The sequence below is a fragment of the Zootoca vivipara genome, chromosome 5 (genome assembly GCF_965207765.1).
Source record: "Zootoca vivipara chromosome 5, rZooViv2.hap1.1, whole genome shotgun sequence".
Taxonomy (NCBI): Eukaryota; Metazoa; Chordata; class Lepidosauria; order Squamata; family Lacertidae; genus Zootoca; species Zootoca vivipara.
In genome coordinates this window covers 21920853-21992941 of record NC_142588.1, presented here as the reverse complement: position 1 = coordinate 21992941, position 72089 = coordinate 21920853, and positions in this window count along the sequence as shown.

The following is a 72089-nucleotide window of genomic DNA, read 5'->3' as shown; positions in this document are numbered from 1 at the left end:
AGAGAAGAGTCTGAAGGACTTTTAAAAGACAGGTTGCTCACAGAGAAGGGGACGGAGGCTAGGCGGCCTAATCATGATTTACTGTTGGATCTGTTTCACATAGTTTGATCATAAAATTCTGACAAGGTCGATGTCTTTACAGTCCATGTAAAAGTGCCCATGGGTTACGGCAGGGCTGTCAAAATCAAATGAGCTGGAGGAGAAACTCTCCACCTAGTAGATGGCATAGGATCACAACTGTAGCTTATTGTGCAAAGATTTCTAGGATTAGTGGCTGGGGGAGTCAGTGGAAGACCCAGCTGCTAACTTCTAAAAATACTTATTACCATTCTGTACCAATATCCAGATCTTGCCTGCCAAAAATCCCTTTGCTAGGCCACCGCTGTTGTCAATCGTCCCCTTGTGCACTAGCGATGTGCCAATATCTTCAACCAGGTGTTTGGACCATTTGTATGAAGGATGGGCAAAAAGAAACTGCCTGCAAAGAGAGAGAGAGATTGATGCAATAACTTCAAAGAATTTTTGAGCAAGGGGAGGAAGGGTTTGCCTACTGTGTTTTCTTATTTCAAAGTGATTAAGAGGTAGCAGAGTGGTGGGTGTCCTTTCTTGTACATTATTTTAACACAGCAGTTTCTCACAAGCTGACTTCTTAGCTTACCAGTACTTGTCTGTGTATAGAAGGAAGATGAATCAAAACATTATGCTATATGCATCAAAAAATGAGGTTGCCTAAGGAGTGAAGGGGAGCTCTGTAGACACACACACACACACACACACACACACACACACACACTAAAGAACATAGGATTTGGTTTTTTGCTTTTTGTTTTAAAAAAGAAGTTAAATTGATAGCTTAACTTTAAAACAAACAAACTTATATTCTGTTGATCTGGTGGTGGTTGTTCTTCGGCACTCTGCAAGTAGCTTCCCAGGCCATCTGACTTATTGTGAAGCTCACAGACTTAGAGAAACATGGAGACATAGAAACTCTCTATGTTTCTGTACTGACTTTTTCTGTGTGTTTCTCTGAGTCTGTGGGCAGGAAGTAATGCTCTCCAGGATGCTGCTTACAGAGTGCTGAAGAACTCCGGAATACACACACACACACACACACACACACACACACAGAGAGAGAGAGAGAGAAACAGTTTTTTATTTTTTATTTTAAAAAAAGAGTTTGAAGTTTCCTTTAAATGGTTTTTTTATTCAATGTTGCTCTGCTTTTTTCTTTTTCTTGTTAAATAATCTTACAGACTTCTTTAGTGTGCCACTGGCAGCATTCTGGAAAGCACCACTTTGTGATGACTTTTTGAGGACCATCATCTTCCGCCAAAAACGAAATGATTCATCTTGCTGTCCACTGTAGCAATATTACATAAATTAAATATGCTAGGTATCAAATTACATAAATTGCACCCCATTTATTTTAATGCAAAAGAAATGTCATGCAGTTGGGCTGAAAACAACAACAACAGCAATGGATACCAATCATATTTGCTAGATTGATTTCTGTTCCAGGCGCAGGACAGATAAGTGAACATCGCCAATTTTTGCTCTGCTTTCCACATCCCTAATTAACAGGCAAGTGCTGGTATTCAGTGATTCTGCAGCTGTCAGGAGATACGTGAAGAAGAAATGAGACCTACTTCTAAATCTTTAGATAAGTTGCATGCTGGTAGCCAAAGCCCTCCTTTGTCCTCCTTTTAGTGACGAGTGTCCAAAAACTCTAATTTTGTGTGCCTACCCTGCACCGATTTTATCCCTCAGCAAGAAGCTGACATATAGCTGTGTGTCATGCTTATGAAATCTGACATGATATCAGCACTCTCAGCATGAATGTGCAGACAGTTCATTCCCCCTCCTCCTTAATTATGGCAAGTTGCAGGTTAGCTATCTAGCCCCCAATCCCATTCATTAGAAGACTCTGGCTGAGGCTGAAAATGATTTTTTTAAAAAATGTTTTCGGTACAGTTTGCCCAACTTTCCCAGCATCCCTTGTAGAGATAGATGCTAGCCTTCTTTAGGCGTTACCTTTAAGCAAAGAGAAAACACATGTTTGGAGTAGCAGGGATGAGCATGCTAGCTTCACCTCTTGTGGTCGTTCCCCTCACTCTCCAGTTCATGTGTGAAGCACGGAGCTTCCTAAATGCAGACGTGGCTGGCAGAACGGTGGGGCGGGATAGAGTTGCTTACACTCAGTCGCTGGAAAGGAGAGGAATGAGGTGGCAAAGAGGTTGGCATAGTGTGGGTTCAGCAGCAGAGCCAATAAAGGCTGCCAGGTGTAGATTTCTGCTTTTGCAAGGTGAGCAGTCAAAGATTGCAGGTTTCTACGGAAACGCCGTTTACCTTCCCGCCGGAGCGGTCCCTATTTATCTACTTGCACTTTGATGTGCTTTTGAACTGCTAGGTGGGCAGGAGCTGGGACCGAGCAACAGGAGCTCACCCCATTGCAGGGATTCAAACCGCCGACCTTCTGATCAGCAAGCCCTAGACTCTGTGGTTTAACCCACAGCGCCACCTGGGTCCCTTATTATTCTTATACTCTGATACTTATTCTGTATCAGAGGGCAATTGTATCAGTGAGAAAATATATCTTGGAAATTCACAAACAGGAAGGCTTGGTAAACAAACACACCATTTTTCCAGGAAGCTATTTATGTGGGTGCCCCACACTTGACAAAACAAGCCCTAGACAGAGCTTCCTGCAATCTCTGAGCATAAAAAGATGAAATAATGTTCTAAGTCCTGAGGATGGTCAGAGGGACATATGGACAGGTTTTTTTTGTACTATTGGCCAAATTGGAAACGGTTAGAAAGCAATCGCAGATATGAGGCAGCATTATTCTTTTGATGCTCTAATGCCCTGCTGAGTAAGCCTTGTAATGTTACAAGGAAAGACAAAAGGTCAGAAGAGCCATCCCTACAGCTGGCCAAGAAAATCCAAAGCTGTTGCCTGTGGAGAGGTGTTCATTAACTGAGGCTGTTAAGTACCATATGCAGTAAAATGCTCTTGATGACCATTTGCTCTTTCTTGTAATTTCTGTAATTCTGATGCAAGATCTGCACACTGGCCTGGAGAGTGGAAAGGGTGTGTGTGTGTGTGTGTGTGTGTGTGTAATAGCCACACTCAGTATGGTCTTTTTAGCCAAATGGCCTGTGGGATGCATGAAACATTTGGATAGGAGAAAGTTGTGATCAACAGCAGAGTGCTGAGAAAACCACAGAGGGCATATTGAGAAAACGAGGGGTATGTAATACTTGGATATTAGAGCCAGCATTTTGAAATAAGGGATTTGAGGCAACATCTGCCACTGCTAAAATAGGTGGCCTTCTTGTGTCATCATCTTATTAACAAATTGCTAATTCCGCAGCAGCAATATAAAGTTTACCGAGCCATTCAAATATTCACCCACAGAGAAGTAAATCCATAATTCACACTGTTGCATGTCAGTCAGTCAAACCAAGAAGTGGCTCAATGCCACCACCTTCTCCACCACCAAGGCAAGGGCTTTTGCTCCCTTACAGGAATGATAAACCTGTGTCTGGTCTGTACCACTTCAGACCGTAGGTGAAGACCCATATACCTGAATGCTCCTGCAAAATCCCTTCCCCCTAATGTCCAGTTCTTTTCCTACGGTGAGGGGATGTTTTGTATGAAGGAGCAATCAAATCAAATGAAAGCCTCCCTCTGCAATCTCAGGTGGTATAGTCCTGACATAGTTAACTACTTCAGCGAGTGGTTAGATCAAGACAGGACACTGAATGGAGCTTAAGCAGGCATGGTTCTTAAAACAGTTATTTTTTTTATACCTACGGAATAATTGTAATGGTTTGGAAACATATGGAGAGTTGCTATCCTGGCCCAGTGTGCTAGTGGGTGACAGACAGAATTTTTTCTCCGTCACAACCTTGCAGCTTCTTGTACCAATGTAAAGCTTCTGTAGAAGCTTCAGACCCTGAGTTACACCACTTTCTTTAGTCTTCCCCTTGATTATTCTCTCTTTTCCTCTGAGACTGCTCTGCTTGAAGCCCTTCCTTGGTACTGATTATATGGGCGAGGAAGAGGAAAAAATGCATAGGCTTGATGCTCATTCCAGCTCCTCCTTCCACACAGATTTGTTGAAAGTAATGATGAACTAATGCAGTGGAGGTTGCTTGTCTCCAGAGTGTGGGGTAAGTCTGAAAATATCAGTTTCAGGGTACATTGTAACTCAATTTTGCAAAGGCTTGCTTTAAATGTAATTCTGATGAATCATGTAGATAGATTCCTTGCAGTGGTTTAATGTAATTTTCAAACATCAGAATGGTCTTCAACTAGAGCTCGAAAGTATCAGGGTTTTCTAGCTCATAAATAATATTTGCATTTTGGAAATGCTTAGAGAGAGAGCGCAAAATACACTTCTGCTCAACAAACAAACATACAAAACCTCCACAGTATTTTTATGCATTCTTGGGCTTCTCCAAGGTGCTGTGAAACTGGACTCTCGGCCTTTTGAGACTTTCACACTAAAGCTGTTGGGATGTAGAAGCTAACAGTGTGAAATCTCCAGTTCAAATATAATCTTAGCTACCGCCTCACAAGGAGAGATTAGGAAAACAACAGCCTCTCGGCCACAGCTTTCCATTTGCAGTATGGGGACCACAGTATTTTACAGGCCTACAGTAAAGATTATTGTTTCAAAGTATGTGAAGCTTTTTGAACCAAAATATGCCTTATGGATGCTTGACAAACATTATGATTTGGCAAGACAGTCAAATGCCACATCACAGGGCATTCTCCAGCAAATTGGCTATGCAGCCAGCCTAGTCATGCAGGACATGAGTCACCATTACTAAGGCTGGTGTGCAAATGCAGACCCTCCAAATGTCCCTATTTTCCAGGGGTGTCCCTAATTTAGAAGAAGAAGAAGAAGAAGAAGAAGAAGAAGAAGAAGAAGAAGAAGAAGAAGAAGAAGAAGAGGAGGAGGAGTTTGGATTTTGATATCCCACTTTATCACTACCCAAAGGCGTCTCAAAGCGGCTAACATTCTCCTTTCCCTTCCTTCCCCACAACAAACACCCTGTGAGGTGGGTGGGGCTGAGAGACTTCAAGGAAGTGTGACTAGCCCAAGGTCACCCAGCAGGTGCATGTGGAGGAGCAGAGACGTGAACCCGGTTCCCCAGATTACGAGTCTACCGCTCTTAACCACTACACCACACTGGCTTAGAGAAGCCATCCCAGTTTCTGATTTGATCCTGGAGTGTCCCACTTTTCCTAAAGATGTTTCTATTTTCAATGGAGAAATGTTGGAGGGTATGGAGTCATCCGACCCCCCAAGCCGTCTGAAGGCAATCCTGTATAGGGAAGTTTTTAAAATGTTTAATGTTTTATTATGCTTCTATATATATTGGAGGCTGCCCAGAGTGGCTGGGGCAACCCAGTAAGATGTGTGGGGTATACATAGTAAAATTATTGCTATGGAATGGGAAATCCCTATTTTTATTACCCTCCTGCTCTGCATCCTTGGAGTTCAGACTGGTTGGACTCTTTGAATTCCTTTCCCTGGACAGGAACAGAAGCCCATTGTGCTCTTCCCCAAGAAGAACCAAGAAGGACCTGTGTGAGGCAGGTACCTACAGAAGCTCCCAAGATCTGGGGTCTCCTCAGAAATGATGGGGGCTGGGGTCCCTTCCTTGAAGCTACAAATTACATTTTTCTTTAATCTCATCCCAGACTGCTGTCACTCACTTTAATTAGGCATGTGTTGTGCTGGGAGATGTTGATTTTCCACATGCTCAATTTGAAATTTGGATGTCAGCGGAATCCTTTTTTCAAAACAGAAACAACACAAACCCATTTGGCTTAATTTCCTAGGAAATAACAATATATAATAATCACATAATATCATCCAATTCTAGTTTTCGTCACAAAGTTGTTCAAACAATTCCGCCCCCATTGATTGAACAAATAGCAAAATTCCATGTGATTAAAAGAATAATAGTTTCCAGCTATCCATATTTGTGTCTGCTGAAGAGCAGTTTTACTGTTATATCAGTAGACTTCTTGCTTTAGAGCACATGCATTTTAATATGTGCATATTTTTATGCAGACTGCAGGGGTGTTCACTTGTAGTATTCTGGAATTTTAAACTCTTATACAGAAAGGATGTCCTATAAAACTAAAATGTTCTCTTTGAAGTAATATCTGTTGTATCCAATAAAGTCATACTAAGAGGAGAACCATTAAAATCAATGGACTTTAGTAAGTAAGGGTACAATCCTAACCTTGACCGCTGCCAAAAATGCTAAATTGAACTGTGGGGTCACTGCTGCCCGGCTGTGCAAACTGCCTGGGGCAGAGGTGGGGGTAGGCAGATCGCTGCAGCAGCCTGAAGCAGGTGCAATGAGTGGGCTCAATGCCATCACACACAGCATTGGGGCTGACTTGGAATCCAATGGCTCTGGGGCTGGCTCACACCATCTCCCTCCTGATTCCCAGAATGCACCATTTTAGGCATTCAGTGGAGGGAAGGGGGAGTGCCACACCAGCTGAGTGACACTGGCGTCATTCTACAAGCAGAAGCCGGCAAGGCTGGGTGGAGGGACACCTCCGCCAAATCATAACACACACACCTCACAGGCCAGCACAAAGAAGGTTTGGATTGCACACTAAATTGGATACAACCCAAGGCATTTTGAAGAAGTCAGATGAGTGGGTTCAAAGACCTGCCTGCCAAATGTAACATAACCATAACAAAATAAGTTAAACTTCATCCAATGGGATGGTGGGGTGGAGGGAGGAATTGCACATTTCATGCTAATATTCTGGTGGGCAAACTGTACTATTTTAAATGCCTTCCTTGAATAGAATATCCGTGCATGTGAAATGCTAAATATAACTGTGGAAGCTCTATTCATTCATCAAAGCCATGGTGAGTCTCAAAAATAATGACTAGAGTCAGAAGCTGTTTTATAAGGCACCCAACCTAATCCGAACATCAGCAGCACAATCCACCTCATGCATGCAAGGAGAGAGGATCTTCTTAGGCAGACTGTGGAGTCCAACACACTCCCCAAAACTGGATGGGTTGCTTGTACACTAGGGGCCTGGAGGGTAGTGAACCACTGCAAAGGTCTAGGTGATGTGAAATATTTGATTAGTAATGTCTGATCAGTGAGCATTGCTGAGCACCTAGACAGTGACAGTACCGGTGGCTGAGGGCAGGTTGGGGGGAGAGGAAGGTGGCCCTGCCTCTAATATCAGACGGAATCCCCACCCAGTTTTTATTTGACTTTAGCCCTAACGTTTGTACCTGAAGAATTTTGTCTCTTCTTTAATGGGCCAAACATAGAACACCGTGAGAACCAACTTGATCCCCCCCCCCTTGATGCATAGGATGAACCCTCCAAGTTGCAATGAGTAAACATTTTCAGAAATCCATCAAATCTGCCCTGAATCTAATGGCAACATTTCCAGAGGACTTCCTGCTTGCTTTTAAGTCCAATTGACACAGACATTCCCTAGGTTACTGAAAATTGCTATTATATACTGCCTATTACAATGCCTTTCAAGGTACTGTACCTCAACGAAAAACATTCAATCAGTGAAGTGATCAGAACAAGAACATCACAATGCAATGTATAGGCGCACCATTCATGTCAGAACATGGCAAATATCCGAGCAAACATGTTTTTAGCAAGTGTCACAATATCATCAGTGCGGGTGTTTGTCAGAGCCCAGAAGAGAGCTGGTTCCATAAAAACTGAACTGTGATGCAGAATGCTCCCCCACAAAAAAATTAATTAAAAAACCCTTAACTGAGATTGCAGCACAACCTGGAAGGTCCTATCAACCAAGTGCAATGCTTTGACAGGGCAAATCTTCACAGTATGGATAATCATTCATAATACTGAAGGTTAAATTATGTGTTCTGCCTCGAAATGAGGCTGTAGTGCTTCTGTGGTCATTTTCTCACATACATTCCTTTCAAAAATATCCCATTATATACATATGCATTAAATGGGGAACTATTCTGAAGTCTGATTTCACTCTGAAGACCCCAGAGCAGTGCTTCTGCCACAAAGTAGATATTTCTAATGCTCCAAGGAAATCAAAAGGATTCTCTCATACAATCTTCTCCACAGCCTCTCGCCTCACTCTTGCAGGAAAGGGGTGAGCCACTTACAGCCACCACCATGTTTCGAGGCAGCCACTTAGCTGTCCTAGGCTAGATCTAGACTTGACAGCGCCATCTGTGTTATAGCAGTGTTATAACGCAAAGAAAGCGCTTTTCTTTAAAGCTGTAGCTCAGTGGTTCCCAACAGGTGGTCCGGGGACCCCCAGGGGTCCGCGAGCTATGCCATAGGGGTCCGCAAGATGCTATTAGAATAAAAAATATATTAAATATATTTCGTATGATAACAGATTTTTTGTTTTGGCCGCTTCCTGCATGAGCAGAGTGTAGCGCAAAACTAGAATTAGATAGAGGCAGTAGTTCTGCTGTATGCCGTTAGGTGGCTCTTTACAAACACTACTGTTTTGCAAAGAGGCAGCGCGCGCATTCTACTAACGCTCACCTCCCCAAGATGCTTTGCGCATGTTGGCTTCATTTGTGCGCTACTGCGCAGGTACCCTGTCTTCTCCATTCCCCTCCCTCCTCCCTGGCGCGCGCTGCCTCTTTGCAAAACAGTCGTGTTTGTAAACAAAGTGTTGTTTTTCGCGGAAGCTACAGTTCATGTAGTTAAAAATGGACCGTTGGTTAAAAAGTGGTTCATCTCATTAAGAACTGAAAATTAAAACTTAATGTATACTGATGGAGTACTCTGTTGTAACTGTAAAAAACGTATAAATATAAAATATAAAAAGACTCTTAATTTGGCTCTCACTTTTTAATTTTAGGATTAGAAATTAATGGGGGTCCTTGTCACAATAGCGGCTCGATGAGGGGTCCTCGAGAAAATTTTGTTGGGAACCCCTGCTGTAGCTGAATCCCTAGAACAGTGATGGGCAACCTTTTGAGCTTGGTGTGTCAAAATTCACCAAAAAATCGAGCATAACTCGGGTGGTGTGTCACTTCGAGAAAAAACCCATAATTTCACGATATTTATAGTTTAAATAACAAAAATGTATAATTGTAATATATTACTGTATTTAATAAACCAAAAACTAATTATTTAACCAAACCAAACCAAAAACCCCTTATTTATCACAAAGTGCTGTTGTTGAGCTTTTTTGGGGGAGCTTCTGACCAATGTTTTGGAGGTTTTTTTGGGGGGTGCAAAAGTTGCTTTGCTTTTTTGGGAGGGATGCCCCAAAGCTGCTGCACTTTTTTTGGGGGGGGGGGGGAAGAGAACAGAAATAAATGACGAATAATACCTTCGCTGGAACTAACACGCAGCACCGACATAGTCTGCCAAAGCGCCAAAAAACCCAGCACAGAACGGGTTAAAAATGAATGCTGTTACACCCAATTATCGTCTGCCAAAGCGCCAGAAAAACATCACAGGAAAACATCACAGAAAAACACAGCAGGAAGAGCCCAGGACTCTTCCTGCTGTGAGTGCCCACAGGCCCTGTCCCTGCCTCCTTCCACCTGGTCTAGGGCGGGGCCTGGAAGGCCTCATAAAGGACTGCTGCCGCTGCTCTGCTGCTGGTGCTGCCCAGGACTCTTCCTGCTGTGAGTGCCCACAGGCCCTGTCCCTGCCTCCTTCCACCTGGTCTAGGGCGGGGCCTGGAAGGCCTCATAAAGGACTGCTGCCGCCGCTCTGCTGCTGATGCTGCCCAGGGGAACTTGAAACAGCACAGAGTTCTTTTTAAAATGCTTTTAAAAGAATTTTTTATGTTTTTATCTTCTTTGGGGTGGTAGGTGGGAGGGATTTTTAGTTGGGGGTGGGAATCTGTTAAATTTTAGTGTATTTGTAATTTTTATTGTTTTTGGTTTTATTGCTTTATTGTGTTTGGGGTGGTAGGTGGGAGGGATTTTTAGTTGGGTGTGGGAATCTGTTAAATTTTAGTGTATTTGTAATTTTTATTGTTTTTGGTTTTATTGTTTTATTGTCTTTTTTGTGTTCTTCTTTTGTTGAGTTCTTTGCTGTTTTTTACAGAGGTTTTATTTTGTTTTTAAGGGGAGGGGTCAGGGCTGCCCGGGAGGGGGTCCCAGCAAGCAAAATGGCTGGGGCAGATTCCACAGGGGGGTGTGCACTGGAACAACCGATCTCAGTGGTCACGGGTAGGAGGAGGAGTTACGCTAAGACCAGACCATGTCATTACCGAGGAGGCAGACTTAGTCGTTGTCTGAGGACTATCCCTGCCTCCAGGTCTGGTCCTGACCGGACGGATATTGGAATAGGCAAGGGATACCCACATGACCTGAAGGTGCTGCTGTGCAATGCCAGGTCGATGATGAATAAGACCACCGCCATTCACGACCTGATTGTGGATGGAGGATTTGACCTGGCATGTGTGACAGAGACCTGGTTGGAGGAAGCCGATGGGCCCGTTCTTGGCGCTGCTTGCCCACCAGGTTTCTCTTATGCACAGCAACCCAGGCCATCTGGGCGGGGAGGGGGGGTTGCAGTGATTTTTAGGAAGTCATTAGTTTGCACCAGGCGTCCTATTGGGAAGACCCAGTTCTCTGAGTGCATGTTCTGGAAGTTGGGCAATAGAGGCAGTACAGGATTCCTTTTGGTGTACCGACCTCCCCGCTGCACCAAGGATTCCCTGCCCGAGCTGCTTCAGGTCGTGTCGGATGTGCTCCTGGAGACACCTAGCTTGGTTGTCTTAGGGGATTTTAACATCCATGCCGACACGACCTTACAAGGAGCCGCTCGGGACTTCGTGGAAAGCATGGCCACCATGGGGCTGTCCCTGAATAAGTCTGGCCCAACTCATAGCCGCGGACATGCCTTGGACTTGGTGTTTACCTCTATGGATGTTGGTGATCTGACATTAAGTAAAAGCGAAACAAAAGAAGTGCCATGGTCAGATCACTTTCTGGTGCAACTGGACTTCTCCGCAACCCTTCCCCTCTGCAGGGAGGTGGGACCGATTCGGATGGTCCGCCCCCGCTACTTAATGGATCCAATTGGCTTCCAAAGAGTGGTAGGGGATGTTTTATCCCATGTCGATGGCCTTTCAGCTGATTCCCTGGTGGCCCGCTGGAATGCGGAGTTAACCAGCGCTATTGACTGTCTGGCTCCGAAGCGCCCTCTCAGATTGCATGGAGCCCGGACAGCCCCGTGGTTTTCCCCGGCGCTGAGGGCAATGAAACAGTCGTTGAGACGGCTAGAGCGCCGGTGGCAGAAAACTCATTTTGAATCAGACCGGACACGGGCTAGAGCTCAACTTCGAGCCTACCAAGTGGCAATGGCGACGGCGAAGAGGACCTTCTTCACCGTCTCCATCGCATCTGCAGAAAACAGCAGCAGGAGACTCTTCCAGGTGGTTCGCAATTTAGCGGAACCACCTGCTCCATCCGGGCCCAGTACGGGCCACATGATCTCCTGCAATGATTTTGCAAAGTTTTTTGCAGATAAAGTCGCTCAGATTCGGGAAGAGGTAGACTCCACCGTGGGAGCAGGGCCGGGGCGGGGGAGTGCTAGAGTCCTGTCTAGTCAAGTTTTGTGGGATCAGTTTCAATCTGTTACCTCCGAGGATGTGGACAGGCTGCTTAGACGAATGAAACCAACCACCTGTCTCCTTGATCCTTGCCCATCCTGGCTTATAAAAGCTAGCCAGGAAGGGCTGGGCGATGGGCTTTGCGGGTTGGTAAATGCTTCTCTCCATGAGGGAGCCTTCCCAGACCCGCTGAAAGAGGCGGTTATTAAACCGCTTCTTAAAAAACCATCTTTAGATCCGGCCAATATGGCCAACTATCGCCCAGTCTCAAATCTTCCATTCTTGGGCAAGGTGATTGAGCGAGTGGTTGCGGAACAACTCCAGGCACGCCTGGAAGAAGCGGACCATTTGGATCCCTTCCAGTCAGGATTCAGGCCTCATCATGGGACTGAAACTGCCTTGGTCGCACTGGTCGATGATCTCCGGCGGGCTAGGGACAAAGGTAAGAGCTGTTTCCTTGTTCTGCTGGATCTCTCAGCGGCTTTTGACACCATCGACCATAACATCCTTCTGGACCGTCTAGAGGGCTTGGGAGCTGGGGGCACTGTCATGCAGTGGTTCCGCTCCTTCCTCCTGGGCCGTGTTCAGAAAGTGGTGGTGGGGGATGAGTGTTCAGACCCCTGGGCGCTCACTTGTGGGGTGCCTCAGGGTTCTGTCCTCTCCCCCATGCTTTTTAACATCTATATGCAGCCGCTGGGAGAGATCATCAGGGGGTTTGGGCTGGGTGTCCATCAGTATGCTGATGATACCCAGCTCTACCTCTCTTTTAAATCAGAACCAGTGAAGGCGGTGAAGGTCCTGTGTGAGTGCTTGGAGGCGGTTGGAGGATGGATGGCGGCTAACAGATTGAGATTGAATCCTGACAAGACAGAAGTACTGTTTGTGGGGGACAGGAGGCGGGCGGGTGTGGAGGACTCCCTGGTCCTGAATGGGGTAACTGTGCCCCTGAAAGACCAGGTGCGCAGCCTGGGAGTCATTTTAGACTCACAGCTGTCCATGGAGGCACAGGTCAACTCCGTGTCCAGGGCAGCTGTTTATCAGCTCCATCTGGTACGCAGGCTGAGTCCCTACCTGCCCAGTGACTGTCTCTCCAGAGTGGTGCATGCTCTAGTTATCTCTCGCTTGGACTACTGCAATGCGCTCTACGTGGGGCTACCTTTGAAGGTGACCCGGAAACTACAACTAATCCAGAATGCGGCAGCTAGACTGGTGACTGGGAGCGGCCGCCGAGATCACATAACACCGGTCCTAAAAGACCTACATTGGCTCCCAGTACGTTTCCGAGCACAATTCAAAGTGTTGGTGTTGACCTTTAAAGCCCTAAACGGCCTCGGTCCGGTATACCTGAAGGAGCGTCTCCACCCCCATCGTTCTGCCCGGACACTGAGGTCCAGCTCCGAGGGCCTTCTGGCGGTTCCCTCATTACGAGAAGCCAAGTTACAGGGAACCAGGCAGAGGGCCTTCTCGGTAGTGGCACCCACCCTGTGGAATGCCCTCCCACTAGAGGTCAAAGAGAACAACAATTACCAGACCTTTAGAAGGCATCTCAAGGCAGCCCTGTTTAGGGAAGCTTTTAATGTTTGATGGATTTCTGTATTTTAGAATTTCTGTTTTTTTGGAAGCCGCCCAGAGTGGCTGGGGGAACCCGGCCAGATGGGCGGGGTATAAATAATAAATTATTATTATTATTATTATTATTATTATCACAAAGGGTTAAAAAACTAATCTCTGGCTACCGGCAACAACAACCCAAAAAAGGATCCTGGTTTTAACAGCTTGTAGCTTGAGGAGGAGCAGGAGAACAATTGTGGGGGAAAACAACAACAACAGCGCGAATAGGCCGATAGGGCGCGTGCCAGCAGTGAGGGCTCTGCGTGTCACGTCTGACACGCGTGTCATAGGTTTGCCATCACTGCTCTAGAATGTCCTGGGGTATAGCTGAGGGGACAGAAAATGTCAGCTGGTTGTGCAGCCGCTGAACAGAGCTCCAGTAATGCTACAACACTTGGCAGTGATAACCCCCCACCCCTGAAACTTTTAAAGAAAATTTGCTCCCACACACTTACCCCAAATCATCTCCTAGTTTAACTCCCCTGAATGCCCCCCTTTAATTCCTTCTCTTCTTTTTGTCTGATTTCTAGAGATAGTAACAGCAGCTGTGTGCTTCCCCCCCCCCAAGCTGTGTTGTTCAAAGCCCACATTTTCATCTTCCTGGAACTGAGGCCACTATAAGCAGCTGCTGTCTGGGTGCAACCTACGTGCTGTCTCCCAGAATACCCTTGATTGCCATGTCTCTGCTTGTGTCTTAGCAGTGCAGGTAGCCATTTAAGTCTGACATTTCTTCACCCCATTTGGAGCGCCTGCCACGCTGAACGTCTCCCTGGGTTTTAATTGCATTGTCAGAAAAAAAGAGAATCAAATAACATTAATTAAATCAGGCGCTTTCTCTCTCTGCGCTCCTTTAGGTTGGAGAGAGCAGGCTCCACAGGAACAGATACCTGCAGCACCAGAGAGATTGATTTGTCAGGATGTCAATTTAGCAAAACAAACAGAGCAGACTTTTTCAGGCGGGAGGGAGGAATCACGGGGAGTTGGAAAAGGGGGAGGACTCCATGAAATATTCAGGGATGAATCGCAAACTGATGTCATTATTTATGAAAGGGTTCAGTCAAAAAGCAAAAGGCAAAAACCACCCTAGTTCAAACAAGATTTTCTTTGAACCAGTTCATCACATAGAATGTACAAGAGGATCCAAAGAAAGATTGGCTTCGTTAACCGACATCAAATTGGCAAAGGGAAGGGTTAAGATCTTCATTCAAATATACATTCTAATAAGGAGGATATATCATGTCATTGTGGGGCTTGGAAGTTTTAACACAAACAGACAGTCTAGGTTCCAAATATCAGGTTTCATTTTTTCTGGGTTTTTGTTACTGTAAAGGAGCTGAGCCATATAATTTTGTTGTTGTTGTTGTTGTTGTTGTTGTTGTTGTTGTTGTTGTTGTTGTTGTTGTTGTATTCAGTGGATTCCAGTGATACAGTATGACTGCTGCATCAGGTGTAGGCTAATGCATTTGATGTCATAAATATCAGCATGGCTACTAAGCCCAGCCAAATTGTGGGTAAGTCACCTTTCCCCTGTGCATTAGCTGGAGTTAGCTTAATAAAAAAACCACATATTAGAAACCTCCTTGCAAAGGGTTTATTAGGGGCCACTGTTGTGGACGGACCCGAAAGATGAAGTACCTCCTCGAATCAAGATGCAAGTTTTTAAATAAAAAACACACACAAATGTCAACCAAATTTTCTTGGGGAAAGTTAGAAGGAAGTGTTCCAGTGAGAAGAGTTCTTCCTGCTAAGTTCTCCTCTACTTCTGCTTCCTTCATCAGTGTCTGAATGTCCGCAAAAAGGCATACAACTAATTTAGTTTAATCATCTTCAGAAAAAAATAAAATCAATTCAAGATGGCAAGTGTAGGGAGAGCAGGCTTGGAGGCTCCTTGGGGTAAGAAATTTGATATTTTGGGACTGGGCTAATGTCTCTGCCCCACGGCAGCAGTGGCCACCAGTTGACTTTCCCATCAATATCAAATGCTTTGGGAAAGGTCTTCCCTCAGCTTAGGTGTCAATTAGCATAATGAAGCCCATTTGGAGCAGAGGCTGTGTCCTACTTATCCCCTTTGTACTGCTGACAAGGAGGAATGTGCTTAGGTGATCCACATCATTCATCTTCCGTTTCCCCGACAGAAATTGCATTAAAAAATAATGGAAGAGATAGTAGCAAAAAAACAGGGTAATGTATGGAAGCTTTTGTCGGCCTCAAGATTTACTGCCCAGTTACAAACTTATAAAAAGTTTATGATAGGGGAATATTTAGCACATCGCCAATCCAAAGTCCTGATAAGAGCCTCACCTTTAGACACAAGACAGTTACCTGTCATGGGGAAACAGCTGTAAATTACCTTGGATAAAAAGCCACTGTGAAGCGTGAAATCAATTGAGTACTGCAGCATTCTGGGCATTTCTTACTTAATGGCCAATGCCTTGCAGAGGACATTCTGTACATAAATGGACAAAGAGGCAAATGTATTTTTTCTTCCCCAGGAAATGACAAGGAGGAGATTGCTTTATTTAAGGAGGAAGATGGTTTTGTGCTGGAGCACATTGCTGCCTCTCGCCACTGGGCAACTGTTAACAGGGTGTCTGAAATAATAATAATAATAATAATAATAATAATAATAATAATAATAATAATAATATATTTAGCCCTTCAATGTGACATGTCTCTTTTGAATTTTCTGTATAAAATGCCTGAAATATTGCGCATCAATTTACTCACATTTCAATCATACATTTACTTAGTAATTCTACAGCTATTTGTAATGGTTCATGCTAGGTTTTTAAATATTTACTGCTGCTTGTTTGATATATTGCGTACTGCTTTGACAAAGTGCCATACAAATGAATGAATGAGATAGAAATGTGCGTATTTGTATGTAACATTATATCTGACTGCACGAGTGAGATCAGAGGTAATGGAGAAGTAATTGCAGCTAGATGACATTGGTGTTATTATGGTACTCAACCATTCACAAGGGAGGGGGGGTGGTTTGTGCAGCCAAATGCAAATTTGACCCATAAACTGCTTTCTGAGAAACAGCCTGTTCTGTAGTTGGTCATCTCTGCTGTAAATAAATAATTTTAAAAACCCACTTTCTTCACGTATCTTGGTAATGAACAACAGAATCATTTGCTTAAGGAAGAAACAGGTGTGTGGAAATAAAACCACTTGCCTTTAAAGCAGAGGTGGGGAATGGCAAGCCTCTCCAATGGGCTCTCAGGACTCTACCTAGACCACACCCCTCCCTCAGCCACACCCTCTCTCAGCCGCCAAAATGAAATACAGTGCTTGGGACAAACAATCATATAGCATGGAACAAAGCCATTCCCAGAGAGGGTAAATGTCATTGGAGAGCTAAAACACCATCTGAGATGCTTTCTGGGGCAGGTTGAACTATCTGAATCAATATTTGCAAGACATCTCAATGGAAGCAGAGCCAGTAAATCTATTCTTGCAAATCTTCACAGTCTTGGAATCCTGACCAGGAGGATACCTCTATGAAGATAAAGGATATGCTGTGGGTCAACACCGTTTTGACAACTTTTGGCTCTAGCCCAGGAAAATTACAAATGACAGAAGAAACCCAGACCTAGAGGAGAATTTTCATCCCCAAGTGGCTGAACCTGAAGAAACTTAGTGATCAGATTACCAAACTAAGAAAGGATTCTGAACATTTATAACTGGCACTGTTCCTGGTAAGAATTACCTCAATTCGAGGCAGGAGAGATATTTTATATCAAACTTGTTGGAGAAAATGCAGCACAAACTCCAGCCACTGCACAAGTTAAAATGAAACACCCAGATCATATTCTGTTGAGACTGAAGGTGGAATACTTAGCAAAAACTGGCAATATCTTCTTCGTATCTCTCAAAAGGTATAATCACAAAATCTAGAAGTAGTGTCTAAAAACCCAGCTTCATCTTCTGAGCCTGCTCAAGCTATCATGTAAATTGGATTGTCTTGCTCACTCTGGTTGAGTAATTTGAAATCCTTCAAGATTTAGAGATGAGAGACTCAATACTCGAACTGCCATTTTTTTCAACAGTACCAATTTATTTAATTATTGTTTCTTTAAATCAAAGGGGGAAAGATACTGTCACCATAAAGTTTAGAAACTAGATGGTGCTGAACTTAATTGTATCTGGGTGGAGTCAGGAATGTCATGTTACCACCCTGTTTTTCTTCAGGCGAGATAATGAAGTCCTTGTCTGCTTCTTTGACTGGTGTGTCCTCTAAGCCTTCTATGACAATATGTAAATGAATCCTTCACTTGTCCACTTGTCTCCGTGGTGACTAAACTGCATTTATTACAGGCAGAAAAAGTATGGAAGAGATCCAGCTCTGTTCTGATTTTTTCTTAATGCACCAATTTATTTGTTGACCAGACAGCAGACAAAAATATGATCTTCACCCTGCTTTGCTTCAGTCCTGCTTTGCTACAAACAACAAGGAGGATTGACTCTCTCTCTCTCTCTCTCTCTCTCTCTCTCTCTCTCTCTCTCTCTCTCTCTCTCTCTCTCTCTCTGCCCTAAAAGGTCTCATCAGCCTACTGCAAGGCAGCTCGCATGTTTATAAATTTCTATTTGAAAGAGTCATAGGCAGACAGTCAGGGAATCAAGACAGACAAGAGCATAGACAACTTAATTCCCCCAGGATATTCAGAGTGCAAGATGAATTCAGAAAGGGCTTTATTTAGCTATGGTGTGTGTTCTCCTCCCCGCTTTCCCAGTGCTGAAAGGCTGTTGTGTTCCTTGTCTCTTTAGAAGCCTTCAGGTATTCATATAGATTCAAAGGCATTTACTGAATATGATATCGTAGCAAAAAGCCCAATCTCTGTTATGGACAAGCAGATGTTTATGCCATGAAAACATTTGCCCTGGAGACCTGAACTTTCAACCACCTTCCTCCTCCTTCCATTTTTCTTAACAATGTAGTAGATCAATGAAATGAAGACATTCTTTCAGGGATTCCGAGATTGAAACGGAAATATTGTCTAAAGGATATTGCAAGAGTTCAGGCGGTACAATTCCTGGCATTGTTTACCAGAAATGGTTTGCTCATGCCAGGGCCAAACTGTCTTTGAACAGAAATGGGAGTCAGTTACCACATGTGAAGTCCTGTAGGGAGGAAGGCTGTGGGATAGCTAGACAGAGCAGTCAAGTCCAACATCTCTTGTTTGCTAGAACGCGCAAACAGAGGAATGGGGCTCCAAACAGGGAGGACTTCCTGTCAAACCTTTGGGAGCCACCTCCCTCTCCGTGTGACCAGGTAGATGGGTGTGACCCACATAAAAGGGCTGGTCACCTAGCTATCTCTCTCTTGATCTCTTTGCACTTTGATCCTCTCGTCTCCTGCCTGCTCATTCATAACAATGGATGTTGGCCCATGTTGTCAGTCTGAGACTTAGGACTCAGGTACATTATTAAAGAAACAGCATTTTGAGTGTGTTATAAACATGCAACACCAGATGGCACCAGAGAGCAAGAGATTTAAAAACATGATTTCCATAGAGATTTTTTCTTTTGTTAAAATGATCCAACTTCTGACTTATTTATATCGTTTTCCCCCTGTGTTTAGATCCACCCTGTGTTCAGACTTCTCTTCACTTTAATCTACAAATGTACCTGTAACTTCGGCCTGTCTTCAGCTTGCTACTGAATGTGAACTATGCTTCAAGAAGCACCTTGCATACAACTTTTTTGTATATTCAAAGGGAAGGGGAAGTGGGAATGGTGTTTAAATAATCAGAGTTTCTCAGAGAATTTCCACAGACCCTCATCGCTAGGGCCATGGATCTCAAAATTGAGCAATTATGTTCTTGTACAGAGAGATCCCTGTGGGTGTTGCTGTTGTTGCTTAAACTCAATTGCCTTTCTGAGGTCTCCCTTCACCTTTGCATTTTGAACTGGGATTGGATCAATATCCTTTGCTGCAATAATTGAGGGAATTGACGAAACAGGAGGCATTACTTAACTGTTCTAATCCTAATGGCTTCTAACTTCATTAGGCACTGCCAGTACAGGTCATAAAATCTCTGACACAGAGAGCCAATCCAAAGTGCTAAAGTAAGTTGGAAGAGGGGGGAAATGTCGCACAATGAAAGAGGCTCAACATGAAATCAATCTGGTTTTGGTTTTCTCCAAACGATTTAATAGCCTTTGGCGTCAGCCAATTTCCCAGGAGGCAGAAGAGTATGCAAGGTTTTCAACCTGCATCATATTTCAATGCACTTTATAGTTTTACTTCTGAATCCACCATATCTTACCAAGTACAGAAAGACAAAGGTCCTGGTGGAAACATTATATAAGCAGTTGAGCTTGGACTAGACAGTGGGAGACACGTTTTAGGAATTTAGGAAACTGATTTAAACTGAGTCAGACCATTGGTCCGTCTAGATCAGGCATCCCCAAACTGCAGCCCTCCAGATGTTTTGGCCTACAACTCCCATGAACCCTAGCTAACAGAACCAGTGGTCAGGGATGATGGGAATTGTAGTCCAAAACATCTGGAGGGCCGAAGTTTGGGGATGCCTGGTCTAGATCACTTTCTGTCTACACGAGGGATGAGGAACCTGTGGATCTCCTGTGCTCTTCAACGGCAACTCCCATCATCCATGACCACTGGTCTTTCTGGCTGATGCAGATGGGAGCTGGAGTCCAACAACAGGTCCCATACCTGGTCCACACTGAATGGGGTGCCTCTCCAGCATTATAAAGTCGGGTTTCTCATAGCCCTAGCTAAAGATAACAGGGACTCAGTCTGAGACCTTATCCATGAAAAGTCAATGCTCTACCACTGAGCTACAGCTCTTCACAACTGAAGAACAAGATGGCAAGTTTCTTTCTTGCTTTCTTTTTAAAAAGCAAAACAAAACCTGAAATTATTCCAGGAATTGGTACAGCAAGAGAGGTGCATATGCATAAGTAGGCTTCTGTGAGTGTTGCTAAATACCCACATAAAGATTGTGATGTTCAACCAAGCCCTACTGAACTATCTGGATGTGTCTTTTGATAAATAATAGGGATAATTATGCACTTCTTGAGTCACCAGTTATTATTTGTGATCAGTTGTCTATGCCTATCTCTGGCTCAGGGCCACTATTTATAAGATAACCAGAAGACATTTTCATTCTGTTTTGCGGGGATGGGTTATATTGATTCAGGACCCTTGATTTTTCTCTTGAACCTTTTCTGAAGATGGTGTGCTGTGCAGTGTACACATTTTTGAATATGGAATGAGATGGCAGAGCTTTAACGTGATAGGTCCCCTTTGAAGCATACAGCAGGGTCTTTTGTGTAGGAAAAAAGGACAGCATCATATAAACACACCATTGCACTAAAATAGCTTTGCTTCTAGTAGTCGGAAGGGACCACAAGGGTCATCTATTCCAACCCCCTGTAATGCAGGAATCTTTTGCCCAATGTGGGGCTCAAACCCACAGTCCTGACATCAAGAGTCTCATGCTCTACCAACTGAGCTATCTAGCACGTTAATTATCTGGATTATGTACCCTACAATTAGTACCTAGCTGTGGGCAGTTTATGTGATGGAATTTTGAATCAGAAGTTATAGTTTTGGCCACACAGCTGAAAAAACAAACAAACAGATGACTGAGTGATCTTCTGATACAGCAAAATTTTCCATTGTTGTTGTGTACTTCATTACAATTCAAAAAGGTTTCTTCCACAGAAACATCTGCAGTAAAGGGATTGATGTGTCCCACCCCCCTTTGGGGAGATATGCTGGTTGATTTCTGAATGGAAATGTATGAAAAGGGTTTTGTGCGATTTATGCCTCTGCTAGAATCTTGGCTTGCTGCTCCTTTTTAATAGAGCTTTGGTTTTATAGGGCAGGGATGAAGAGAGAAGGTAGATTAGCATCTACTTGTAAACCTCTGGGTGATTTGCTGAAGAATGGCAAGGATTTCTGACTCCTGATTGTTGCAGAAGAACAACAATAAAGTGATGCTCCCTCTGAAACTAGTCTGCTGAAATGAAGAAAGCTTGTGGTAATAAGTAGGTATAGATTTATATATGGAAAGACAGTGAATTCAGCTCAGTTCTGCTCGGAACAGAAAGAGCCTAGCTAGATCATTGGCAGACCTGAGGGGCTCAAATTGCAGCGTCTTAAAAACTAATGAAGCCAGGCTAAATTCCTGGTGAGGGTATAACCTGGGGGATGGACCATTAAGAAGAACAAAGGTTCAAGGGACTCTGTCGGAGATGGCAAATGGATGGGGCCAGTCTCTCCCTCAACAGATAAAGCCAAAACTAAAACAGATTAGATTTAGAGTTGTGATGTGAGCTAGAGGTAGGAGCAGTGCTTTGGGGGGGGGCACAGGGGGATGCATACCCCTAAAAATTTTATGAATCTAAGTTTGGCCTCATTGAGGGACAGTAATTCAATATGAGTAGGAAAATGAGAGTACCCCTAAACATGAGAGAGAGAGAGAGAGAGAGAGAGAGAGAGAAGAGAGAGAGAGGAAGAAGAAGCATTGGGTAGGAGTTTGTGGCAGAGAAGCAAAGGCAACTGGCAGAGCATGAAGTTGAATCTCTGCTTGGATCCTAGGCTGTGATTATGCTGCGAACCCCTCCATCATAGGCTCAGGGAGTATATATGTGTAAATAAACTATATGGTATAAAGACACTACAGTCCCCACTGTGCCTCATTTTCCAAAAGAAAACACAGATGCTGGGTAAGCCACCAGGAGTCCCCTGGATGGCATACAACAATATGGTTGAGAACCAAATACTGGGGACATACAATGGGAATGGGCTGTCACTTTCAAGACCTACATAAAGTCTTCCTGAAGGTATCTGGTTGGGCTCTTTTGAAAATAGGATGCTTCCTCCTGTTGCACCTTCATTGTGGTCCTACAGGTCCCTTCATTTTATTTTTAATTACTTGGATGAAGGGTGAACATAGGAAACGACATTACATCGAGTCGGAGAATTGACCCATCTTAATGTCAACACTACGGTAAGTGGCTCTTTGGGGTTTTAGAAAGGGTTGCACCCAATGAAGTTCCATTCATGTAACCCCACTTGGCCCTCCTCTGCTCCTCTCTGCCCTCCAGTCTGCTCTGGAGTGTCCCCCAACCCCCTGGAACAGTTTTTGAGGGTGCATGGCAGAGGCTGCAGTGGAGAGGAGAGGGAAATTCCATTGCACAAGTGGAAATCTGATGCACAACGAAGACATTGGCATTGGAATATAACCCAGGAGCCTTTTCCAGCCATGCCTATGTATTCCGGGGATTGGACTGGGATCTTTTACATGCAAGGGATCTGTAATGCATGTTGTCTTCCACATGTAATGGCCCTTCCCCAAAGCTAGGAAGCTGGGATAGAAGTGTAACATACAAATAAATTGGGAACCTGAAACCAATTTATCTAAGAAACATAAGAAGATGGAGGAAAAGCAATCTAACACTTTACAAAGGGGAGGCAGGTTGGAGGATTGTTTGGTTGTAAATAGGAAATGGAGTTCTGCTGCAGGACGCTGGACAGCAGCTTAGAAAGAGAAAGAATGCCTGCAAAGGGGGGCAAGGGAATTCTCAAGTTGGAATGTGACAAGAGCAAAGCAGCAGATGTTTCCTGCCGAGAATCTCTGTGGGGTGCCTTCGTTGGTGTACACCATCAGCTGAGTGGAAGCAGAAAGGCCAAGCAAAACGATGCAAAATTACCAAAATCCACAAGGTGAGATGGACACAGATCACAACAAAACATCTGAAGGAGAGCTTGTAAAATTCAGGGGGGAGACCACACGCTCAAATTACGCCATGGAATTTGCCAGAGGCTTTGAATCAGTGAAGATACTCGGTGTGTTCCTGTGACAGACAGACAGAAACTATGAAATGTTAGCAGAACCACTTTTGTATAAGTTTCTCCTTTAAAGGGAGAAGCACACAAGGTAATCTCGCTTCCTAAAATGAGCTTTCCCTATTGTGCTTGTCTATTAAGAAATGTGTTTGAATCACAATCTTCAGCAGGAAGACAGTTGCATGTTTGTTTGTTGCTGTTTTCCCCATGATACAGCCTTTGCAATGTAATACTGTGCTAAGCTCTGCTCCCGTTCTGGCTCAGCATATGAATTGCCATGGGACTCCATGTATATTAAAATCTCCCTGGCCGTGTTACTCTTCTGTCTCTGAGCCTAATCATAAACAGCGAGCTGAAGATATATTAATCTCTTGGTTCCATTTCTTATAGCTGAACCAGACATTCTGCAGCAGATATGCTCTGCTGTCTCCAGAGGCCACTTGCAAAGTGATTGGGGGGGCATTATTTTGGAGGGGAGATGTGGTTGGCAGGGAAGTAGAAACTTAACCCTTCCTATCTCACTGAGTTCTTCCTAAAACTCCCTCCTTCACCTGCTTTTTCCCTGTAAAAAATGCAGAGAGAAACTCAAGGTGCTTCAGGATTGTCACTATTTTGGGGGTGGGATTTAATCACATCCTGGCAAATGCAGCCTGTATGATTAAATTGATTTGGAGTTCTTCCAAAAGGAACTGGTTTCCCCCAAAACTGTTCTTTTTCCTATAAGGAAAGTGACCAGAAAAATGCATTGGAACATGTATAAATGCATTGGAAAATTGCTTGGGTGCAACATCATCTCATCTCCTAACAAACAGATTGGTGTGAATGCTGCTTCAAGAACCAACATTGTCTCATCTCTCCACAGACCCATCAGGCTGAATGCTCACCTGGTATTGACCTTGGTGGATCTTTAAACTTTCTCCAGAATCCTTACAGGTGTTTCACCTGAACTGGACCTTTCAAATGCGTGTTATTTGAAGTTCAGTGGCAATTCTAGAAACTCTAAAAGCATTTAATAGGCGGGTTACAGAGTAATGCACGAAACTGCCTTCACCTTCTTGTATCTGAAATCTGCTTGACATTTTCTATTGTCTCACGGAAACTTATTATACTGTTATGCGCTTATACCTTTTAACCCGTTCATCTCTGCAAAAGGGTATCAAGGTTTTCCTTGTGGTCACTTTCCTCTCACTAAAACCTAGTTCATCCAACTTTAAAACAAGTGTTCTCTCTTTACAAGCATCTTTGTAATCAGTCATGAAGCACAGGCTACAGTGCAGTTTATAGGAGTATGTAAAATATTGGCTTTTTCCTGCGGAAGCAAGGGGTCTCGGTTGTTACAACCCCTGTGCTCTGTCGCATTCTTTAACACAGGCGCAGCAATTGTGCACAGAACACTTTACTTGGCAACCATGTTACAATGAAATCCTTGGTAACAGTGCAACCATTAAGAAACACATGGCTGCATGATGAAACCATGCACATAATACCTGTGATTTTTTTTTCAATGGATTATATGCACTTCTACAACAGAACATTTTCTGACTTTTCCTGGAGTGGATTTCTTTTCTCCAAGAAAGTCTGAATGACAGCTCGGCTAGGGAGACTCTGGACATCTATGATTTTCCCGCTCCCCAAAATGAAAGCCATATATTTGCTCTTGTGTGGATAAGCATTCAAAACAGGCTGACGGTCTGTGAACATTGCCATTGAACCTGTAGGGGGTGTGGCTTAATAGCACAAGCTGTTGTATACTCAGGGCAGTCTCGAGCAGGTCAGGCGCCCTGGAGCTGAGGGGCGGAGATCGCTCCGGCGCCCCCGCCCTTGCAGGGCGCAACAAGGCCCGGCACCCTGGCACCCCGTACCACCGGGACTCTACCTAGAGCCGGCCCTGTGTATACTTAAGCTTGTTGCGTCTGTCATGTGCAACAGTGAGCCAAATCCAGATTCATGTATACTGCTTTCTCTGCTTTGGAATAGGGAATGAGCAAGCAATTCAGCCAATTAGGCATGTGGAAAAAAACGATCTTACATATTTGTATTGGTGGTTGCTTCTCCTCATGAATTGGGAACATGATGTGCAATTGTGGATAATGATGTACACATCATGATAACACAATGATCTAAAACAGGGGGGTTTGGGGGGCGGGGGAGAAATCACACATCTGATCTTGCAGGTAAGTGTACTGAACATGCAGTGCTATGAGGAAGAAAGCACGTTTGTTGTTTTTATGTTGTCAAGCTTTTTGGGGAGGAGCCACCAAAGTTGTTGAGGTTTTTTTTTTAAAAAAAAAAATCATGGATAAAGGGGGGGGCAGAGGGTCACTTAATGGAGTACTTTCCATGCTTTTCAAAAATACTTGCTCACAGGACAATAAAATTGAACAGAACAATAAAATTGGCTATTTTAAACCAGCGTGTATATGGGAAGCATCATATGAAAGTGTTCAACTTATGGACTGGTTGAACTACCAGTAACTACCGGTACCTACAATTCATTGCTGAGTGTGAGCCTCAGATTCACATTGTGCTTGTTAGAATTCCAAAGTTCACTACTCAGAAATATACTTGGAAATGAAGAGACAGAAATTGCCAAGTAGTTGCTGAGCAAGAAGGCCCATAAAAAGGAGTTCTAATCTAGTGCTTTTCATTTCTTATGGTTTCTGTCTTTCATCTCTTTCCCTTGCTGTCTGAAGTTGTACAGTCCAGCAAGAGCTGATGATATAGGAGGGCTCTGGACTGGAGCCACCTTATTGCCCAAATGTCTACGCTTCATGAGTTGTAGTCACTGTTAGTTTTATTCAGAGTAGACCCATTGAAATTAATGGGCATGACTAACTTGGGTCTGTTTAATTCAAACAGTCCAACAGAGAGTAAAACTTAGTTGTGTACATCCCCAATGCTGCCCTAGGGATGGAGGAGAGTTTTGTTTGGTTCAGTTATTTAAACAAACTGAGCTAATTCACAGCCCCCAAACAAAGTACATAGATCAGAACAGTGTTTTTTTCCTCCAAACAAACAAACGTTTAGGGGTACTCTCATTTTCCTACTCATATTGAAATACTGCCCCTCAATGAGGCCAAACTTAGATTCACAAAATGTTTAGAAGTATACACACCCCTGCGTCCCCCCAGAAAAAAAAGCACTGGGTCAGAGCATATCTCAAAATTTTGCAGCACTGTACCAAAATGCATTTAAAATGTGTATTTTGGGACAAAATGCATTTAGAAATGCATACATTGTGATAATATATATATCAAATAATATTTAGTGATATAGTATTTGTATATTGTAATCTGCATTTTAAAATGGTTTGCATATTTATTTATTAAAGAAAAGCCAAATTAATGCCAAAACTAAATGGAATGGACTTATAAAATAAGCGCATGTGAAACTGAGATGGGTCAGAAATAGACCAACCCACTTATCCTTATTCCCTTCAAAAAGGCACCATGGTCTTGCTTTTGCCAAGAGTTTGGTCACCTTAGCACATGTCACTCGCTTCCACCTCTGCTCAGATATCTCTCAGGTTCTGACGTTAAGTGGCACAGGATAAATCTCCTGAAATTAAACATTTAGAGATAATTATGAAATGGTTGATGTGAAAAGTTATGATGCCACTAGGTGATAGAGAATTCACATTCATCTGAGCTCATTAAGATCCGTAATTGTACAAAATTACAAATTAAGTGCATTTGCATTAGGTTTGCATGGAGGTGGAGCTGGGCTTTTAGTGATAAAAAATAAACTAACACAGCTCCAGAACATGTCAGTGAGACTTAAATACTGTCCATTTATATATTTCTTTTTCCTTTTTTAAAGGTGAAATGAAATCCACATTGGATTTGAATGTACATTCAGCGGAACCAATTACATCACATCTCCAAAGTATTCCTTGTTTTCTCAATGCCTCTAGGGTTTCTGTGTTTCATTTGCAGAGTAAATTAAATCCATTGTTCCAGGATGAGCCACTTGTTAGGCTTTCCAGAGTAGCCTCTTGGGTGAAAGTTGGAAACAGTCACATTTAAATAAGTTGTTTTGTGATCATATTTGCATAGTAATCTAAATCATTTCCTTTCTTCTCCTTTCAGAATAAAATTCCCAGCCTTCCTACATTCTCTACAAGGTCATCAGAATCCATCAAAAGAATTGTAATGATTTATATTAGAGGAACAACATTTTATTTATTTTTATAGTTACTTCATGCATGTACATTTGCAGACAAATTCCAGAACTTAATTAGAATCTATTGGCAAAATCTTGGGTCCATTCTCATGGATTTGGGCTTCTGGGGGTATTTAACAGACTCCGTTATGGGTCTTGAAAACATCTCCCACACTCGACCACCATATGTACAGTACCTCAAGCATGCTCTTGGTAATGGTGGAAGGTTTAAAATGGTGGCTTCATTCTGGCCAACTGTCATGGGCCCCTCGGCTTTGTAAGGTTTGGCAGCCCCAAATCAATGAGGATGAGGATGAGGGGGAAGGAAATGGAGCGAAGGGGAAAGTTAAAGGCTATACCCAGGGATGGGGGTATGGAGGTTCTTCACTTTTGACTCCCAAGTGCCAGAGAATGGGAAGTCCATCTCTCTGTCACCCCTCCTTAAGAGCACAGGGCCTCCTTGAGAGGGAGGGAGGATCTTGACCAGCTTGTGGGGACAGGTGCACAAGAGGCAGTGTGAGCAGAACCAAAGTCAGAAAAGCAAGACACAGTAATTGAGAACCAGGGTCTCTCTCAATAAATGTGTTCAGACGCATCCACCCAGATGAACCATGTGTGGCATTCCCCAAAAGCGAGGAAGTCACATGAGTGAGCTTGCCACACCTCAACTTCAAAAGCTGGGTGAGAGAGGCATCCAAACTATTGGGGCATCTCTTTTTTTTTGCTTTCATTCGCTTCTGAATCTCTTCCCTTGCTCATATACTTTGTAGTGTTACTAGTCTGAATAAAGTACTCTTTCTTGCATATAAAAGCCTCTGTCCATGGTGGACTTGGGGTCTCAAATTTCAGCGGTGCCCTGCGTGCCACGAAAATTTGTCACCACCCCTCATGATCCAATCTAAATCAAAATTGCGGCATCCCCCAAGGCTCCACACCCAGTGCGACCCAACCAGTCATGCTTCCCTAAATCTGCTTGCCTCTCTCATTGTTTTGGACAGAAGCTGGACAGAGTGTGGTGAGCTTAGGCAGCAGGGAGGCTGGGGCTGGATGGACATGCGGACAAGAGCATTGGAGCGGCTCCATTGGTACGTCTTGACAGCCCCCACCTCACCGCCACTGTGTCTCAGCCTTATCCAGGTAAGATGTAGTGATTTCAGGAGGGTGACTCTGAGGCTCTGCCTCATGACACCAGACGCTACTGTTGCCAGCTACTTACCCTTGGGCTTTGGGCTGAAATATAGTGACTTGATCCACTATACACGAGGGAACATTTCCACACCCATCGTTCAGCCCGGACACTGAGCTCCAGCACTGAGGGCCTTCTGGCGGTTCCCTCACTGCGAGAAGTGAGGTTACAGGAAACCAGGCAGAAGGCCTTCTCAGTAGTGGCACCTGCCCTGTGGAATGCCCTCCCATCAGATGTCAAGGAAATAAACAACTATCTGACTTTTAGAAGACATCTGAAGGCAGCCCTGTTTAGGGAAGTTTTTAATGACTGATGTTTTAATGCATTTTTAATCTTTTGTTGGAAGCCGCCCAGAGTGGCTGGGGAAACCCAGCCAGATGGGCGGGGTATAAATAAATAAATAAATAAATAATAATAATAATAATAATAATAATAAATCCCAGCAGAAAAATAGCCGGAGTGGAAAGGTTCATGTCATTCTTCCCAGCATGAGGGTTTTCCTAGGGAGATTGCAGCTTCTGAAGCTCCATTTTGTTTTTGTGTGGAGATGGAGCGTCTGAGATTGTTTCAGCCCAAATCTTCCTGACACGGAGGATTTGCTTTCCCCCGGATATAAAATATTCCTAGATTAAGCATTCTGCTGGAGTTGAATTACTAACATACTATTCATCACACATCAAAAAAGGGAGAAAAGTGGGGCTTATATTTTAAAATGACATGGTTCTGATGTATTCCTTCTTCAGTCAACCAAAACGAAATTTAAACACCATCTTGCCTGTATTTCTTCTGCAATCAACCAAGACCAAATTTAAATATCTCTCTCTCGCTCTTTCTCTCTCGGATCCAGTCTCTTTTTCAATGAAGAGGTTCTACTCAGCCGGTCAATTCTTATCACTGGCAAAAGCACTTACCATTTCAATCTTTACGGAAAGTGTTATTTAATTTCAGAGCTTTATATCCTTTTGTAGGAGGGAGCGGTGGCACTAGACTGGTTTTGTCCTGCTGTAAATATCCATGCATCATGGTTGGATTAACTTGCATTATTAATTTCATCTCTTTCTCTGCTTCTCCTGCCTGGTGCCCTTTTTCAGATTCACACTAAATAAAATCAATATCTTATTTTTTTGTGAAAGATCACAGAGTGTAAATCCATACACACCGGGCTGCTTCAAGAACAAGAATTTAATTTCATCAGGAGGTAAATTCCACACTTAATTTGCTCAAATAATTTTTTATATATATAAATATCATAGGGAATGCTCCATTGTTCCTATAAAGATTAATGAGTAAGAGCAAGCTGTTCAGCAAATAAAAAGCCTTGTGCTTTCTCTACCTACCTTTTGCAAGTTTTATTCTTGCAAAACCATGTAGAAGCAGCATTTCCACTGTAGTGGGCAGCACTTTTGCTGCAGCAGTAGATGGAATACATTTCTTATTAGAGAATATATGGGGAAGAGCTGCAGCTCAGTGGCAGATAATCTGCTTTCCATTCAGAAGGCCCTAGCTTCAATCCTTGGCATCTCCAGTAAGGCTGGGATTGACATCTGTCTCTGAAACATTCAGCAGCTGTTGCCAGTCAGCATAGGCAATAGTTAGCTAGATGAACTGGTGGTCTGACTCAGTAGAAGGTAGCTACAAATATGTTCCTGTGTACTTAATCCAGCTGTGTACAGCCTGCTGATAGGTCTTGGGCCCCCAATCTGGTACAGATCAGGCCAACTCAACCCATGCTGACCTGGAGATCACCACCCCAGATCCAGCCCTGAATTAACTCAGGAGCAGGCCTTGTTGGGTTTGCAGCCAAATCACCAATGCATGTTTTGCTAGGCAAGCACAGGGCTAGTACACAGAGAGTACTTGAACTTCCTAGAGAGGACACTCTGTGAGCTCATTTCCTCTGATGCCTCCGGGTAGGAATTCTGTGACAAAGTAGATAATCTTTTATATTTCCTCCTGCCTCTGAGGAGACTGTCTTTCCACCATGCTTCCAAACTGAGCAGGCATGTGTCTGAGAGCGTGAGACACTCATAGCCTATTTTGAAGCCAGCTTTTGCATTTTTGCACCTAAAACGTTTTCTTGCCTGTAATTGTATTTGGTGTCTGCATTGAAAAGACTGAGATGGGTGAACATACGGTGAAATGTAATTTGTTTTTGTTTTTTGGAAAAATTTAATAAAACTTATTTTTAAAAAGAAAAAAGAAACATAAACCTTTTTTTGCCTTACTAAAAATGGTTGGTTCATTCTCTGCAATAGGGATGAAGAGGAGGTCAGCAGATGGCAAATGAAAGATAAAAAGTGTAATTGCCCAATTTCTACGTTTTAATTAACTGCAAAAAAGTATGTGTTTTATTGTGTGAAAAAGCTTCACATCCCAATTACTTTTTATATTCTTCCCATACATGTGGGGTAGGATGTTTACATTTTAATCCTCAATCCATCTCCCACATAGGCCTAATGTTTCATTAGGGTTTTTATGACCCTAATTAAACATATACTTGGGAGGGGGCAAGGGAGGAAGACGATTCTGCATCTCATAGAATCATAGAATTGTAGAGTTGGAAGGGACCTCGAGGGTCATCTAGTCCAACCCCCTGCAATGCAGGAATCTTTTGCCCAATGTGGGGCTTGAGCCCACAACCCTGAGATTAAGAGTCTCATACTCTACAAACTTTCACTTTCCCCATCTCCTCCCTTCTACACTTAAGAGCATCTATACCCTACCTTTTCGCCAAAAAAAGCAAAATAAAAAAAAAAAGCTCTCTGAGCAGCTTACAAAAATCAGTACTGAGATGGTCCCTGTCTTCAGGTTCACAATCTAAAAAGAAATGACACACAAGGGAAAAAAAGAATGCAGGGGAAGCAAGCTCAAGCACAAGTTCTCAATACGGTTATTTCTCTGCAAAGATATTTACAAAGGAAAGACTGGAGCATGAGAAAAATGTGATTGGATGGGGGAAATGGGCACATATTCCAGAGCAATAGAAATCGGTAGCTGGATGCAGGTACTACTGAAAAATAGCTGGCTCCCAGAAGAGATATTCAGATATGGAACGTGAAGGCCTATGAAGCTAAAAGCTCAAGTTTCATGTTGCCAACTTGAAAAGCCAAAGAAATCAATCACCACTGTTCAAAGCTGCTGTAGGGATGACATTTTGGGCTATGACAAAAGAGAGGTCACCTTCAGACTATTTCAAAGGTGTGTGTGTGGGTGGAGTATTATCTGCATTTTTTAAAAAATGAAATATTTTTTATTTTATAAGCTTAAAAATACAAAGGGGGGGGGGGAACCACCAAAAACACAAACCTGAAAATGAATACAATACAAGCATACAAAAAAGAGTATAGAAAACCAAAACCATAACAATAAAAAGAGAGAAAAAAGGAAAGAAAAAAAAGGACTCTGATTATCTATCATATGTTCTCACATTGTTGACTTCCTCCAGTACTTCCCAACTGTGTTACAATGTATTTCATCTTTAGTACTTTCTACATCTTGTTTTCAATCTTATTTATTGGTTATATAAACATATCCTTCTCTACTTAACTTCACTGTCAAATAATATCTCTTATTACTTCCTTAACATACCAATCAATTTTACCTTGACATTTATATCTAATGCTAACTCAACAATATAATTATAACACATATTAGAATCTTAATATCTGTAAATTCTCGACCAATCCTCCTCTACAACCTCCATATACTTCCAGATCTTATATTAATTATTTCCAATCTTACATTTATTTTTTTAAATAAACTTTAAATTTCTTCCAATCTTCTTCCACCGATTCTTCCCTCTGGTCACGAAGTCTCCCGGCCAGCTCGGCCAGCCCCATGAATTCTGTCATCTTCAACTGCCAACCGTCCACAGTAGGCAAATCTTCAGTCTTCCAATTTTTTGCTAATAAAATTCTCACTGCTGTTGTGGCATACAGAAAAAAAGTAATATCTTTTTTTGGTATTTCATCTCTAACTATCCCCAGTAAAAAAAAGCCTCTGGTTTCTTCATAAATGTGTTTTTCAACACTTTTTTCATTTCATTATAAATCTTATCCCAGAAGCTCTTCAAATGTGGACAGGTCTACCACATATGGTATAAGATTCCTTCAACATTCGAGTATTATCTGCATTTTATTCTGCAGCCATAGAGGTAGGCGCGAGAAGAATTATGAGGCCCCATTTTGGTCAAGAAAATGTCACAGGCGCAAGGACTTGAGGAATTCACACACTACACTGCCATTAATACCTGAGAAAAAGACTTATTGCATTGCATTCAGAACACCCCTGGTCCAATTCCTAACATCTCCAGGTAGAGGGGAGATGGATTCCCTGTTAGATGTTTGATCTCCATGATTTCAGTAAGAGTAGAATATTCGGGGGGGGGGGGTCCAACACTAAATGAACCAGTATAAGGGACTCCCCTATGTGGGCTTTGCATGACTCGTTGTGGGGCTCACAACGGGTCTCAAATTAAGCATTACTAAGAATGAAACAAGTTATTCACCGCAAAGAACTCCTTCTGGAAATCAGGCAAGCCCTGATGTTGGGATGCTGTCACGTGATTTAAAAAAAACACACCATATGATCCTCTTTGATTGGTTGACAGTAATGATTAAGACCAACCAGCTGCAGGCAATGTTCACTAATAGGGATTCAGGGTAGGAGACAGTCGTGACTTGAGATTCAAGTGCTATAAAAAGACAAGGATTATAAAGGCACGTGTCTTGAATAGAAAACTATTTGCAAAACAATGTAGGTGTCCCCAGTGCTGCTAAGAAAAAAAAGAAAATCCCAAGATGGGTATTTCAGGCCATCTTAATCTTCCCTACTTTTCTTCCGGTGTATAAGACGACCCCCAACTTTTCCAGTTAAAATATAGAGTTTGGGATATACTCGCCGTATAAGAAATACAACCTGGCGTATAAGACGACCCCCGACTTTGAGAAGATTTTCCTGGGTTAAAAAGTAGTCTTATATGCAGGAATATACAGTAATAAACATTCTCCAAAGACTCCAAATAACAGATGGAGAATAAAAACAATTCCTCAGGTGGATGCCTGTTGAGACTTTATGGCACCCAGGAACCTTTTCTTTTATTTCCAGCTTATTTGATCTATGTAGGCAGACCACCTGCCGCATATTTCAAGAAACTGTCCTCCACTTCCTAAAATATATACCTGATGTTCTTTGTTCCAGATAAGTGTCAGTACTCACTTCACATACCCCTTACTCTAAAAACTCAGTGGCCATGTGTTACATGGTTTTGTGCTGGGGTTTTGTTTTTTTAAAAAATAATAATCTTGTCTTTTAAACTAAAGTTTTAATAGTGCATTTTGTCAGCAGCAACATACATGTGTTCAGCTCTGAACTGGAGAAGTTGTACCCCTTGCTTAAAACAGATCTTTCTGCCCAGGTCTCAGTGGACATTTTTATATGTACTCTTGGGCACTCGAGTCCCTTTATATCTTTGCAGGGCTGGCCCTAGTATTAGGTAGCATGAGGGGAGCTCTTTAATTGGCAGATGCTGGAATGGTGGGAGCCTCCCAGTCTCTCTCTCTCTCTCTCTCTCTCTCTCTCTCTCACACACACACACACACACACACACATTATGCTTGAGGTCCATGGTTGCATTCATTCTCCTGCTCTGGTGTCCTTGCCCCAGTTGAATCTGCTTGGCCGAGTGGCTGTTTTGCCTAGCTTTTCTCCCCACACCTCATAGACAGTATTAAAGCTAATTTATTATTATTATTATTATTATTATTATTATTATTATTATTATTATTAAATTAATATCCCACCCATCTGGCTGGGTTTCCCCAGCCACTCTGGGCGGCTCCCAACAGAATACTAAAAACACGATAAAAGATCAAACATTTAAAAAGTCCCTAAACAGAGCTGCCTTCAGGTGTCTTCTTAAAGTCAGAGAGTTTTTTATTTCCTTGACATCTGATGGGAGGGCGTTGCTGTTAAAGATTTGTAGGCTGTCTGTAAATGCCAATTACACCAGTTGGACTTCAGCAGAGTAAGCACAGGCACAGCGGAAACTTCTTGGTCACAGTTGAAGGCAAGTAGCTTGACACAGGAACTCACTGCCACTAGTACTGAGTAACTATATACAGTGGAACCTCGGTTTATGAACACCTCGGTTTATGAATTTTCGGTTTATGAACGCCACGGACCCATCTGGAATGGATTAATTCATTTTCCATTACTTTCAATGGGAAAGTTTGCTTCAGTTTATGAACGCTTCAGTTTATGAACAGACTTCCGGAACCAATTACACCCATGCTTCAGTTTATGAACATTTCAGTTTAAGTACTCCGCGGACCCGTCTGGAACGGATTAATCCACTTTCCATTACTTTCAATGGGAAAGTTCGCTTCAGTTTATGAACGCTTCAGTTTATGAACAGACTTCCAGAACCAATTGTGTTCATAAACCGAGGTACCACTGTACAGGTTTATTTACAAGAAAACAACAAACAGTACATAGATCAGTAAATCTCTCTCTACCTCTAACAAACTCCAGCATAATCTCTCCACATCATCCACCATCTCCACTAACTCTCCACAACTTTCCACACAGAGCACATGTCTTTATTGTTCTCTTTACCAATCAACTGGCTGTTGCTAGGTTACTATCTCTGGGCAGAACTTCAGCTACGTGCAAAGCTGAGTCATTCACCAGGTGCTTAATTGGTGTGGTGTGTTGAGCTGCACGTTCACACAGAGATGCCAACTCTTTAACAGTTCCACAGGGCGGGCACCACTACCGAGAAGGCCTCTGCCTGGTTCCCTGTAACCTCACTTCTCGCAGTGAGGGAACTGCCAGAAGGCCCTGGGAGCTGGACTGAACAATGGGGGTGGAGACGCTCCTTCAGGTATACTGGGCCGAGCCCATTTAGGGCTTTAAAGTTCAGCACCAACCCTATGAATTGTGGTCAGACACGTACTGGGAGCCAATGTAGTTCTTTTAGGACTGGTGTTATGTGGTTCCCCCATCATGTTTCATGTAGCAAAAGTGAGCAGTCTTTCTCAGCTCTGTCAGAAGTCGCAAGGGATTGATCTGGGACCTTCTGAAAGCCTGATCCCATGTGCTTCCCCTGCACCCTATAGATAACGATAAGTTGAAATCAGGTTCAGCCGAACCGAACCAGAAGCCTGGTTTTCACATACATCTCCACCATAGGATGTCTACACAAAGTCACCTTGTGATGAAGACCTGATTATGTAAATTCCGCTTTAATCCCCAAAAAGGAAAGTGTAAGATATAATGGAGGGTTTCCCTCCCTCTTGCTTTCATCATCCACTTCCTTCAAGTGAGAATAATTAATCGTTAGAACAATTTGCCATGGAAATATGGCAAATTCCCCAGCATCCTTTCCGCGAAGATTGGATCTTCCTTTGCATGCTGAGAGGGAGGGCAAAAGTAACACTATGACCTCTATTATGCATACAAAAGTTGATACTGCTGGTAACTTTGGTCCCTAGAAATCAACGGTTTTATTAACAAGGCAAGAAGAAATGTTAAGTAGGATTTAATTTAGTTGCCTGGAGAAGAGAGAGATGGCCTAACACAACAGTCTCGATGTAGGCTGGGTCACAATAATGGAGGCAATATTTAAATAGAAAGGAGACTGATTGAAATGGGATCATTTTTTTATGCAGCTCATGCTTAACATCCAGAGCTCTTGGCTTCGAGGCATTATGAAGGCACACAAACTTGGCAGAGATTTGCAGAAGGATAAGGGATTTATCAGACTAAGAACAAAGAACAGGCTGCTTTTTGTGCTAATCAGATGGCATTCTTATTTAAATGGGGTTCTTATCCTTTATTAAAATCTGTGCTGAACTTATTAGCCTTGATATTATCTTGTGGCAACCAGGGCCTCATGGAAAGTTCCTCCAAAGTTTATTTCAAACTTCCCTTTTGCTCCCCCTTGGTTTTGGATGACGTCCATAACCTCAGGGAGTAACTGTATGGTGATTTATGTGTGTCCCATTTTGATTTCATGCTATTATTGGGCCATGTCCACAATTCTGTTGAAATCAGACAGTTACCTACAGCAGAACAGCATCCGCCCCACTTCATCTAACTTTAAAGGGATGCCATTTTAAGGGGATTGCATTTAAGGGGAAATGCAATCTTTTTCTGCTGTGTTGACTGGGGCAGAGCAGCATAGCTGCCAAGTTTTCCCTTTTCTCACGAGGAAGCCTATTCAGCATAAGGGAATTTCCCTTAAAAAAAGGGATAACTTGGCAGCTATGCAGAGCAGATGCTGAACAAGTCTGATTAGTTCCTCTGTTTAAAACAAGATCTTCTGTCGGAAGGGCGCTGGATTAATCTGTTACACCGACCTTCTAATTTAGGGATGGGGGCAGAGTTCTGCTCCAGTTGGAATCCAGACTCCCAAGTGAGGCAGAAGATGTGGGATGGAACACTGGGGCAGACAAGTCACAACAGTTCCTAGAGTGTCCACTAACAGGAACTCACCTGGAGGGACACCTGACTACAGGTCAGTTCCTGTTCCCTCAGACATGCAAATGAGTTGGATTAGACAAAAGCCCTAGCCTGCAATCACTCGCTCTCTCTTAGCTACTTCCTCCCTCGATGAGGACACATCTCCAGAGAATCTCTAGTTAGCATGGTTCTCACTCTAGGCCTGCAGCCAAGAGTGAGACCAAATGGAGTCTTACTTTACTAAGTAGTCTCTAGATGTATATATACTTGTAACTTTTCTAAGCAAGCCTGCCTTTCTGAGATTATGCTGTAACTCAGGATGAAACTGTAAGTAAACTCTATCTTATTTTATAAACACTGTGTTGTGTATTTCTTTTAAGAGGGACAAAGGGGACCTTTGCCAGGAAGTGTAATATTGAACTATAAAGTGTAATATTGTTATAGAGATTCTAGCGAATCTAACGCACATGCTTTGCTGCGCACAAAAGGGGAATGTCACTCTGCTAATATTGGAAGCTTGCTAACACAAGCTTGGATAGGATCTATCTAATAATATATCCTAATCCACATTCCTAACATTCCCATAAAGGGTTATTACGGCCCAGGACTGCGTATTTTTGTGTATTTTTGAAGGATTGCTTTGGATTGTGATTTTGAACTGAGTAGGATTTTTCAGTTAGAACTTCCTGGTGAGCACATGGTCTATTGTTCTCCAGTGTGCCTAGGGGATTAGCTACCCCTCCCCTCCCTCAGAGTTTACAGCACTGAGAACTCAGAGGCAGTGAAGATTATTTTGCATTTTGAGATATTTTTAGAGATTTTGATTTTGGAATTTTTGGCAAATTTTTGAATTTTGAGAAATTTTTAGAATTTTGAGATTCCAAGATGGCTTTTGCAGATTTTGATAGTGGAGTTAAGCCAGGATTCATGGCTCTAGATGATGACAATTATGTATTTTGGAAACAACGCCTGATAGCATTTTTAGATGCAAGGAATGTTTTGGATGCCATTGAAAATCCTATGCCTACTGGCGAAACAGAAGAGGATTTAGCAAAGATAGCAACTTGGAAACGCATGAACAGCGAGGCCAGACACATAATTTTGAGTGGACTTCACAATAAGCATCTAACGTCAATTAATAGCAGAGATGATGCAGCGCAAATCTTAAAGGATATTGAGCGCAAGTATGGAGCATCTACAAAGAATGAATCCCGCCCCTTTCCACCAAAAGGCGAAAAGAAGGGGGGTCGTGGGCGTGCAATGATATTGCAAGAAAGAAATGTAGCTTTCCAGAGCTGTGAAGGAAAGCGCAATAAGTGGCTTCTGGACAGTGCAGCAAGCAGCCACTTCTGTTATAAAAGGGAATATTTCAATGAAATAGACAATAATAAACAGTCTGAGATTGAAATTGCTGATGGAAATGTTATAAAGTCAATAGGTGCAGGATCTTTGAACTTGAATTTCAAAGTGAACAATGAGTCTTTTGATACTACAGTGAGTAATGTTAAGTATGCACCAAAGCTGAACTGTAATCTAATAAGTGTGTCTAGCTTGGACAAGAAAGGTTTTGAAATTATATTTAAAAATGGACAATGCAATGTGATAAAAGATGGTGAAGTGTTTATTCAAGCCAAACTAATCAATGATGTGTATGAGATTGATATTTCAGAGAATGAGTCTGCAAGGGTTGCACAACCCAGCAGAAAGGATCAACCAGATCTGGAACTCTGGCACAAAAGGCTTGGACACAGGGATACCAACCTTATCCTGAAAATGCAGAAGGAAAATCTGGTAAAAGGTCTACAGGTAAAGAATTGCAGTACACCAATGCCAAACTGTACAACTTGCATAACTGAAAAGGCAGTCAAGCCTTCCTTCCCACGTTGTACAGAGAAGAGAAGCACAAAAGTCATGGACACTGTTCATACTGACCTATGTGGTCCGCTGAATGTACCTTCCCTAGGAAACAATAAGTACATTCTGATATTTATAGATGACTTCTCAAGATATTGTGTTGGATATTTTCTAGAAGAAAAGAGTCAGACACCGGAATTGTTCAAACTGTACTTAAACATGGTGAAGAACAAATTCCAGAGAGCTCCTTCCACCTTAATTTCGGATAATGGTGGAGAGTTTTGCTCACGGCAGATGAAGGCCATCATGGCACAAGAAGGCATAGCACATGTAACTACAGTTGCTTACACGCCTCAACAGAACTCCATTGCTGAGAGAAAGTTTAGGTCTATTATGGAGATGACAAGGTGCATGTTAAAAGAGGCCAACTTGTCACAGAAGCTATGGGGTGAAGCGGCGAATACGGCGATTTATTTGCAAAACAGATTGCCTACAAAGGGTGCAGAACGCACACCATTTGAACTTTGGCACGGGAGAGTCCCAAGTCTGCAGCACATACGTGTGTTTGGAAGTGTCTGTTATTACCACGTGCCCAAAGAGCGCAGACACAAGCTTGACTCCAGAGCAAAAGCAGGTATCCTGGTTGGATATGCTCCTGGAGGTAAGGGATATAGAGTTTTAGATCCAAAGAGTGGCAGAGTAGACCCATACCATGTGGTTCATTTTGATGAACTAGGAAAGTTTGATACAAAGAACACTGTTATTAACTGTTCTAGAGAGTCACCAGATGAAGAGTTTATAAGTTTTCCTTTAGCACAAGGAACTAATATACCTTCTAGTGTCACAACACCCCCTACAGGCGACACCCCAGAAGACGCAGAGGTCCAGACCCCTGGCGGCACCAGAGACGAAGAGGAGGAGCTGTACGTGGACATGCCAGCGTTGGAGGAGGATGAGGATGCTGATGCGGTTGCACAACCAGAGGTCAGATGCTCATCCAGAACCAACAAGGGCGTTCCGCCACTACGACTGTCCTACTTTGCAGGGTCGGCGTCTCCACCAGAACCTTCCACTTGGGAAGAGGTAGAGCAGATGCCAGCCACCGAAGCCAGTCTCTGGAGGAAAGCCGCGCAGGAGGAGATTGACGCACTGCACAAGAATAAGACCTGGACACTCACAGAATTACCTGCTGGTAAGAAAGCAATTGGGAGCAAATGGGTGTTCAAGGTTAAAAGGGGTTCAGAAGGGGAGGTGCAACGTTACAAAGCAAGACTAGTGGCACAAGGTTTTTCACAGCAATATGGCCACGACTATGACCAAGTCTTTGCACCGACAGTGAGATACAGTAGCGTAAGATTACTTTTAAGCATCGCAGCATCTAAAGGGATGGAGGTGAAACACATCGATATAGCTACTGCGTTTTTGCATGGGGAAATTTCTGAAGAAATTTACATGAAGCAGCCTAAAGGTTTTATAAAGCCAAATGAGGCACATTTGGTTTGCAAGCTTCAAAAGGGACTGTATGGTTTAAAACAAGCAGCCAGAGCCTGGAACTTGAAATTGCATGGAATGCTGGTGAAACTTGGGTACAAGCAAGGTGAAGCTGACAAGTGTTTGTACACTAAGCAGAGTAATGGACAATTTTCTTATATTCTTGCCTTCGTTGACGACCTTTTAATCGCAACGTCAAATGACAGGGATTATAAAAATGTAGTCCAGCACCTCAACAAGGAAGTGCAAGTGAAGGAATTAGGACCAGTTGAGTATTACCTTGGGATTCAAGTGGAAAGAGAACAGAATGGTTCATTTCTACTTAATCAGAAGCAAAAGATAATTGAACTGTTGGAGAGTATACAATTGCAGGATGCAAAACCCGTCGACACCCCGATGGCTACAGACTTCTTAAAGAACCAAGAGGATTCGAAGCTGCTGCCAAACAACACAGAGTATCGTTCAGCAATTAGTAAACTTTTGTATTTAGTTACCACGTGCAGACCTGATTTAGCCAATGCAGTAGGGATTCTCAGCAGGAAAGTGAGTAGTCCCACTGAGCATGATTGGGTTGGTGTGAAGAGGGTGGTTCGATATCTTAAGGGTACAATGAATTGTAAATTAAAGTTACCAGCTGTCAGTGACCCTAAGCTCATTGGGTACACTGATGCTGACTGGGCGGGTGATAATTCTGATTATAAATCCACAAGCGGGCATGTCTTTATGTATGGGGGCGGAGCTATCACATGGGGCAGTTGTAAACAGAAATGTATAGCTTTATCGTCTACAGAATCGGAATATGTTGCGGCTACAGAAGCGTGCAGAGAGATTTCCTGGCTGGACCAACTCCTAACAGACTTTGGCGTGGAGAGAAAGGAACCTATAAGCCTGCTGGAGGACAACCAAAGCTGTCTAAAGCTGGCGCAGAATGAGAAGTTCCTAGCACGCTCAAAACACATAGGGGTCAGGTACCACTACGTTCGCCAGATGATACAAGATGGACTTGTCGAACTGTCGTACTGCTGCACATCGGAGATGACAGCAGACATCCTGACGAAACCCCTGCCAAGACAGAGTTTCCAGAACCTGCGTGTCAAGCTGGGACTCTTGGGTGGTTGAATAAAGTTGGTTATGTTTTGTTTTGTATGTAATGAATGTTGTGAATTGCCTGAGAAGGGGTTTGTGGGATGGAACACTGGGGCAGACAAGTCACAACAGTTCCTAGAGTGTCCACTAACAGGAACTCACCTGGAGGGACACCTGACTACAGGTCAGTTCCTGTTCCCTCAGACATGCAAATGAGTTGGATTAGACAAAAGCCCTAGCCTGCAATCACTCGCTCTCTCTTAGCTACTTCCTCCCTCGATGAGGACACATCTCCAGAGAATCTCTAGTTAGCATGGTTCTCACTCTAGGCCTGCAGCCAAGAGTGAGACCAAATGGAGTCTTACTTTACTAAGTAGTCTCTAGATGTATATATACTTGTAACTTTTCTAAGCAAGCCTGCCTTTCTGAGATTATGCTGTAACTCAGGATGAAACTGTAAGTAAACTCTATCTTATTTTATAAACACTGTGTTGTGTATTTCTTTTAAGAGGGACAAAGGGGACCTTTGCCAGGAAGTGTAATATTGAACTATAAAGTGTAATATTGTTATAGAGATTCTAGCGAATCTAACGCACATGCTTTGCTGCGCACAAAAGGGGAATGTCACTCTGCTAATATTGGAAGCTTGCTAACACAAGCTTGGATAGGATCTATCTAATAATATATCCTAATCCACATCCCTAACATTCCCATAGAAGAATGCACACTCAGTGAGCAGTTTGAAGGGTGTATCTCACAGTGTGAAATAGGCAGGCCTTGCACAGCTTGAGGGCATCTCAAGGCAGCCCTGTTTAGGGAAGCTTTTAATGTTTTCTGTATTTTAGTATTTTGTTGGAAGCTGCCCAGAGTGGCTGGGGGAACCCGGCCAGATGGGCGGGGTATAAATAATAAATTATTATTATTATTATTATTATTATTATTATTATTATTATTATTATTATATTTATCCTTGGTTTAGGTAGGCTAACAATGTGCCTTTGACATCATAAAGAGGTGACACTGAATGGTGGTAGATACAACTGCAAAAGCCTTGGGACACATACAATTCCAATTTCCACAATCCACTCAGGTGTTTTGATCAAGTGGGGGGGGGAGGGGGTCTATTCCAAATTCTGCCCAAATCACAAGTCAGGATGTAGGACCTAAAGTCCCACCCGGGTATGGGGAGCAATGGAGCCAACACAAAGAGGCAAAATGCCGGGCAGGATACAACAAGGTTTATTTGCTTACCATATGCCAAGCAAAGGTGCAGCGCGATAAGCTCCCAATCTGAACACCCCCTGGTGGATGCACAATCCTTTTATACAGTCACAAACAAGCAACACCTGATTTTCCCCAAAACACCTGATTTCCAGGAAAACGAAACTTATAGCTTACATAGGAATTCGAAACTTAACTACAAAAAGCACATACATTCCAGAAATCCAAACTGCCATACTCCCTTCTCCCTTCTTATCTGGTCCTGTGAGCCTAGCTTGTACTCCCCTCCTTCCTTTTTATCTGGGGACTGAATGTCTAACTGTCTTCCCTCTTTGTTCTCAAGTAGAAACTACAGCAACAATTAAAATGCTTATTGATTAAAATATTAAAGCAGGATACATACATAGGTGAAGTAACCGTAGGAACTTAAAATACTCATGTCAAATGGCACAGACTGTTTGATACATTATAAAAGAATACAGTGGAACCTCAGTTTATGAACACCTCGGTTTATGAATTTTTGGTTTACGAATGCCGCGGACCCATCTGGAATGGATTAATTCACTTTCCATTGCTTTCAATGGGAAAGTTCGCTTCAGTTTATGAACGCTTCAGTTTATGAACAGACTTCCGGAACCAATTACACCCATGCTTCGGGTTAAGTATGCTTCAGGTTGAGTACTCTGTGGACCCGTCTGGAACGGATTAATCCACTTTCCATTACTTTCAATGGGAAAGTTCGCTTCAGTTTATGAACGCTTCAGTTTATGAACAGACTTCTGAAACCAATTGTGTTCATAAACCGAGGTACCACTGTACTGTAGGTGAATTGTACTTTGTAAGACAGATGTATGATATGAACAAAGCTTCAGTGTAGCATCCTGGAGGTGTCTGTTTTAACAAACAATAAACAATGAGATTATTGAGCTTCTAATACATGACTATATAGTAGCAAGGCTTTTATATGCACAAAGATGGAAGGAAATTATTGGACAGGAAATCATTATATTGTACAGAATTCTTGAATAATAACCGCTCTCTGTCGTGGTCCTTCAAGCAGACTGCTGTTCAGCAACGTGAGAACAAAATGCTGGATTCAAGAGACCTTTGGTCTGATCCAACATGGCGCTTTTTATATAATGCTGCCACCACTCTGTCTGCCACTACCACTAAATACTGCCAAATACTAAATGGGGAGCAACTGGAGGGAACCACAAATGCCCTCCCTTATATTCCAATTGCAGAGATGATATGCAGCTCTACCCTTAAAATGTATTAGAGACACACCTAAAACGTGATGTGTGAAATGGCTATCATCAGAGGCAGGTGGTGCCGGAAAGGCTGATATCAAACCAGTGGCCTATAAAGGTTGAATCCAGAGATATCTGTGCCCTGGGACTTATAGAAGGCATATTCTGGTTCCATCCCAAAGTATACAGCATGCAAGTTCCATAATGGCCCAGGTCATTCAAGATCAGTGTCAAAGTCACATGTGAGTACAGAAGGAACAAGCAGGAGTGCTTGTGGCTGAGTCATCAATCTGCTGCCAGGCCTCCTTGCTTCTTGGCACACTACGTAAAAAGGTAGGGGGGGGGAGGAAGAGGGGAAAGCCACATTGCGTCAAGCTCTGTCTGTGGAGCTGCCACTTTCCCAAAAGTACATACTTAGCCTTGGGAGGCTCAGAACAATGTTGGGAATAAACCTATTTTTAAAAAGAAACAACCTGAGAGTACAGGAAAAAAGAGAAGCGTAAGATAAAAGAAAAGGGAACAAAGAAACTGGATGGTTAAGAACCCAGAACTGCAGGTAATTTGCTGGGTTTAGAAACAATGCACCAAATCATTACAGGATTACAGTCGTACCTTGGAAGTCAAACAGAATCTGTTCCGGAAGCCTGTTTGACTTTCAAAACATTCAAAAACCAAATTGTGGTTTCCGATTGGCTGCAGGAAGCTCCTGCGGCCAATCAGAAGCTGTGGAAGCCCTGTCGGACATTCGGGTTCCAAAAGAATGTTCGCAAACTGGAACAATCACAAACGTCAGAGTTCCAGGGTGTTCGGGATCCAAGGTACGACTGTACGTGAAAGTTTACTGCAATGCACTCTTGAATCCCATTTCGGTTTTTCAACTGATCCCTCCCAAATGCAGAGGTAGTGTCTGATGGGGTGGAGACATGTAGCTGCCTTCCTGCCACTTCCATGGACAGAACATGGTGGCAACAAGGTCAGGACTGAGCAGGTTCTCCAGAAGTCCATCTGGCACTCTCGCCAGTTTGTCTGCACAGCCCTGAACTCACCGCTGCTTCATCTCAGTAAGCTGTATCTTAGCAGACAATACTCCTCGCCTTATGGAAATAAATAAATACGGCCATGTTTAATAAGTCTGCAGGGAAAGGCTCAATGATTAATGTGTGCATACACAGGTAAGCAGCATCTAGCGCTGCTGCTTTCTGGAAGCACAACTGGTTGGCATTGTGCAGGACTCAAAGAGGCAATTTTTAAGGCTTAGGGAAAGCAGAACAAGTAAAATACCTGGTTCACTTATGCAACAAGTCAGCCACTTTCTAAACCACGTTTTTAATACCCATTCATGCCATCTGTAGGTATCTTGCCAGTGGCCAATAAGTGATTCAAAAGGTTTTGTTCTGTTCTACATGTTCCTTTAAGTGAAAGGCCACTCAAATAATTTAAACTCTTCTTCCCTCTGCACGAATGAATGCCCTTCTGATCCATTCAAGTCAAATGGAGTTTTGGCATTTACTTCAATGGGGCATAGGCTACATCCAAATTAATTAAAATCTACAAGTGAAATAATTATAATACAGTAGATGGAATCAGCAATTGTTTCTTTTTACTTCAATTAGTTTTAAATCAAAGAGAAGAGCGGAAGGGTGCTCTGTATGTTGATTTCTCTTCCCATTTGGATTGGAGGGGGATGTTTATTTTAACTTGATATCAACCTTTAAAAACTGTTGCATTTTTATTTATTTTTGGCTAGGAAAAGAATTTTTATGTGGGTGCAATGGGAGTCAATAAACACTTTGGATCCATGCCAGCTTCAGTGTTTCAGAGCAATCAGGTAAAGCATCCTTACTGAGCGCTGTGCAGCCGCTTGGCTAAAGATTTGCTCGTGCTGCCTCTATCTATCTTGGGTGGTGCCATGAAAACATAACAATTTGCGACCACATAAAAAAATCTGAAAGAGCGTTTTCACCCCCATTGTTCAACCCGGACCCTGAGGTTCAGCACTGAGGGCCTTCTGGCGGTTCCCTCATTGCAAGAAGCCAAGTTACAAGGAACCAGGCAGAGGGCCTACTTGGTAGTGGCGCCCATCGTGTGGAATGCCCTCCCATCAGATGTCAGTGAAATAAGCAACTATCTCACGTTTAGAAGATAGGCAGCCCTGTTTAGGGAAGTTTTTAATGACTGATGTTTTAATGTATTTTTAATCTTTTGTTGGAAGCCGCCCAGAGTGGCTGGGGAAACCCAGCCAGATGGAAGGGGTATAAATAATAAATGATGATGATGATGATGATGATGATGGCAATTTTGAATGAAATAGACCTGAGGAGTGAAATCCAAGCAAGGAAAAAAAAATGGGATTCAGATTCCTCTTTGAAGGGAACCAATGAGGTGATATATATAAGATACTAACCCTGCAATGTTAGAGTCAAGATTTCTGGCCATCACCTCACTGAATGTACAGAAGATCCCTGCTGGGTCAGTTCAAAGGTCCACCTAGACCAACATCCTTTTCCCCAGATGCCTCTGGGAAGCCCACAAGCAACAGGCATTCAGAGGTAGACTTGCCACATAGTGGAATGTGGAGGTCAAGTTCTGAATTTACGGCAGCACACCCTAGATTCCTAAGAAGGAATAGAACAAACACCCAGGATAGGATGAATATACTGACAAAGCAGCTTTTCCCACTTTGTTCCACAACATGTCGCGAAATAAGACAGCTGTGGGAAGCAATGGTATTTCAAAAGCAATATATTTGAACATCACCACTTTCAAATATTTCTCCCCAGGCCACATTTGATGGTCCCTCCAGTTTGAATGTTACAGAGGTGTGCCTTGATGATCTACTTAAACTGGGATGTGTTACACAGGTGTGCTTCACCTGATGACTGCAACATCATGTGATGATTTGCATGTGGGGAATAGGTCATCGCACATATAGAACACCAAAAGTAAAACACTCGTATGGCCTCATATGACTTCAAATCCAATGGTTTTCAATGGACTCATTTCACACATCAAGCGGCAAGTATCAAATATGCACTAATTTAGTGAATATAAGTCAAATGGCTGTATTTGTATGTGTGAACTAAGCCCAAGCAAAAAACAAGCAGGTTCTCAGCTCTCCCAAATGAACTGAACTGAACTTATTTGACTGGGTCAGAAGCAGGTTAAGGGAGGGAGGGAGGGAAACCCTTCTCTTGCCCGCCAGAAAACAGGTTTACAAGTTAATTATTCAAAGTGAGTCAACTTTTGTTACTCATACAACCTGGCACATGACCTCTTGAACAGTGGGACGGTTCCCTCTAGGTGTCTTGAGGGAAACATTTTGTCATGTTAAATGTGACTTCTCCCTTAAGATGCTTCCCAAAGTGATGGAAGGGTCTGGCTCCAGATGAAAACCCAGCGGAGGCAGCGCCAGGGAGGAACAAACCTGCCCAAGTTATGCAGTTAAAAAGCACCCTTGTTTGTAAAGTGAGAATATGGAACGGGAATATGACTCTTGGCAGCTGACAGGGCCCATTTGATCACTAGTCGAATGCTTTCCAAATCCATTCTGCACAAAAGCTGTAGCCTCTCTCGCCCTCCAAAAGCAGTCGTCTCTCTTAGCTGCTTGGAGTAGGGGGAGATGGGATTTGGAAAAGCAAGGCTAAGTGTACATACACAGAAATAAGTTGCCACTGAGTGCAATAGAACTTACTCACAGGTAAGGGCAGATATACCTCAAACTCCCCCCGTGATAAATAGCATAGCTCCTGACATAAACCTTATTTGTGGGCCTTTGAATAATGCAGTGCAAACAGATGCAGTAGAGACAAAAGAAAATTACTGGGAAGGAACAGAACACCTACCTTTTAAGCAGCTGGTCTATTTCATTCAAAAGTACCCCATGGCCTTGTCTCTCCCATAAAACCATCTGCTCTCCTCCATGCTTGTCCTGTGCGGCTTCCCCTTAGGCCCACAACTTTGCCTCTTCCTGCAAATCCTAAATCAAAACCCGCATTTCCCATAAGCCACCATGAAACAAAACCTGGTTATCTATAATTAAGGTGGGAAGCTGCCTTATACCAAGGGTCAGGAACAGATCAGGAATAAATCATGCCGCATCAGTGCAGCAACTCATCCTGCTAGATCTTGCCCCTATGAGGCAGTTTGTGGAGACCTTGCCACAGTTGTCTTAGTCTCCTCCTCTCCCGAGTCCTTCCCAAGCAACCAGAGACTCCATTGCCATACTCTTTGCTCTGCCGTCTTCATCCCTCTTCTGGTTCTGGGAGACCAGCAGGGAGGGGAGGGGGGTCACAGCAGGACAGGAAGACACTTTGACTTCTTCACTAGCTTGAATCATCTCTTCCTCTTGCCTCCCCACCTCTAATATGCTTCATACCCAGTCCAAGGATCTACTCTCAACTGGAGCACTCCTTTTACAGGCTGAGGATATAATGTATGGTTCACATATCACGCTAAGCCAAACAATGGCTTCCATGAAGTTGTGGTTTCCTGGAGAGTAGAGTGGTGGTGCTTTGCTCCTCCATGGTCGTTCTGCTGCTGCACTGTGCTCAGCTAAACCACGGCTTGACGTAGTGTGCGGCCTGAGCCTGGGTTTAGGATTAACCTCTCTCCAGACTAACCACAAGCTGTAACCCAGGTTTGTCCTGCAGTGTACCCTGTTTCTCATATTTTAAGACATATCCATAAAATAAGCCATAGCAGGATTTTTAAGCATTCAAGGAATATAAGCCATACCCCGAAAATAAGACATAGTGATAGGCGTAGCAGCAATGCCGGCCACGGCAGAAGGAGGAGGAAAAAAATAAGACATCCCTTGAAAATAAGCCATAGTGTGTTTTTTTGAGGAAAAAATAAATATAAGACATGTCTTATAATATGAGAAACACGGTACAAGCTCGTGGTTTGTCTGGGAGAGGTGAGCCATGATCCTGAGTCTAGCACAGCTGTGCTCAGCACAAGATCAGGAAGGAGAAAAGTGGTTGTGGTCTCCTATCTGGGAGCCTGCATGCTTGCACATTCATACTAAATTATAGTCTGGATGAATGTGATGTGTACACCAGGTCTGTATGTGTGCGTAGCTGGGGAGAGGGGGTTGCTTTATGCTCCAGCTCACTGCTTGGAATCATCATAACACAATTCGCCTACAAGAGGAAGGATAGCATAAGATCAGAGACTCCACATAGTCAGCCACTGCACTCAAACAGCTCCCCCCTGAGCAGTCTTCAAGCAGGAATCCATTCTTGCGTTCTCCGAGAAATTGAACGAAAATCCATCCTGTAGCAAAAGAAGAGCTGGGAGTATGGGAGCGATTACACAAGTCCCAAAGATTATTATATATAGGAAAAACAAGGCCCTCCAGAGCTGGCTTCCTAGACAATAATTTGCACTTAAGGCAAAATATGTTAAGAGCAGGGAGAAACACAGAGTTCAAGGCCAGTGCAATTGGGAGGCCTCTGGGAGATCCTATGCAGCGGTCTGTCATTTAAGTGGTAATGATGCATAGCAGCTGCTTGATGAAACACCACTCAGGGTATTTCAACTGGCACTCCTTTCAGTTTCCACCGAGAAAGCTAAAGTCTGTCATGTTGCGGCATTTGCTAGCTCGGAACTCGGAATGCGTGAGAGGGAGAGAATGTGAAGGAAAGAACGATGGAGGAAAAAATCAGGTTGCCAGCCCTTTGAATGGCCTTGCAGGAGTGACACTATGAAGTGGTGCATGGCCAGTCAGTGGAAAGCTTCTGCGAGATGCATGGCAGAGGGGGTCAACACCAGATGGACAACCAAAAACACAGTAGAAAGAACTGGGATCAGAAGCCAAAAAGATGGCTGGATCATACCGACATTTTTTTATTGTTCTCCGGGTATCCCTGCTGTCAAAAGTCTACAATAGACTAGTTAAGTTCCATAAGAAGCATCATGCTTCTAGTCCCTTATGTTTTGTAGTGTGACTTTTGGATAATAGTGATTTCTCCTATTAAAGATGAAGCAATGAGATGAATATGGAGTTCATTTGATTTAAAGTTTAGCTTACCTGGCATGGAGTAAGGCATGCTTCACGGTAGTGGCACCCGCCCTATGGAACACCCTCCCATCAGTTGTCAAGGAAATAAACAACTATCTGACTTTTAGGAGACATCTGAAGGCAGCCTTGTATAGGGAAGTTTTTAATATTTGATGTTTTTTGTTTTGTTTTTTAATAGTCTGTTGGGAGCCGCCCAGAGTGGCTGGGGCAACCCAGCCAGATGGATGGATAACAACAACAACAACAACAACAATAATAATAATAATTCATCTTTTAGGCTGAAGATGTTGCACCCTTTCAACTCTTATTTTTATTACTTGCTCCTTCAGAACAAACTGAGCTGTGATCCTTCTCCATTAATCCTCTGCCAGTCTGCAATATTTATTTAAACACAGGACAACCAACATTGGGAAGGGTTGTTGCTATGCAGGTCAATCAAATATGTGGATAGTATGATAGTTAGGACCTGAAGATTGCTCTTTGTGTCTCAGGATAGCTTGCCAGATTACCGTATATGGCGGGAACATGGCTAGAGAGGATCCGAAAGCCGGGGAAGGGGAAGCTAATTTGTCAGCAATATTATTCATTCTGAATTACAAACTACCTTGTAATGCACATTTTCCTCCTGCTTGCTTAATAGGGGAACGGGGAATACAAGTCAAATTGATTTCTGTTTGATTTCTGCACAAAGTAGGAAGCTTCGTTTGAATGCTGTAAAGGAAAGCTTGCGAGGGGCGTCTGTGAAACCAGCTATTCCCCTTTGCTTTTTCCATATCTCAGGCTCCTCAATCTTTTACCTTATTTCTTTCAAGCACACCATTCCAAATTTCCTGAGACTCATTAGCTTCTCTAACCCTGTGTGATGGAAGGAAAAAAGCATCTGGAAGGGTTTGTAGTGCTGCCGGAGCAGAACAGAGAGGGAAAGAGAGAAAAAGTATTTCTGGTTTTATTTTAAACAGCTGGGGCATCTCTTCAATAAAGTTAATAGCCCCAAACTAGACCAGCTGCAACAAGAAACCTGTTTTTGGGAGGGACCCACCATTCTTGCACAACTACAGATGGAATCAAATGTATCTGGATGCTTTAAATCAGGAGCAGCTAACCGTTTTTTTGACCCACGAGTCACACTCAAAACTGGCCAATCTAATACTACTACTGGGTAAAAAGGTAAAGGTAAAGGACCCCTGGATGGTTAAGTCCAGTCAAAGGCGACTATGGGGTTGCAGTGCTCATCTCGCTTTTAGGCCGAGGGAGCTGGCGTTTGTCCACAGACGGCTTTCCGGGTCATGTGGCCAGCATGACTAAGCCACTTCTGGTGCAACGGAACACCGTGACGGAAACCAGAGCACATGGAAACACAGTTGACCTTCCCACCACAGCAGTGCCTATTTATCTACTTGTGCTTGTGAGGGCTGCATATAGGGTTGCCAGACTCGATAGTGGACAGGACTTCTGTGCCTTTAATTGCCCTGCTCTCTTTTGAGTCTGGAAACCTTAAAGAGAAACCAGCAGACCCTTTGTTTAATTTCCAGGCAAAGGGTCTGCTGGTTTCTATTTAAGGTTCCCAGACTCAAAAGAGAGCAGGGCAATTAAAGGCACAGAAGTCCTGTCCACTATTGAGTCTTGCAACCCTAGCTGCATACCACACATTCAGTACACACAAACAGTACACACACTTACTTACTATATGTGCTGGTCACACACACATGCAGAAACACAACACCCACTCTCACAGACAGACAGACAGACAGACAGACAGACAGACAGACAGACAGACAGACACACACACACACACACACACACACACACACACACACACACACACAGGTACTCAGAGCGCACATAACCTCCCAATCTCTTTCTCTTCCTTACTCAAATGCACATCATTCTCCCACCGTCCACACACACATATTCATGCCCACTATGCACAGACTCTCTTCCCCCTTCCAGCCCTCTCTATCATGCAGAAGTGGATTCAGGGCAAAGCAACCAGTTTGGGTACAGGGCCTTGGGGGCGCCCCGGGTGCTGCCACAACGAAGATGTAGAATAGAAGGCAAGCGGTGGGCTTGCCGCTGAAATTTGAGACTCTAGGGTCCCCTGCTGCTGTCGTCTGCCACAAAAAGACCATCCTCATTCCAATAACAAAAACAACAACAATAATAATTATACCCCGCCCATCTGGCTGGGTTTCCCCAGCCACTCTGGGCGGCTTCCAACAAAATATTAAAATACAATAGTTTGTTAAACATTAAAAGCTTCCCTAAACAGGGCTGCCTTCAGATGTCTTCTAAAAGTCTGGTAGTAGTTGTTCTCTTTGACATCTGGTGGGAGGGCGTTCCACAGGGCGGGTGCCACTACCGAGAAGGTCCTCTTCCTGGTGCCCTGTAACTTGGTTTCTCACAGTGAGGGAAGCGCCAAAAGGCCCTCAGAGCTGGACCTCAGTGTCCGGGCAGAACGATGGGGGTGGAGGTGCTCCTTCAGGGGACGCCCCATCACTGCTCTGCATTACACAGCGAGTTTTAAACTTCTCTTCTAAGCGCAGTGCTGTGATAGGGAGGAAAGTGGACTGGGCTGTGGCAATTTTTTTTATTTTTTTTTAAAAAGGTGGTATAAACCCCGACAACTGGGAATCACTGGCCTGAAAGCGCTCCCATTGGAGAACAGCCTCTACCAAAGGCGTCATGGCCTCTGAAGAAGCATGGACAAAAGGGAGAAACATGCTAAGAGGAAGGCATGTTTGGCAAATCCTCACCGTGATCAACTCTCACCCAGAAACCTATGTGGGTCCATTGTGGAAGGATGTTTGGACCCAGCATTGGCCTCCACAGTCACTTTCGGACATACTGTTAAGACCGTATTCATGGAAGATAATCTTACTCTTGTCATAAATGATTGCCAAAGAAGAAGAAGTGTGATTTTGTACAGTTTGGCAGTTCTGAATAAATCCATGGGTTTGCCACCCCCATTTTAAATAACCTGGTCTCTGGGACATGTATGCAGGTAAGGATGGGTGAAAATGTCTATTCTAAAGTTTTGTCATTTTCAGTTGGGTTCACCTTTAATTCAGTAAAATAAAAAAAAATTCCTTCAGTAGCACCTTAAAGATGCTACTGAAGGTGCTACTGAAGGAATTTTTTTTATTTTACTTCGATCCAGACCAACACGGCTACCTACCTGTAACTTTAATTCAGTAATCTGTTTTAAGACACACACCCCAAATTCAACCTTTAAATTTAATTTTTTAAATATTTAATGTATTTTAAATATTTTAAAACATATGTGTTCCTCAACACATCTTCTCTTGAAAAGTGCATTTCTAACTCATTCCCCCACCCCCCTGAAAAAGTGGGTTCTAAGCTTATTTTGATACTTGTTTGAGCCAAAGCTGTATTCCATCCTGGTAGCATGAAAGGGGCTTGATAACTCTGTTCCAACACAAGGAGGGACAATCCTCATGATTGACATTTTATTACACCAGGGGTCATCAAACTTTTTCAGCAGGGGGCCGGCCCACTGTCCCTCAGACCTTGTGGGGGGCCGGACTATATTTTGAAAAAAATATGAACGAATTCCTATGCCCCACAAATAACCCAGAGATGCACTTTAAATAAAAGGATGCATTCTACTCATGTAAAAACACTATGCAGGCCGCACAAATAACCCAGAGATGCATTTTAAATAAAAGGACACATTCTACTCATGTAAAAACATGCTGATTCCCAGACCGTCTGTGGGCCGGATTTAGAAGGCGATTGGGCCGCATCCGGCCCCTGGACCTTAGTTTGGGAACTCCTGTATTACACTTACCATTACTATAAGAGTAAAATGGGAAAACCTGGATTATCTGCTTATTGACGACAGTTTAGAAGTGTTTGAAACAGTCTTTATATAAATTAACTCATATCGTCCGGTTTCAAGAACAAAGGCAACAAACTACTTTTAAAGATAAATGTAGAAACCTAGTTGTCTTAATGGAAAGTTTTCACCTAAAATGTTTTGTCATATATTTGATTTTTTTAAATTCTTTTTGGACCTCTTCATTGAGATAGACTTAATTGAAACAAATCATTTTACATTGTTGTGCAAAATGTTTTGCTACATTTGTTTATGACAATCTATTACTTTCTATATGAAGACATTAGACTTTTTGTGTTACAGACAAAATCAAAGAGCACAGTGAATACATTTAGCATTTTTTAAAATCACAAGTCATTGCCCCAAAGAACAAGTGTGGCAGATAAAAAGAAAAAAAAATCTGTGTTTTTTCAGTTACAAAAATCTGTACGGAAACTTGTATTTAAATAATGTTTAATCACAAGATATGTATTATTATTATTACACAATTGGTTCCGGAAGTCTGTACTTAACCTGAAGCATACTTAATCTAAAGCGAACTTTCCCATTGAAAGTAATGGAAAGTGGATTAATCCGTTCCAGACAGGTCCACGGAGTACTTAAACTGAAAATACTCAAACCGAGGCGTACTTAAACCGAGGTATGACTGTAAGGCAATTGTTTACCTTATACCACAAAAATCTCAAGGCAATTTTCAACAAATACAAAGTAAAGTATAAATTTTTTTTTACAGTACAATACCTTTACATGTAATAAAGTGATCATACATATGCTAATTCCCAACAACTAAAAGTTCCATTCCTCAAGTTCATTTTACCTCAATGTAAAATTCCTAAAGTAACCTGTCTCTTTTTATACATTTTGGTCCTTTTTGAGCTGAGAACTGTATTACAAAATTCAAAGAAGTGCAAAATCTGATGGATAATTACATTCCAAGCATGTATTAATCCAGGAGGCATGAATTGTGTTAGCTCACATATGAAATTCTTCTACATCTCCATTCTCAGCACAGACAGATATCCTTCTAAATTCACTGCCAGGACAGAGAAGTGTCATCTCTCTTGGTTTTTTGGAAAACCTGGTAAACAAACAGGATGTGAAAGTCTTTTCATCAGCAGTGAGAAGCAGCATGTTGACCCTTTTCCTTTAAACCACAGTGTTTAATTTTTTTAAAAAATATTTGCATAATATTAACTGTTATAGAAAACATCTAAGCAATGTACACCAAAACATCAAAAAGAAAAAGGAGGAAACTTCATAAGGAACTGGTTATTTGCTATTGTCTCAGTTGGGTATTGTCTCTGTTGGACCCAGGTGGCACTGTGGTTAAACCACAGAGCCTAGGGCTTGCTGATCAGAAGGTCAGCGGTTCGAATCCCTGTGACGGGGTGAGCTCCCGTTGCTTGGTCCCAGCTCCTGCCAACCTAGCAGTTCGAAAGCACGTCAAAATGCAAGTAGATAAATAGGAACCGCTACAGCGGGAAGGTAAACGGCGTTTCCATGTGCTGCTCTGGTTTGCCAGAAGCGGCTTTGTCATGCTGGCCACATGACCTGGAAGCTATACGCCGGCTCCCTCGGCCAATAATGCGAGATGAGCGCGCAACCCCAGAGTCGGTCACGACTGGACCTAATGGTCAGGGGTCCCTTTACCTTTACCTTTTACTGTTGGGTATTACTACAGTATATTGTTGCAGAGCTCGCGGAGATTGTTCAGAAGTAATCAGTGTAGAGATTTATTTACAGCAGGTGCACAAGTTACTATATACAGGAACAGAAACAGATCTTAAACTCTCTCAAACAAAAATCCAAACACTAACAACCACTACTCCAACCACTATCAACCAACCATCCACAGGTGAGTGATGAGTCATCATGCCTATACAGGTGACCTCAGCCAATAGAATACCTGTTTCCAGGGTCCATATCTCTAGACAGAATAACTCCCTCTGCTCAGTCTTTCTGGCCTCAGGCCAACTTGTTAATTGGTTCTGTGGGAAGCTGCAACATCAAGGAGTAAAATCCCCACAGTCTCATCCTCCTACATCCCTCCATACTACTTCAAATTAAAGGAACAGCAGTTTTTCTTTCTTTCTGCGGTATCATCACCACCACCACCACCCCCGTCTTAGAAATATGGCAGCACCGATGCCTTGTACCCCAATTGTTGCAGATGCAGTGTTAAAACTATTTTATAAAGCTGCTATCATATTGCTGCCCACCACAAAATAAGAACCCCAGCTCCACTGAACTAGTGAACTGGTCTGGGCCCCACTGCCCAGAAAGACCACAAACTCCCCTAGCTCCCCACTAGTAAACTGGGGTGCTGAGCTGCAGACACAGCCATAGCTGCCAAGTCTCCCGTATTCCCCGGGAAACCCCCTGTTTTCCAGCCGTTTCCCGCTGGCAGCCCGGATTTAAAGAAACCCCGTAAATCCCCTGGGTTCTTACCGGCCCGGGGAGGCTCCTTCTGTGCATGTCTGGAGTCTCTGGACATGCACAGAAGTGATTTCTGGTGCTGCGGCCATTTTGGAAATGGGCAGAGCATGTGTAGAAGCAACTTCCGGTGCTGCTCTGCCCAGTTCCAAAATGGCCACAGCGCGACTTTCGGTGCTGATCCCTGAATCTAGGAGTTGGCACCTATGGACACAGCTAAGGTAAGGTCATCCTACTTCCTCCCATTAGGGCTTTTCTAATGTCATAAGCCAGGCATCCCCAAACTTCGGCCCTCCAGATGTTTTGGACTACAGTTCCCATCATCCCTGACCACTGGTCCTGTTAGCTAGGGATAATGGGAGTTGTAGGCCAAAACATCTGGAGGGGCACGGTTTGGGGGTGCCTGTCATAAGCCATCAAAATAAGGCATAAGAGCATATTGGAAGGTAACAGCAGATCTTAACGTTGAGGAGCCAAAGACATAATAACCATTGAGAAAACAACTCGCATAAAGCACTGTGGTTTCCTCCTCCTCCTCTGGAGGGCCTCCATTGACGATGTTCAGCAGCAGAAAGATTGGTTCGCCCCAATCTGATCTCCCCCACAAGGATATCTGTGAACTTAGCAACCTTTCATAATGCAGCAGCGATATTATCCCAATGAATCTTCAGCTCTGGGATCCTGTCCCATGCTGTGCATTCCAGATGGCCAAAATGAAAGCACTGTAGGGATGTTCATATAACCTTGGGGGCTCTTTGAGAAAATATAATTGAGCCATTTAGGAGATGCTGCTATATGCTCATCACAGAATATATTTCCAGATTTTCTTTTCTTCCCGCGTGTATACATATACAGGGCAGGAATGGCTTCTTTCGCATTTATTTATTTATTTTGTTCCAGTTTTACATTCAGTTTCTAGTTCTCCCGTCAATCCCAGGGTAAGTTACAGCCCCCAAACCTAAAGCTATGCAAATAAAGGGAATTCACTTTTTATGCACACTAAATGTAAAATCTAACTTTGCACCATAACTCTTTTTGTCCAAACTGTCTGGCCGCCTGCTTAGGTCCTCTGTAGGCCAGGAGGAACTGTGTTGACAAAGTGATATGAGCAACTATTGTTGATTGCCAAGAAACTGCAAAAAAAAAAACCCATCAATTAAATATAACCTCATCAAAAACATCTGCAGCTGTCATTAGGATTCTGCTTTGCATCAGCAATTTTCCAGAAATCATGTTCTCAGCTGAACTCTAGAATCACCTGAAATTTCCCCTCTTCCTAAGGACAAATTCCCAAACAGGGAGATTGCCGGGTGTGATCCCCATTTTTGACGTGTCCCCCTTCCACCACATGCTGGCTGCTGTTTTCTGGCAAAGTACACTCCCAGGATTTGGAATAAACCTGGAGTTCTGATACCCTGTCTTCCTTCTATGATCTTTGCAGTCAATTGGAACAAAAATGCATGGCTTGCAGCTGACTAGCATCAAAACAGACTCTTGGATCAATTTCAGCCTTTTTATTTCAGACCTTGCCAACTCAGTAGACCCCCTCCACACAAATTCACAGTAAGGATGTGCATTGGAATTCGAAATGACTGTGGCTCATAACCAATCATCAGGTGGAAAGTTGTCAGTGTCTTCAAGAGCAGCACCAGTCAATTAACCTTAACATGGACAGAACAGAGGTTCACCTCTCAAAGCACCAAGTGTTGCTTTTAATCATCTCAATATTAACTGTCATACTGGTAGAAATTTAAATTACCATGGAAAACTAACAATGTTAGGCTTTGTATTTTTATTATTATTACAGATGCCCTGTGGACCTTACATAACACCTTGAGTACTTCCCTGCCTAAAAATAAGTCCCATTGATTTCAGTATGTGTGCTTGGTGTCTCATCTTAAATCCACAGTTGTCTTAGTCTCCTCCTCTCCTGAGTCCTTCCCAAGCAACCAGAGACTCCATCGCCATACTCTTTGCTCTGCCGTCTTCATCCCTCTTCTGGTTCTGGGAGACCAGCAGGGAGGGGAGGGGGGTCACAGCAGGACAGGAAGACACTTTGACTTCTTCACTAGCTTGAATCATCTCTGCCTCTTGCCTCCCCACCTCTAATATGCTTCATACCCAGTCCAAGCATCTTCTCTCAGGGTGGCCCAAGCTCTCAACTGGAGCACTCCGTTTACAGGCTGAGGATATAATGTATGGTTCACATATCACGCTAAGCCAAACAATAGCTTCCATGAAGTTGTGGTTTCCTGGAGAGTAGAGTGGTGCTGCTTTGCTCCTCCCTGGTCGTTCTGCTGCTGCACTGGGCTCAGCTAAACCACGGCTTGACGTAGCGTGCGGCCTGAGCCTGGGCTCAGGATTAACCTCTCCCCAGACTTTATACCCTGCCCATCTGGCTGGGTTTCCCCAGCTACTCTGGGCGACTTCCAGCAAAATATTAAAAAATAATAAAATGTCAAACATAAAAAAACTTCCCAATATAGGGCTGCTTTCAGCTGTCTTCTAAAAGTTGTGTAGTTCTTAATCTCCTTGACATCTGATGGGAGGCTGTTCCACAACTTATTTATTGATCCAGGCTGTAATTGGTATACAGTGGTACCTCAACTTACGAACGACTCGACAACCGAATTTTTCGACTTACGAATGGGGGTAATGGCCGCGCGCTTACGAATGTCTCGACATCCAGAAAAAAACCACGGCGGTTTTATATAGGGATTTTTCGACTTACAAATTTTTAGATAGGGTTGCTTCGACTTACGAATTTTTCCATTTTCAATGCATTCCTATGGGAAATCACGTTTCCAATGGCGTTTTTCGACTTACAAATTTTCCGACTTACGAAGGTGCCTTCGGAACAGATTAAATTTGTAAGTCGAGGCACCACTGTATATATAAAAATGCCACCAAGATCTTAAGCTACAATGAATATTCAACCCCCCAAATTAGAGAATTGAAGATAGAGAGAAGCCAAGGAGTATTTGTGAATGCAGAGTAGGGTTTCAGCAGCCTCTCTTTCCAGAAGGTGTTTGACAGACTGAAAAAAAAATGTTTAGAAGTGGTCTCCCCAAAGTCCAAGATGCCACTGACTCCATGGCTTTTATTTCACCCCATTTCTGAGCAACTCTAGCTGAGCTATGGGACCAGTGGCCCTGGACCAATGTGATCATTGCCAATGATGCCATTCACAAGAACTGAACCCTTTGCTAGGGAACAAACTCAACAGCATCTACATTCAGAATACCAGTGGGGCAGGTGGATCAGACAGAATTAAAAAACCTGCTCTAGAGGGTATCTAACCATAGCTGCCAAGTTTCCCGTTTTCCCCGGGAAACCCCCGTTTTTAAAGCCATTTCCCACTGTCATCTCGAATGCCGAAATATCCCGTAATTTCCCCGGGTTTCTTCCGGTGCCGCTCTGCCCATATCTGGGAAATCGGGTAGCGCCGGCACCGGAACATGCGTCCGGACACTCTCAACTTTCTCCAGAGCCAGAATAAATAAACACTTTTTAAGACACTGGAAATGCCAAGGTTATTTTTATCATATGTTGTGGTCTTGTAATAAGGCTAAAGCTTACTGGGAAATGACATATAATGAATTAAAAAGGATGTTTAAAATAACATTTGTAAAACAAACCTCAGAAGCCTTCCTTTGGGGAATTATAGGGACAGAACTACCTAAAATATAGAAATTTATTCATATATACAGTGGCAAGAATGTTACTTGCCCCAAAAAGGAAAGCAGAAGTCTCAGCAAAAGAAGAATGGATACAAAAACTTATGGAATATGCAGAAATGGCGAAACTTACCGGAAAAATAAGAAATCAAGATAGCAAACTTTTTATAAAAGAATGGAAATGGTTTATTGGATATTTACAAATAAACTGTAAACAGATAAGAGTATTGGCAGGATTCTTGTAGTTTAATAAGAGTATATATTTAAAGCAGATGAATAAATGAGCAAATTAAGTTAATTTGGATAGGCAGAAAATATTTAAAATAAATTGAAGGAACCGCAGAAAGAGGGGGAAGGAAGTTGAGTTTTGAAAAGTTTAAATGATTGTAAAATTATTGAAATGTATAAAATTGAAAATCATACATGATTTTTAAAGGCTTCATTGATTGATGTCAAAACTTTGAATGTGGGAAGATCCCTGGTGAGTGGATGTTACCGTAGGGGCAGGAATTGAATGCACAACATACCTTCACATGTTCACAGCAAAGCTTGACACTGGAGGATAAATCATCTGAAGCTAAGTACCGGTATCAAATCAAACTAGCTTCAGACATATAGAGAAGTGGAAACATCTTGCATATCTTATTGTGAAGGGAGATGCAACAGCTATATTTTGGAAACTCCCCAGAAGCAGAGAGATAAGGAGTCGGGAGATATTTGCGCTTCCTATCCCCTGGCACATTTGCAATGATGGAAGCCATTTTCCATGAAACCATTGCAGATTTGTTTCCTCCTTCCCAAAAGCCAGTTCTGCTTTCTCTTTCCACCACCTGTGCATTTGCATCTCATTGCTACTGCTTTTGATCATATTTGGTTGCTCAACGCCTTCCTTAAAAGGAGGAGATATTAGAGACTCGCTTCTCGGAGGGAGCCAAGAAGGCAGTGAACAGCCTGAAGGAACGATCCTTCAAGGATTCTATAGTTAGTCTCAGTTTTTTTAATTATGGTTTAGTACATACACACCAGCTGCATGGAGTCTCTTGCCAGAAAAAGATCATCAGCCGGCAACATCGTTTCTGAGCACAATACCTGCAGAAGGGTGAGCGGGGAGGGGGAGAAATGGACGTGCAACATCAACTGCCCACAAAGCAGAGCCTCTGATGTTAGAAAACCCGCAAGGCATTTCTCCAGAGCTGGTTCAAAGACAGTGATGGCCAATGTCTGCCTTGATCCATTTCATTCTTGGCCCACTGGAAGCATTTTCTAGCCTCCAGCCATGCCATTGGTCATGAGTATTTTTTTCTTCTTTTCCCCCCCTTCCCTGTGGAAAAGCATGGTGCAAGGCTCTCTCGGTCTTCCTAGCTGAATTATTTTGCTACTCAGCTATGCAGAAGCAGCAGGCCTTTAGGCTAATTAATAAATCATCAACGCATTTGTGGTGTGAAAAATGAAATATTTATGCTTGCCAGAGTAATATTTCTGTCTTGCAGCACTATGCTCTGTTGATGCCTGATGGAGGATGAAGTAAATACCAGCTGGTGTAGAATGAGCAGAATATAATTACTTTCTACAAAGTTAACTGGAAATTAAAAAGAGAGAGAGAGAAGAAGAAGAAGTCAGAGAAACCAGCTCAAGAGAAAGAAAAATCTAATCATGACATGGCATGGAATGTAGAACGCGTTCTGGCGGGAGGAGAGGGAGGGGGATAATCAGCCACGCATCTAATTCTGCCACGGGGCCCAGGAAATTGCAAAAGCCATACCGTGGACAAGCATTCCCATGCCAAGGTCCTTTTACCAGAGCAGTTTGTGACCAGCTGGTACTGTGAAAAGGCCTGACGGGAAGCCAAGGACACTTTATTACTTCAGCCACTCACCTCATCATTAGGGAAAGGACTTAAAGCCTCAGGTGTCTATAGCTTTTCCAGAAGACAAGCCATTGTTTTCTGGGAAGACCTTTCCACTCTTTGAAATCGAGCAAGAAGAGGCCTTAGTTAAAAGAGAGGGAGGAGGAACCTATCCTTGGAGTTTACTTTCTGGTTTCCCTGTTCTCTGTCCTCAAAACCTGACCAAACTGTTGTCCCACCACCTGTCACATTTGAACACCCAGTTGTGACCAATGAGGTGAGGTGGGACACAAACCCCTTCATCAACACTAGGAACTAGAATGAAAAATAATAATACACCCATCTCTTCCCTCCTTTCTTTCTCCCCTCTCTCTTCTCCCAACTGTAAGGTGACTAGGACCAGTGTCTCTCACCAAGGACTCGGCTACATTAGTCAAAAAACATTGTTTTGACTGCATTGTAAACATGTAACACCAGATGGCTTTGGAGAGCTTTAAAAAAAAAAACCTAAGTGATTTTCCACAGTGTTTTATTTTTTTCTTTTGTTACCACGATTTAATTTATGGCTTATTTATAGCATTTTTTTCCTGTGTGTAGATCCACCCTAAATGTAAATGAACTGTGAAAAGACTTTGTGAAACGATATATGTACCTTTCCCTGTTTATTTGTTTTGCTTTGTAACACAACAATCTACTCCAATACTTTGGCCACCTCATGAGAAGAGAAGACTCCCTGGAAAAGACCCTGATGATGAGAATGATGGAGGGCACAAGGAGAAGGGGACGACAGAGGATGAGATGGTTGGACAGTGTTCTCAAAGCTACGAACATGAGTTTGACCAAACTGCAGGAGGCAGAAGACAGGAGTGCCCAGCGTGCTCTGGTCCATGGGGTCACGAAGAGTCGGACATGACTAAATGACTAAACAACAGCAATTTTTAAAAAGCATGATGCTGAGGTATAGTCTCTGCAGCTGAGGCAGTGATTGGGGCGTTGGGGGGGGGGAGGGCAAGGTAGAGATTGTGCCTATGCATGTACATGGCTGTTGACTAGTAATGCCCAGAATAGGCTATATAGGAAGCTGCTTTCTACTGAGTCAGACAATTGGTCAGTATTGTCTGTACTGACTAGTAGCAGCTGCTCAGGGCTTCAGGCAGGGGTCTCTTCCACCCCTACCAGGAGATGCTGAGAGTCGGATTTGGAACTGTCTGCATGCAAAGCAGATGCCCTAGCATTCAACTGGGCATTGCTTTTCAGCTAGCAGCTGCATAGTTGCACAAGGCTGACCTAGGTGGCCTCTGCCACTGTCACACTGGTTACTGACCCTCCCTTTGGTCACTGCTCCGTGGCAGCGGCCAAGAGTTACATCCCACCCCAGCTCCACAAGTAGTGCTGTTGCCATCCCATGGGAATACCAGGCCAATCAAACGACAAGGAGCGCATTAGTGCTGCGTTTTGTGAGGCTTGCTCAGCTCATTGTCCAAAGAGAACGCTCCCATAAGCATGTTAAGGATATGCCACGAGGACCGATGATTTGATGCGGAAATAAAGTGGGAGGTGGGGGAAAGGTGGGAAGGGGCTAAAGGTAAAGGAAAAGGACCCCTGACAGTTAACTCCAGTTGCGGATGACTCTGGGGTGGCGGTGCTCATGTCACTTTACAGGCCGAGGGAGCGGGCATTTGTCCCCAGACAGTTTTTCCAGGTTATGTGGCTAGCATGACTAAGCTGCATCTGGTGCAACAGAACATCGAAACCAGAGCAGTGCATGGAAACACTGTTTACCTTCCTGCCGGAGCGGTACCTATTTATCTACTTGCACTTTTTTTTGGCATGCTTTTGAACTGCTAGGTTGACAGGAGGTGGGACCAAGTAATGGGAGCTCACCCCGTCACGGAGATTCAAACCGTCAACCTTCTGGTCGGCAAGCCCAAGAGGCTCAGTGGTTTAGACCACAGCACCACCCGCGTCCCTGGGAAGAGGCTAGAAGTGGGTAAATGGGATAAAGCTCCACTCTTCCATTATAGTTTTCAAGCAGCCACCCAACAAAGCTCTTTCACATGGTAAAAAAAAAAAATTGTGATCACATGCCCCAGTTAATGGGGTACTGCAAAGGACACTGTGATGAGTTCATTAGGCACTTTTAGGACAAAATCACTTGCTTTCATGGTGACCTTGACAAAGCTATTAAAACAGTCTATGGTGAAGAGTCTTCAGCTGCTGCATAGCTCGGTGGGTAGAGCATGAGACTCTAAATCTTATGGTTGCAATTTTGAGCCCCATGTTGGGCAAAGGATTCCTGCCTTGCAGGGGGTTGGACACAATGAGACTGGTGGTTCCTTCCAACTCTACAATTCTATGATTCTTCCATGCCATCTTATTCCATTTTGATGAATCAATTTCAGTTCTTGAGACCGGAGGATGTGGACAAAGTGGGTGCAGCTGTCTATTCCTTGCTTCCCTTAACAATTGTCCATCTTGCCTTGTTTGTGAACGTTTTGGGGGCTGTCAGGTGGATCCAGGGCACAGGTAACACATCTTTGCATGTGACAATGGTCTCCATTGCCTTGAAGGAGGTTGTTGTGTATCCACTATTGTTGTTGTTGTTGTTGTTGTTGTTGTTGTTGTTGTTGTTGTTGTTGTTGTTGTTATACCACCCTATGCCCACAGGTCTCTACTTCTAGCAGAACATGGGGAGGGGACACTATCTGAATTTTAATGAAAAACACCTCTTGCTCCTTGGCAAGACAGTGCCACAAGGCACCATTCTATCCCCAAGGTTATTTAATGTTTATATAAAGTCTTTGGGAGTAGTCACCAGGAAATTTGGAGTGCAGTGTCTTCAGTATGCTGGTTTCTTCTCTCATATGAAAACAGTTTATAGGACAGGAGCACTAATCTGTAGAGCATCATTTTACAATTTTTAAATTCTCAGATCTGAATGAAACACAGATCCCCCCTATTTTTCACTCCTTTCCTTTATTTTGTACTTTCTGGGGTCTTCTGTCACCACACACAGACTGGAGACAATAGATTTTAAGAAGCAGCTGGGTGGTATCCTTTCCTACTTTTTGACCTTGAAAAGGGGACATCCATAGGACCTACCTGAAGGAGCGTCTCCACCCACATCGTTCTGCCCAGACACTGAGGTCCAGCACCGAGGGCCTTCTGGCGGTTCCCTCGTTGCAAGAAGCCAAGTTGCAGGGAACCAGGCAGAGGGCCTTCTTGGTAGTGGCACCTGCCCTGTGGAACGCCCTCCCATCAGATGTCAAAGAGAAAACAGCTACCAGATTTTTAGAAGACCTCTGAAGTCAGCCCTGTTTAGGGAGGCTTCTAATGTTTAATAGATTATTGTATTTTATTTTTCTGTGGGAAGCTGCCCAGAGTGGCTGGGGAAACCCAGCCAGATGAGCGGGGTATAAATAATATATTATTATTATTATTATTATTATTATTATTATTATTATTATTATTACAACAAGGCAACTCATTGGGTTAGCTGGCAGATTGGTCATAATGAGGAATAGAGCTTTAAAGGAGGCCTCTCCTCTTTCCAAATTTATGCCACCACCAGTGTCCCCAGGCTAAATAACCCAACTGCTCCCTTCCACATTATTTCCACCAATCAAAATATGTTTTTACAACATCTTCACCTTGTCTCTTGGGTTCTGGACTTTTAGCTTGAATCATCCCACTGTGTCTTCCTGCGCTTGAGTGACAGACCCTGCTGTGACAGTTCAGCTCAGGAACATGGTTTGCCTCTGAAGCTCTGGGTGAGAACTTCAATTACCTACTTCCAAGCCCCACATTAGAAACAACTGATGCCTATATAGCAACCCATACTGCGAGGGATCAAATTTTGGTCACTTCCATTTACCTCAGACACCTCTCTTCCTCAATTTATTTCCCCTTAACGTTCCTTCTCTCTCTGTCCTGCCCAGCAATATACGGTAGTATATAGTATTTTGGTACAGTCTCATCCAATATATTAACACCCACATGAAATTTGCATCCTAAGCTGGATCAGAGTGTGAGTCTGGGAGGAATCCCCTTATGTGCCATGACTATCAATTCCTGCCCATTGTTCTTTTATCCTCCTTTTTAATTTTATTTTATTTTAAATGCACCCCTTTTGTTTATGACTTGTTGTCAAAACAGTGCTGAGAATTAGGCATGGGTATTGATTTTCCCTCTTCTTATTTTATGCCTCTTTTTTCTTAACAACAAACATAATTGAAACACTTGTTTGAAAAAACAAACAAAAAAAAGCAGAATTTACAGCTTGGATGCAGAGAGATCTAATAATGTCTGCACCTTTGTCAATGGAATGAAATTACTGTTGTGTCAAGGTTATGCTTCCAAATCAAACCTGCAAAAGACGGTTTCTGATGTGACCAGCTCATTGTGAGTTATCTTGGTTCTCCGCTCACCCTCTCCAAACACCATTTTTTCTGATATCAGAACGGAAAGAGAAAGATCAGCATCTAATTATTATGCAAAGAGGGAACTGTTTGTTCTCCTAAAGGTCTCCCACCAGAGAAAGCAAACAGCACAATTCAAGGACAATTACTAATGCTACAGTACACAGCCGGATCATCTCCCATTTAAATTCCTTGCACCGTAACTGGAACTGTGAGGCATTGGCTGTCATGGTCCTGGCCAAGCTGAGAGTCAGGGGGATGGATCTGGGACTGCTGGAAAAGTGACTCAGAACAAAGTTCCTGAAGATTGGAAAAAACTGTTGCCCAGCAGAGGGCAGAACAGATATTAATTTAGATTGAACATTTGACCACGTTGAAGAAATATTGTACAGTGGAACCTCAGTTTATGAACACCTTGGTTTACGAATTTTCGGTTTACGAATGCCGCGGACCCATCTGGAACGGATTAATTCACTTTCCATTACTTTCAATGGGACAGTTCGCTTCAGTTTATGAACGCTTCAGTTTATGAACAGATTTCCGGAACCAATTACACCCATGCTTCGGGTTGAGTACGCTTCAGGTTGAGTACTCCGCGGACCTGTCTGGAACGGATTAATCCACTTTCCATTACTTTCAATGGGAAAGTTCGCTTCAGTTTATGAACGCTTCAGTTTATGAACAGACTTCCGGAACCAATTGTGTTCATAAACCGAGGTACAACTGTACAGTTGTACCTTGGTTGTTGAATGGAATCCATTCTGGAAGTCCACAAAGGAGGGGAAAACTGCTTGGGGAGAATATTTGGAATGTGGAATGTGGCTGGGTAAGGCATCCACCCACAATTCTCTGCTCCAAATCGTCCATATGGAAAGGGTCTACCCATCTACTGCCACATGCCTCTGCAATATGTATCTTACATGCAAGATATGGTAGAACAGCGTTCAAGTCAACCTCAAGCCTAGATCTATTTTTCTAGAAAAGGGGGTGCCAGAATTCACCACGAACACCTCCCTTGTTCACTTATAATGGCAATGGCACCCACCTAAGGGGTTGTCAGAACTGAGTTCTGGTGAGTTCTGGGTGAAAAGAAGGCCTGCCCAAGCCTATAATCTTTCAAGTTGAGAAAACCATGAACTCACTGGTGGACGAAGATGGGGGCGGGGGGAGCAGTCCGCCCTGGGTGCCATCCCAGGGGAGACATCGCGGCTGCCCCCCGGGATGCATGACACGAACCCCAGGGATGCGCAACACGCACACCCCAGGGACTCACGCCATGCCCTCGTGACGCACACCACGCCCTCTGGGACGCATGCCAGATCCCTGGGACACGCACCACGCCCACCGGGACACGCATCACTCCCCCTGTGGGTGGCGCACCATGCCCCCTGGGACGTGTGCCACATCCCCTGGGTGCACGCCAGCCACGCCCCCACATATTCGCCACTCCGAGTGCTGGGGCATGTAGCTTTGCCACTGCATGAACTATGTGAAATTGATGAAATGTGGAAGACAGAAGGTGTGTCTTTGGAAACACTTTGCACCCAGAAAAGCACCACATAAAGGATAAAAACAAACAAAAGTAAATAATATATTATAACTCAATTTGCCTGTATAGATACAAAAGTTACCCAGAATGGTTAGTTGAGTTACTTGACTCTAACATTTTGTTTATAAATGATAACAGCCATGTTAGAGTGTCCCTTTAATACAGGTTCTTTTTAAAGGCAGTAGATTGTTGGGGGGGGGGGGCAGGGCTGCATGCACTTCCAGGAGGGATTAGAAGTAAATGTCATATTTTAGCTCTAGCTTTGGCTGCTTGTATCTGAGAGAACAGGCAATTTAAATGTCAGTTATTTTAGCTTGTCAATAAATTCCAGAGCCGAAGCACATCTGGTGCCTGTGATTGACAACCACAAATTAATAATAGCTTTGTTAAATATCCAGCCGCAAACACACAACGCAGTTGCCGACAACCAGTTGCGTGCAGTACAAAGAGCTCACAAAAGCATTTGCACGGGTGTGCTGGCATGTCGTATAAAATGTTCAAGCTTAATTCACATTTTTAAAGAGATCAACTTTAAGGCCGGACACTGCCCTTTGCGGGAAGGCACATCAGTAACCCACCATTAGCATGGTGAAACTTGGCAAAGCTTTACAGTAAAATGACCCTTCATCAGTCTACAGAATCTTTCATCATATAGCAAGACAGATGCTGAAGTTGAGACCCAGGGTTGGACTGGATGGCCCTTGTGGTCTCTTCCAACTCTATGATTCTTTGATTCTATGAACTGGAAGGGGAAGAGGATCCCAGTGAGGGGTTTAGCCACTTCTTACTCTATGGCATTAACCCCTTCATGCGTTAATTAGATTTAAGCACGTTGTTCATATGTGGTAGGCTTTCCTACAAAAAGAGTGAAACCTGCTAGCAAGGATGGCAGGAAAGCAAAATACACAACAATTGTAGGGATGGTAGAGTAAAACACCACCACCACCCCAGTTGCTGTAAGGATGTAAGGAGGCAGAAATTTCCACCTTGCCTTGGGCTCATAACAATCAATGCTGTTTCCATTCCACTGCAGTTCAGCTTCCACTTAAACCTATGGCACTAGTCTCACTATTGGCTATGGCCAGGATTATATAGATAATTTAAATGCATCACAGTGGAAGTAAAAAGAAAAAAAGAAAAGCAGAAAATAAAGTAAGCGTTTACATGATTTAGCAGATGGGAAAAAATAAAAGCCAATAGCAAATACCATTTGTATTAACTTCCATTATTTCTGATGCTGACCTTGAACGAACATGCCAGTTGTGGGAATTTCCGCTCCCTTTTCCATTTCCAGCAGAATTCTCTGACATCTTACATACACTTAGCCATTTCCCTAAGAGAACTGCCAAAGAAAAGCCCCCCACCTTCTCATAACATTGGATTTATCTAGACTATATGATTCACTCACCAATCCTGTTTCTGCATTAATTTTCAAAATATGCAGTTTAAATGTATTTTGACATAGTTTTTGAGTCAACAACTGTGTTGGAACATTCAGGCAGAGTGAAAGGTGATGGATTACTAAGGCTTCAACCTTTAATCCACACACAAAATCAATGGCAGCAGTAAGCATAATTTACAACCAACTCATCACCCACCTCCATCTGCGGCAATATAGTATCACAAAACAGTAACATATCCACTACCTCCCCATCCCCCACCCAGGTATTATGCATCTTTATAGCCTCCCAAACCATTACAGCCCAGACAGCAAACAAACAAACAAACAAACAAGCACAACACAACACACAATTCATAATACATCCCTGTTTAGCACTGAATAGGAGCATACAACAATTGGGTTTTCTGCAGATTGCCATTTGTTCCGATTTATCACTAAAGAATAGCAATTAACATGAGTTCCTTACAGCCAAATCCTCTGTATGATTTGCTGTTATCATATATGAACAAAAATTGCATCCTTGGAAACTCATAACTCGAGGGTGGATGGGCACGAAGCACTCAAAGCAAAATGGCTCTGAGCTCTAGGAAAAGCAGCCGTGTGTGTGTGTGTGTGTGTGTGTGTGTGTGTGTGTGCGCGCGCACACACACACACTTTCCCCTCCCCTTTGCAAGGGCTCATAGACAGTTTCCCCCCCCCCCATGAGCTCATGACACAGGCAATATACTAGGTGAAACCTTCCCCAGTATTTTGTTTCGTTCTATGGGCCAGTCTCACTAGGCAAAGGTGTATTGCTCTTATTGGGCATGGAACAAGGCTTTGACAAAGGTCACAGTTGATCTGAAATAAGTAGAGACTGATATCAGTTCTTGTTGTTGTTTTTTTCTTGAACACTTTATGATATATGATATATATCAAGGTTCATTTGTGCCATTATAAAAGTAGGAAAGCAGAAGCCGACAGAGCCTTAATATAGGAAGTCAGCAGAATTTATGCTAAGCTGATGTAAGTTATCCCTATTCCATCCATTCAGAGGCAGGAGATCTTATGACATGTGTGGTAAGAGTACAAACCAGATTTATACTTCTAGGATAGAATGATACACTTGTTTTGTTGAAATTGTCAAAGAAACTAGTGAGGGCAATTACATTTGTGAAGCCAGAGAATTCCAACAATGGATTTGTTCTCTTGGATCACTAGCGCAGTTTCATGGTTTCTGAAGAATAACATTGCTAAGACAAATGGTTTCAATTCTGCCGTAAAATGCCAAAGAACAAAACTTAAATCTTCCTGTAAGAGATTTCCTATTTTCTGGCTTCACAAATGGTGTCGCCCTCACAAGTTTATTTTGCAATCTCAATGAAACAAGATTCTCTTTCTGTCTAGAAAGCATGTTCTCCTTCATGGAGAAGCACGTGTTGCGGTGGGGGCAAACAAGACATCCCTCTGTTGCTGGGCGGGTTAGTTTGGATGGCCACAAATCTTACTGGGCACCTCTTGGTCGTTGGGGAGAAGATGATGTTGCAATTTATGATTGACAGCCAAGGGGCTATTTATTCCCTGCTGCCTCTTTTCGCTGTATGCATCAGATCCCCCGTCCACCCTCCCTATATTTAGGGCTGGTCGCGTTGACCTTGCTATGCCTGTCATGGGGCCATCTGCTTTGGGGCAGGGGCCTGGTAGGAATTTTTCCATTTGGCTGATTGGCTGGTGCCATTTGATATTTTGCCTACTGCATAGCAAAATTGTTACAACTTGTAAGGTTGTAATTAGGCATTGGCTAAATTTGGTTGGTGGAGGGGGTATGGTTGGCTGCGCCTGCCCCTCCAATGGTCCTGCTGCAAGGATATTCCATTAAAGGAATCCAGGGACTCACCATGCTCTTGTCCAAACCCCTGTCAAAGGGCTAGGGCCACGCAAGAGCCCCTGGGAGCATTTGGGGAGAGGGCCTGGCACCCATCTCTATTCTCTCCCCAAAAATGTTTTCCCTTATTGACTTTGAAATAGAAGCAACAGATTATTGAAATAATTAACAATATTTGGGCTTAGGTAATAAAAGCATATGAGTTCAAAAACAGCTATTAAAAAGGAATAACAAAAAAAATCAGGAAAGGGGGGTGGGAAGTCAAGAAGAAATTACTTTTTTAAAAAAAACTATAAATGAAGGGAAAAGTTTTGTAATATTTTTGGAGACTTAATTCTCTCTCTCTCTCTCTCTCTCTCTCTCTCTCTCTCTGTGTGTGTGTGTGTGTGTGTGTGTGTGTGTGAGAGAGAGAGAGAGAGAGAGATATTGTTTAGTCTATTTTTGGTTTGTAGTAGTTGGCTGGACAGTGTTCTCGAAGCTACGAACATGAGTTTGACCAAACTGCGGGAGGCAGTGCAAGACAGGAGTGCCTGGCGTGCTATGGTCCATGGGGTCACGAAGAGTCGGACACGACTAAACGACTAAACAACAACAACAGTAGTTTCAGACACTTTAGAAAATAATCTCCCATGTGCATTTAAATTGTATGCCTTTGCCCCTAAAATACTCTTTTTTTTACATTAGCAAAGCTATCCAGCTGTTTGAAAACCTTGAGAGCTAGTAGAGTAAAACAGAGCTGGTATCTCCCCAACTCCAAACTTCCACAGCCTTAATCATAATGAGCCAAGAACATCTTTTTAGAATCAGATTGCTCCAAGCCTATTAGGCTTCTACTGAAACTCAGCTTCAGTCACAGTGCTCTCGTCATACCCAGGTGAGAGATAAATTGGTTATTCCAGATCTTCTTCTTCTTCTTCTTCTTCTTCTTCTTCTTCTTCTTCTTCTTCTTCTTCTTCTTCTTCTTCTTCTTCTTCTTCTTCTCTCGTAGCCGAGTAAGATTGTCTTCCATAAACACAGTTTTAACAATGGGTCTGTAAGTGACTGTGGAGACCAATTATGGATCCACACGTCCTTCCGCAGTGGGGACATTGGTTTCCAGGTGGGAGTTGATCACGGTGTGGATTTGCCAAGTGTGCTTTCCTCTTAGCACATTTGTCCCTTGCATCCTGAGATTGAGTTTCTTCAAAGCCCATGACACCCTTGGTAAAGGCTGTCCTCCAACTGAAGCGCTCGCAGGCCAATGTTTCCCAGTTGTCAGTGCTTATTTTGTTGAC